The 72,089-nt window shown below is 43.2% G+C and overlaps 1 protein-coding gene and 3 non-coding genes across 4 annotated transcripts; all 4 read left to right on the top strand.

Annotated features, from left to right (window-relative positions):
• Nucleotides 1-4,170: 4,170 nt before the first annotated feature.
• On the top strand, nt 4,171-4,244 carry TRNAT-AGU (transfer RNA threonine (anticodon AGU)). Its single transcript has one exon. It is a non-coding gene; the product is annotated as a tRNA-Thr (tRNA).
• Nucleotides 4,245-8,264: 4,020 nt separating this feature from the next.
• TRNAL-AAG (transfer RNA leucine (anticodon AAG)) lies at nt 8,265-8,346 on the top strand. Its single transcript has one exon. It is a non-coding gene; the product is annotated as a tRNA-Leu (tRNA).
• Nucleotides 8,347-14,684: 6,338 nt separating this feature from the next.
• Nucleotides 14,685-14,766, top strand: TRNAS-GCU (transfer RNA serine (anticodon GCU)). Its single transcript has one exon. It is a non-coding gene; the product is annotated as a tRNA-Ser (tRNA).
• A 6,737-nt stretch (nt 14,767-21,503) lies between these two features.
• Nucleotides 21,504-71,622, top strand: LOC149437480 (uncharacterized). Its single transcript, XM_089660899.1, has 4 exons — nt 21,504-21,658; nt 25,796-26,188; nt 66,995-67,375; nt 71,382-71,622. The coding sequence occupies exons 1-4, from the start codon at nt 21,625-21,627 to the stop codon at nt 71,402-71,404; spliced, it is 831 nt and encodes a 276-aa protein (XP_089517025.1). The 5' UTR covers nt 21,504-21,624; the 3' UTR covers nt 71,405-71,622.
• The last annotated feature ends 467 nt before the right edge of the window (nt 71,623-72,089 follow it).

The raw sequence follows: 72,089 nt of genomic DNA, 5'->3' as shown, positions 1-72,089 counted from the left end.
AACCGCTATAAATGTCAAAGAACTGTCAAAGAAATAGCGGAGCTCTCTGCAGGGACACTTTTTGCCGGCTGTAGACGGGATGAAAATGGGCCGATTTTTTTTTACCGTTGCTGGTAACGTCGGCCGCTTGAACGACCGATTTTTTGTTTTTTTAAAAGAAAAATCGGCCGATTTTCGACCCGTCTATGGCCTGCATAAGTCTATGTTAAAGTGAACCTGTTCTCTTCACATGGAGGGAAAAAAAAACAACAGGTTCACTTTATTTCCAGCCCCACCAGCAGCACATTCCCCCACTGTGCCATTCAGAAGAAAGACAGCTCAGCGTAATCTCCAAGTCTCACCATTCAATGCTTACACAGGGTTACTACACCCACAACAGTACAATCAGTCTGTAGATGCAGGAAAGCATGCTTGTTATACTCCCTGTGGAACCTAAGGGGTTAATCCTCTGCATTGTGTAAAAAGGCCATTTGATCCTGTCTTCTCTGATCCTCCTCTTGTTCAAATGTCCACGTCTTATCTCCTGATAAGACAGACTGAACCCGTAGCCATTCTGTACATGCTCAGTTTGGTGTGTATTGTTAGACAGGTTTTTTTTTTTCTTGGGAGAGTGCATGTGATCAGCACGGGGCCAATCAGCAATGTCCAGAGGTCAAGGGTTCTGCATCCTTCTAAAGCAGAAAGAAAACTCCTCCTACAAGCTTTAACCAGTGCTCTGCTGAAGTCACAAGACTGCGCTAAATGCTGATGAGAAAAGGTATTTAGCAGTTTATATTTACTAAAATAATTGCACATTCCATGTTGTGTGTACTGTGGGAGACCAGATATAGTGAATGCAGGGTCTGGAGAGACCGGATTTAGTGAATGCACGGTCCATGGAGAGCAGATAAAGTGAATGCTGGGTCCGGCAAGACCAGATATAGTGAATGCAGGGTCCGGGGAGACCAGATATAGTGAATGCAGGGTCCGGGGAGACCAGATATAGTGAATGCAGGGTCCGGGGAGACCGGATATAGTGGATGCGGGGTCCGGGTAGACCAGATATAGTGGATGCGGGGTCCGGGGAGAGCAGATATAGTGAATGCGGGGTCCGGGGAGAGCAGATATAGTGAATGCGGGGTCCGGGGAGACCGGATATAATGAATGCAGGGTCCGGGGAGACCGGATATATTGAATGCAGGGTCCGGGGAGACCGGATATTGTGAATGCAGGGTCCGGGGAGACCTGATATTGTGAATGCAGGGTCTGGTGAGAGCGGATATAGTGAATGCAGGGTCCTGGGAGACCAGATATAGTGAATGCAGGGTCCGGGGACACCGGATATAGTGAATGCAGGGACCGGGGACACCGGATATAGTGAATGCAGGGTCCGGGGAGACCAGATATAGTGAATGCAGGGTCCGGGGACACCGGATATAGTGAATGCAGGGTCCAGGGACACCGGATATAGTGAATGCAGGGTCTGGGGAGAGCGGATATAATGAATGCGGGGTCCGGGGAGAGCGGATAGAGTGAATGCAGGGTCCGGGGAGAGCGGATATAGTGAATGCGGGGTCCGGGGAGACTGGATATAATGAATGCAGGGTCTGGGGAGACCAGATATAGTGAATGCAGGGTTCGGGGAGAGCGGATATAGTGAATGCCGGGTCCGGGGGAGACCAGATATAGTGAATGCAGGGTCCGGGGAGACCAGATATAGTGAATGCAGGGTCCAAGGAGACCAGATATAGTGAATGCAGGGTCCGGGGGAGACCAGATATAGTGAATGCGGGGTCCGGGGAGACCAGACATAGTGAATGCAGGGTCCGGGGAGACCAGATATAGTGAATGCAGGGTCCCGGGGAGACCAGATATAGTGAATGCAGGGTCCGGGGAGACCAGATATAGTGAATGCAGGGTCCAAAGGGTGTTCTGCTTTGGTGTATCTGGTTGTCATACATTGATTCGCCATGAGATGGCAGCATTGCATCATTTATTTCCCTTAATTTATTAAATGGTTTTCTTTTTTTCCCAGAACAGACTTTGATTTGGTAAGGTGTGTTCATGTACATTACACATTTTTTTTAAATTTCTTGTTTGTTTTTGGGAATAAAAATAAGGAATTGCATTTTACTGTAAATTTTTTAAAACACAAAGTTTATGCAATTTGCACATGCCCATATATTTACCTTGAAATATAATGAGCAAAGTCTACCTCTCCCCCCCCCAAAAAAAAAAATTAATAAAAATTAAAAAAAATTGTAGAAAATATTAAATCAACAAAACATGAAACTGCAGAACTTCTTTTAATTTACAAAAATAAGTGCCATAAGATGCCACCAACACCAATATTAACCACTTGTCCTCCAGAGGATTTCCCCCCTTCCTGACCAGGGCTTTTTTTTTTTTGCGTTACGGCGCTATGTTACTTTAACTGACAATTGCGCGGTCATGCAATGCTACACCCAAATGAAATTTGTCTTTTTTTCCCACAAATTCGGTGGTATTTGATGGCCTCTGCATTTTTAATTTTTTTGTGCTATAAATAAAAGAATACCGACAATTAAAAAAAAACAAAACTATATTTTTGACTTTTTGCTATTAAACATGTCCAGTGCAAAAATTTAAAAATCACATTTCCTCATAAATTTAGGTCAAAATGTATTCTGCTCTATGTCTTTGTTGTTTTTTATATTAGTAATGGTGGCAATCAGCGACTTATAGCGGGACTGCGGTGGGCATTCTGACACTGGGTGGGGGGGAACTGACTAACTGCCGCTGACATCCCCAGTGACACCAATACAGTGATCAGTGCTAATAAAAAGCACTGACAGTGCACTAATGGTATTGGGCAGGAAGGGGTTAACATGAGGGGTGGTCAAAGGGTTAACTGTGTGCTGTTTTGCTACGTGTGCTGTGTGCTGTGCTTTCCACTGTAAGCACACTGCTTTGTATTGGTCTGCCATGCAGAGCCATACAAAGCAGTGTGCAGGAGCTGACAGGGGAGAGAACTGTGTTGTTTATATACAGGTCTCTCCCCTGTTGAAGATACTCGATGATCACCGTTTTTGGCAAGTAATCACTGGCTGGGACCCGGTGATTGATATCCGAGGCCGCGAATGGTGGCGCGGGTAGGGTGCGCACGCCTCCTACCCAGAAATACAAAATCACATTTATATATGTGATTTTGCGCACCCGTGCCGCCCTGTAGCAGTATTTCTACTATAGGGCAGCGCGGAAGCGGTTAATGGGGCTATCAAAGGGTTAACTGTGTATTTTACCGTGTAGACATGCTGCTTTGTATTGCTCTGCTATGCTATACAGAGCAATATAAAGCAGCCTGTTGGTGGTGACGGGGGAGAGATCTGTGTTGTTTACATACAGACCTCTCCCCTGTCAGCTCCTCCGATGATCACCGAGTCCCAGCCGAGAACCGTTGGCCGGGACCCGGTGATTGACATACCGGCGAGCCAATAGCGGTGCGGGTAGGGACCGTGCCTGAATACAAAATCACGTATATATGCGTGATTTTGCACATCCCTGTGCCCTGTAGAAGTACTTCTGCTATAGGGCAGTTGGAAAGTGGTTAAATGGTTATGAATGGCACTAAGTTATTGGGGGAGTCCCAAGACTCCCACCAAGCACCAATGAATCTGTAGCCCTTCCCTAAACTGCAGACAATAAACTGCAAGGGCCTGGTGATGAGGTGACCAAGTCATCAAGCCAGTGGAGTGCCCTTGTTCTCTGCCTGTATGGGTTCACATGCCTTCTTTGTTGGTAAATTTCTTTATGCAATATACCAACAAAGACAGTAATTGGTAAATGGGTGCAACTACCATCAGCCATTGCAGCTGACGGCTTGTAGTTCTGAATGAACTACCAGGACGCTGGTGAGTGCTTTAGTAGTTTATTGCTTCTTCCTGTCCTTGTGTAACTGCCTTCCCATACGAGGTACGGGCAGACAGCTGACAGTCTCCAGGAGCCTGAGATTGCACCCACAATCTGCTGTTCACAGGTGCAATGCTTTACAGACTCCTATTTAAAAAATTAAAAATTTTTAACCTGCAAAAATATGTATATTTACAATTAAAAAAAAAAAAAAAAGAAAGATGAATTTATCTTTTTGAAACGTCTTATATTTGCCAAAATGTATTTAAATAAATAAAACAAAAAAAGAAGACCAAGCACCAGGGCGCTGTGGCTTAGTTGGTTAAAGCGCCTGTCTAGTAAACAGGAGATCCTGAGTTCGAATCTCAGCAGTGCCTTTGCTGGTTAGAAATTTTTTTTTTTCTTTTGTAGAAGGGATTCATTATTCAGTAGGTTTGAGCGCTTGACCTACAGAAGATTTTACCTCCTTAATGACCAGGGTATTTTTTGCAATTCAGCACTGTGCTACTTAACGACTTGCCGACCGCAGATAGCCGAATGACAGCTTCACTGCGGCCGGCCAGTTCTGGGAGGGTGTCATGTGATGTCCTCCCAGAACGCTCCCTCCTGCACGCCCTCGGGGGCGCACAACCGGTGATCGCTGTGATCACTGTGTCCTACGGACACAGCTGACCACGTGGTGTAATATAAGGCCAATCACAGTGCCACCCACCTGTGCCACCCACCTGTGCCCAGCAGTGCCACCCATCAGTGCCACCCATCATGCCGCCCATCAGTGCCCAGCAGTGCCGCCAGTCAGTGCCCAGAGGTGTCGCCAGTCAGTGCCCAGCAGTGCCGCCAGTCAGTGCCATCAGTCGGTGCCACCCATCAGTGCCGCCTATCAGTGCCCATCAGTACTGCCTATCAGTGCTCATCATTGTTGCATATCAGTGCCAGCTCATCAGTGCCGCCTATCAGTGCCCATCAGTGCCACCCATCAGTGCCCATCAGTGCCGCCAGTCAGTGCCCAGAGGTGTCGCCAGTCAGTCCCCAGCAGTGCCGTCAGTCAGTGCCACCCATCAGTGCCGCCTATCAGTGCCCATCAGTACCGCCTATCAGTGCTCATCATTGTTGCATATTAGTGCCAGCTCATCAGTGCCGCCTATTAGTGCCTATCATTGTTGCATATCAGTGCCAGCTCATCAGTGCTGCCTATCAGTGCCCATCAGTGCTGCCTATCAATGCCCATCAGTGCCGCCTATTAGTGCCTATCATTGTTGCATATCAGTGCCAGCTCATCAGTGCTGCCTATCAGTGCCCATCAGTGCTGCCTATCAGTGCAGCCTCATCAATGCACATAAGTGAGGGAGAAAAATTACCTGTTTGCAAAAGTTTATAATAGAAACAAAGAAAATAATTTTTTTTTCAAAATGTGTGCTTTTTTTTGTTTATAGCGCAAATAATAAAACACCCAGCAGTGAGTACATACCACCAAAAGAAAGCTCTATTTGTGTGAAATAATGAAAATTTCATATGGGTACAGTGTTGCATGACCGTGCAATTGTCACTCAAAGTGCAACAGCGCTGAAAGCTGAAAATTGGCCTGGGCAGGAATGGGGTTTAAGTGCCTGGAAGGCAAGGGGTTAAACTGGCTATTGCCTGATCATGCAACACTGTACCCAAATAAAACTTAAGTTATTTTTGTTAACACAAAAAAAGCTTTCTTGGTGGTATTTAATCACGCTGAGTTTTTCATTTTTTGCTATATAAAGGAAAAAATACTAATAATTAAAAAAAACGTTTTTTTTAGTTTCTGTTCTAAAATTTAGCAAATAAACATAGCACCCTCCTAGTCAGCTAGGGGGAGCTAAAGATTCAATTCTTAGTGAAGAGGGCTGAGTAGCAGCCTGGGTGTAATAGCTAGCAGGGATCAAATTTGGGTCACAGCTGAGAGGCCCTGCAGACTCATTCTCTGAGACTTCCCCCTGCACTAGAACTTTGGAGAACGTTCTAGAAGCAGTGGGTGGAGATAGGGAATGGCTTGTCTGCACTCCCAAGGGATCCTGGCCAATCCCCAAAAGGAGGCTTGGCAAGGGGCCAGGACAGCCCTTAACAGTGACCAAGCCTGCTCAGCAGCAGCATAGTTCGGGTGGAAGATGGAGAAGTGAGGCTGGAGAGCAGTAGCATGGGAGGGGGCCCAGATGGAGAGGGACTAACCTACAGGCAGAGGATCTTGGAAGGAGGAAAGCTTGAGACTTCACTGGTCCCCAGAGCGAGGACCACCTAAGCAGCAGGGAAGGAGCTGCCTAGCAGAAGGCCAGGGAGCAGCCACTGACCCAGCAGCAGCATAGGAGATGGACTGAGTGAGTAGACCTGCACCACCTGGGCCAGTAAGGGGAAAGAGGCACTCTAGTTTTCATCTGGGACTGTTTCACACTTCAGTGGCAGGTCACTGGATCCCCTACCCAGAGATTCCTTCAGACATCTGAATAGAGGAGCATTATCTGGGGTCTGGGGTGGTACACCAGGAGAGGCTGGAGAGCTCTCCAAGAAGAGGATTTTTGTCTGAAAGGACTTGTACATAGTTCCAGGAAGTTGTCCTCAGTTGCAGTTCCCTTGGGCATCCCAAAACCCTCCTACCCCATCCAAGTAAAAAATTAAAAACAAAACAAGCTCAAGGATTGGTTACTGTCTCCTGGATGCAAGTCTGTGAGGAATGCTCGTTGCCTGGCAGTGCAGGACTATAGGGGGACCAAATCTCTAGCGACTTCTAAGGGGGGGGGTGCTACACAAATAGTCTTTCTTCATAAATTTACTCCAAAATGTATTCTGCTACATTTCTTTGGTAACCAAAAGCAGTGTATATTATTTAGTCTGTGTGTTATAGAGTCTACAAACTATGGTGTATATATCTGAAAATGGATCAGTCCTGATATGCTGACGGCCGATCTCCTTTCTTGAGGCCCTAAAATGCCGGGACAGTACATATACCTTCTAAATGATCCCCTTTTTGGACAACAGGCAGTCCAAGGTATTTAGTATGAGGCACGGCGAGTTTTTTTGAGGTTGTAATTTTTTGTCGCACTTTTTTGGAATATGAATAATTGAAGAAGAAATTGAATAAAGTTAGGGTTTTTTTTTCACAATTTTATTAACCACCTCCCGCCCACCATATAGTAAAATGACGGGCGCAAGGCGGTTCTCTCATTCTGGGAGGATGTCATATGACGTCGTCCCATTCTAACCGCACATGCGTGTCTCACCCGGGGTGCGCAGAGGGGCGATCAGTGGTGCGCTGTGTCCCTCGGACACAGCGGATCACCAATCAATGGAAATCACAGCTGATCGCATGTAAATAGGGAAATGCCGGTTATCGGCATTTCTCTCCTCACAAGCTGTCACGCTGACAGAAGAGAGGAGAGCCGGTAATCTGCATTCCACAGAGGGGACATGTACACTGATCATCAGGGCACTGATGATTAGTGTTCCCTGATGATCTGTGTAGCTCCAGCAGTGCCACCTGTCAGTGTCCATCAGTGCCAGCTGTCAGTGCTCATCCACGCCCATTAGTGCCACATCAATGCCACATATCAGTGCCTACCAGTGCACATCATTGCCACATATCAGTGCCCATCTGAGCTTCCTTTCAGTGTCACCCATCAGTGCCAGTCAGTGCCACCTATCAGTGCTGCCAATCAGTGCCACCTATCAGTGCCACCTATCAGTGCCATTCAGTGCCGCCTATCAGTGTGCATCAGTGCCGCCTATCAGTGCCCGTCAGTGCTGCCTATCAGTGCCCCCTAACAGTGCCAGTCAGTGCCCCCTAACAGTGCCAGTCAGTGCCCCCTAACAGTGCCAGTCAGTGCCGCCTATCAGTGCCACCTATCAGTGCCATATATGAGTGCTGCCTTTCAGTGCCCATCAGTGATGCCTGTCAATGCCCATCAGTGCCACCTACCAGTGCCCCCTTATCAGTGCCCATCAGGGCCACCTATCAGTGTCCATCAGTGCAGCCTCATTAGCGCACATCAGTGAAGGAGAAAAATCACTTATTTACAAAATCTTATAACAAAAACTAAGAAAACATTTTTTTTTTCAAAATTTTCAGTGGTTTTTGGTTTGTTTAAGAAAAAATAAAAATCCCGGAGGTGATTAAATAGCACCAAAATAAAGCTCTGTCACAAAAAAATGATAAAAATTTCATATGGGTACAGTGTTGCATGACCGCGCAATTGTCATTCAAAGTGTGACAGCGCTGAAAGCTGGAAATTGGCCTGGGCTGGAAGGGGGTATAGGTGCCCGGTAGGCAGGAAGGGGTATAGGTGCCCGGTAGGTGAGGGGTTAAATTAGTAACAAATCAAGGAAAGTGTTCTGGGATATTTATCCTTCATCACACAGCCATGTATACAGTGTTATCAGGTAGCGTGGCCGAGCGGTCTAAGGCGCTGGATTAAGGCTCCAGTCTCTTCGGAGGCGTGGGTTCGAATCCCACCGCTGCCAGCTGGGTTTTTGTTTTGTAATGGATGCAAGTATTTCCTTCACACATCAGATGTCCCCAGAGTGCAGATCCCCAGATGGACCTTTCCTGACACCTCCCATGGAGGAGAGCCCAGCGTGCCGTGTCCTGATATGTCATGTGTGTCCTGATATCAGTCATGTGTACAGTGTTGCATGACCGCGCAATTGTCATTCAAAGTGTGACAGCACTGAAAGCTGAAAATTGGCCTGGACAGGAAGGGGGTATAAGTGCCTGGTAGGCAAGGGGTTAAATAGTGTCACCAGTGCAGTATATATTTTTTATATTTCTAAAACTGTTTTTGACATTTTTCCTTTTTTTTTAAACTTTTCTCAGCGTATTTTAATGTCACCATAGTAACACTGTACTACACTGGGGGTGATCAGGAATATTTTTTACACTGCTATTGCTAATAACAGTCATGATCACTGTTACAAGTAATTATTTTACTGTCATAAACAGCTTTCCATTCATGATAGTTTGTTTACTGTTGACATGCTGTGATTGGCTACTGCTAATCACATGGTACAGGGTGTCAGGTACCATGTGATAGCTGTGGCCCAATCGCAGCATCACAATTGTAAGCAAGCTGTTCATAAATGAAAGCCATTTATGGCAGTTTTCTTACATATTATGATGTGATCGCTATGATTGGTCATAGCAATCACATGATACCCTGGCTGCTCACAGCGGCCAGGTACTGAGCAGGGTCGCAGCGCTCCAGGCCCCACGGGGCATGCTAGTGCCATGTGAATGGGCGACATACCAGTACAACGCCATGCTTGCCTGTGCTGCCCCCTCGCAGTACATTTACTGTGAGTGGGCCGGCAGTTGGTTGAAGCGATGCTATAAAAAATTATATTCAACTATGAATTCATAACTCAAAAAAGTGCCTTCTATTGATCTCAGCCTCATCAAAATCTACAATTTTTTTTTTCTTTTGCAGCTGTGATCTGACTTTCTTCCTTCCATTAACCTCCTTAGCGGTATTCCCGAGTGTAGCTCGGGGTAAATTTTGAGTACCAAGAGCGGTAACCCCGAGCTACACTCGGGCTTACCATGCGGCGTTCTCCGGGGGTCCCTGCAGCACTTACCTTGTCCTTCGCTCCCACGATGTGTCCCCTGCAGCGTCCCCGGCCATCTCCTCCGGCCAATGCCGGCATCTGGCTTCTGTGTTCCGGTCCCTGTGATGTCGGGACGTACGGGCGCCGGAACCGGCGGGAAATTTGAAATGTTTTAAAAATGTCATTTTTGCTGTCATTACTTTTTCAATGCATTTCACATACATTTTGTCCCTACTGCTTTGTCCTGCGCCCTGCCTGCATTTTGACTGTTCTTTCTGCCTGGAAACTTAGAAAAGTCCATGGCGTCCAAAAAGCGTCCCTTTACGTCAAAAGCGGTTTTAGATCAGCTAGAGAACAGCGATAGTAAATCAGAACCACTTGCAGAATTGAGTGATAATGATTTGTGGGGGAAATTCGTCATCAGACACTGAAAACGATTCTGCGACTTTGCTCAGCGATGTGCGAATTTGCCTCTGTATTTCAAATTTCAGTGTTTTTGGTTTGATTATATTATTGAATTAAATTTATTATTATATTATTATTTTTTATGATTATTTATTAAATTATAATTTATGATTTCGTGTTTAAAATTTTATCCTACCCGGGATGTTTACTAGACTCTTGTTCGGACAGATTTCAGTGAGTTATTCCTAAAAATTACAGCCTACAATAAAAAACTACATATTTCTATGCAAAAAAATTTACCGCTTTCAGCACAAAAAAAATCGGAAAGAATCATACCGCCGAGGAGGTTAAGAAGGTCCAATGCTTCAGGGAGAGTCAAAACCTCCCATAGCCTTTGGATGACTGTTCCCTCAACAAGATGTCATCTAAGTATTCCATAATGGAAATGATTTGGAAGCTCAGTAGAGCCAGTACTGGGTCCATCATCACGATGAATACTAGAGGTGCCAACATAAGGGACAGAACCCCAAACTGTTAATGCCTAGACCCCACAGCAAAGCATGGGATGTGCTGGAAAGAAGGGTTCAAATACTATAGATACATTTCTTTGATACTCAGAGATGTCTCCTAGGCAGGGGCGGACTGACAACTCATGGGGCCCCCAGGCAATAGGGAATCATGGGGCCCCTGTGTCCTTGCCCAAACTCTAAAAAGCCTATGAAAAAGCTACCAGGGACATCTCATGGGGCCCACTACTGACCCCAGGCCCTCGGGCAGTGCCCGAATTTCCAAATGGTCGGTCCGCCCCTGCTCCTAGGTGAACAGAGGCAATGACAGATTTGGTATATTCCTATGCATAGATTTTTATATGAACCCGGACATTATTAGCTTTGAGAGATGGAAAAATCAATAAAGGGCTGAAGACAGCAGAAAGGCTAGGATGTGTTTTCTGGACAAAATGCTGCTAAAACTCCTTCTAGTGCTGCTCCAATGCAAGATACAGCCAGTGTAAGTATTAATTTAAAGGATTTATAAAGTGCCAACAGTTTGCTCAGCGCTTTACAATACAGCAACAATACAGATCAATACAAGAGGGATTTGAGGGCCCTGCTCCTTGGAGCTTACAATCTAGGAGAGAGGGGCTAGTGGTAAAAAAGGTAGTAACTGTGGGGGATCGACTGGTAGGAGGAGTAGAAGATTCCATTATTAGCTGAGGGCAGGATAGGCTTCCCTGAAGAGATAGGTTTTCAGAGATCGCCTAAAAGTGAGCAGAGTAGGTGATAGTCTGATAAGTTGAGGTAGGGAATTCCAGAGGATGGGGGAAGCTCTGGAGACGAGCATGGGAGGAGGAGACAAGGGAGCTAGAGAGCAGGAGGTCGTGCAAGGAGCAGAGAGTACGGTTTGGAGTACCTGGAGATGTGTCCAGGCGCTTAACCTAGCTGTGTCTGAAATTGTTTTGAAAAACATTAATTGGTTTCCATTGAATGCGTAATTTAGTGGATTTGGGGTTTTCATGAGCTGTAAGCCATAATCATCACAATGATGACAAATCACGGCTTGAACTATCTTGCTTTGCATGTAATGAGTCTATCTCATATATTAGTTTCACCTTTTAAGTTGCGTTACTGAAATAAATGAACTTTTGCACCATATTCTAATTTTTCGAGTTTCACCTGTATATACTTCAGCCATTCACCTTTTTGATGCTGTTTAATAGTTTGATTAACAAATGTTTGTTCATTCTAGAAGCCAAACCACTGTAATTTATTGAATATCGGTCGATCAGCAATGGTAGTCTTTTCCTATGATATCAGACTTAAGTAAGTCTGACTTAAGTAAGTCTGATATCTAAGTAATTCACGCAGCTAAGTGGAAAACGCAGAACGTTTTTGTTTTTTTTGTTTTTATAATTTTTTGATTTTATTTGTATGATTGAAAACTGTTCACCATGATATAATGTCTACCTTTCCATGATCCATGTGATCTTAATAAATACTATTTGCATTCACTAATTTAGTGATCATTACTCCGCATAGGATTTACATTTACTGTCCGCCTTGTAAAACGTAAGCAGGACTGGAAGGGTAAATCTCTCTAATGAAGCTCAGGGTAGCAGAAGATTTGGACAATATTCTGGTTGAGGTGGAAGAAAGTCTACCTTAGGGAAGAAGGAGATTTTACTCCGCATAGGATTTGTAATATACCACTTTGTGGCAGGTCTGCTCTTGTCAGCTGCTAATTTCTTTCCATATGTTATTTGGTTTAAAATCCACACCCTATACATTGGGTGAGTCGGGGAATATTTATGATATGGTGATTACACCTAATTTCAATGGCACTTTTCTCTTTATATTAGGACAGTAAATGTAGTATACAATATCAACACAGACAGGAATAAAAATGTTTTTATTGCACATCAAGTCATTGGTGGCTCTTTCCTAGACTCCTATTGAGAACCCAAAAATTTGGGACCCTTTTCCAAACTACTATTGTAGTAGATAATGTTGCTGTCGACTTTTCACATGCGAAAGGTGTCAGGGCTCCAGGTATGTCCAGAGGTGTGTGGACTGACACAGGGAAACGCAGGCTTCAGGTATAGAGTAAACAAGACAATTTATTAAAGACTAAACAACACAAACGCAGTGCAAGGTAAACATAACAGTGCAAACAACCCAACCTCCAACAGATAACCATATATACAAATCAAATGTAGTCGGGCAGGCCGGGTCGGTAGCAAACGGGCAAACAAGGTACCAGGAGCGAGCGGAAGAGTGGTCAGGAATAGCCGAGGTCAGGACAGGCGGAGTTCGTTCAGAGTCAGGATCAAAGCAGGATCAGGCAGGAGGCAGACAGGATGCAGGTACAGGGGCTCATGGGAAACATACACTAAGGCCCTGACTGCAGGCCTGGCTACTCCTTAAATACACCCCCTGCAATGAGCCTCAGGTGATGACTTGATTGCAGGAGTGAGCTTCTGGCTGCTGAGAGCACCCACTGGCCAGCCCTGGTACTGCAGCCAACACGGCAGGTGAGTCCCACCACCAGTGGTGAGTCCATTCCTGACAAAAGGATTGAAAGTAAGATACTAGCCCAAAGATTAGCCTGGCCTAGAAACACAAATAATAAGACATTGTTAAAATAAATGTAAACCTTAACAATAAACTTCTCTTATTTGCTTCCTTTTGGTCTGTTAAATTTAACATTGAGAGTATTTTGTTGTATCTGTTCAAGAATGTTACCATGTAAATATGGTGACCAGGTGGCCGAGTGGTTGAGGCGATAGACTGCTAGTCCATTGTGCTCTGCACGCGTGGGTTCGAATCCCATCCTCGTCGATAGTTTAGTTCATGTTGTATATAAACATCCACTACATGCTTTAGTGTGGTCATTTGCACATAAAATAAAGACACAACAGTGTCGTCATAGACAATGTACTTTAATCCTTTCTTTAATGGCCTGTCTACAGCTCACCCTTAACCACAGCTTTCACCTCTGCACCCAGTCATCCCATCCCCATCTATGGCTCTCACCTCTGCACCCAGTCATCTCATCCCCATCTATGGCTCTCACCTCTGTACCCAGTCATCTCATCCCCATCTATGGCTCTCACCTCTGTACCCAGTCATCCCATCCCCATCTATGGCTCTCACCTCTGCACCCAGTCATCCCATCCCCATCTATGGCTCTCACCTCTGTACCCAGCCACCCCTATCCATAGCTCTCACCTTTTCACGTCCATCCATAGCTTTAACCTCTGTACCCCTTGAAAGACCCCCGATCTGTGGAGAGATTCCTGGTTATCAGCAGAATTCTGGGAACACCCTATGAACACGGAATAACAGCAGACAGTTTATGTTCAAAGATGTTCAAAGTTTATTAGACATTACTTAGATTATATAGAGTACAGGACAGAATTAAAAAGGGAGGGGGGAGCGAGTTTCAAAACTGCAATTTGTAACTTTCCATCATGAGCTGACTACATAAAACATGATATATACATTTCTTGGTATAAACTGTTTCTGCTAGCTTTCTGAGAATCGGCTGAACACAGAAAGCTCAGGGACACCTTATCTTTGTTTATACATCCTTGAGCAAACTAAAACAATTTAATTAAACTTCTAATATATCTGCAAATACCTAACTTAATACTTTAAATGGCGTACATCAACAAAATGGAGGTTATCTAGATCTTTTCACCCTCATCCACAGCTCTAACTCCTGCATTCCTATCACCCACAGATCTCACCTCTGCGCCCCCCCAACTCTTACGGCTAATAACCCCAGCTACTCCCCATCCTGGGCAGTACTTTCCTTGGCATCCAGTTGTCATCCACAGCCCTCACATCTGCATGCCCCCAACACCAGCTATTCCCCTATCCTGTGCGGTTCTTTCCTCAGCACCCTGCTGTCACCCACAGCTCTCATCTCTGCACTCACCCCCAATTTCCAGGTCTTACCTGTGTACCCTCTCTCCATTCATTGGTTTCACCTCTGTCTCCCCCCCCCCCCCCTTTCATCCACAGATCTCACCTTATGGAGGCTTTCTGCAATACATTGCAGTGCATGAGCACACTGGTTCAGCATTATAGCACAGACCAGTGGAGGAGTTTTAGAGCATTTCCTTACTCTTTGTGCTACATTTATGAAAGGTGGAGGGCGGGTTCTCAGGCAAAGAGAGAAAGGGCCAGCTGCCATTACAGCATTGGGACCCCACTCGTAGACAGGTGTAAGGCACATGTCTGGGGCACCTCACCCTCACTGTTAGCATAGAGCTGTGGCTTAGTTGGTGAATGTACCTCTCTACTCAACAAGAAAACTACAAAAAAGAAACATGTAGACATTTACCTTCAGTTGACGAGGTGGCCGAGTGGTTAAGGCGATGGACTGCTAATCCATTGTGCTCTGCACGCGTGGGTTCGAATCCCATCCTCGTCGTTAGTTTAGTTCAGTGTTTCTCAACTCCAGTCCTCATGGACTCCCAACAGGTCATGTTTTCAGGATTTCCATTATTTTGCACAGGTGATTTGATCAGTTTCACTGCCTTAGTAATTACCACAGCTGTTTCATCTGAGGGAAATCCTGAAAACATGACCTGTTGGGGGTCCATGAGGACTGGAGTTGAGAAACACTGGTTTAGTTCATGTTGTATATAAACATCCACTACGTGCTTTAGTGTTACATGGCAAGGGTGGTCATTTGCACGTAAAATAAAGACACAACAGTGTCATCATAGACAATGTACTTTAATCCTTTCTTTAATGCCCTGTCTACAGCTCACCCTTAACCACAGCTTTCACCTCTGCACCCAGTCATCCCATCCCCATCTATGGCTCTCACCTCTGTACCCAGCCACCCCTATCCATAGCTCTCACCTTTTCACGTCCATCCATAGCTTTAACCTCTGTACCCCTTGGAAGACCCCCGATCTGTGGAGAGATTCCTGGTTATCAGCAGAATTCTGCCAACACCCTATGAACACGGAATAACAGCAGACAGCTTATGTTCAAAGTTTATTAGACATTACTTAGATTATATAGAGTACAGGACAGAATTAAAAAGGGAGGGGGGAGCGAGTTTCAAAACTGCAATTTGTAACCAGTTCCATTGGCAGCCATACATGCCCACGCCATGACACTACCACCACCATGCTTCACTGATGAGGTGGTATGCTTAGGATCATGAGCAGTTCCTTTCCTTCTCCATACTCTTCTCTTCCCATCACTCTGGTACAAGTTGATCTTGGTCTCATCTGTCCATAGGATGTTGTTCCAGAACTGTGAAGGCTTTTTTAGATGTCGTTTGGCAAACTCTAATCTGGCCTTCCTGTTTTTGAGGCTCACCAATGGTTTCCATCTTGTGGTGAACCCTCTGTATTCACTCTGGTGAAGTCTTCTCTTGATTGTTGACTTTGGCACACATACACCAACCTCCTGGAGAGTGTTCTTCATCTGGCCAACTGCTGTGAAGGGTGTTTTCTTCACCAGGGAAAGAATTCTTCGCTCATCCACCACAGTTGTTTTCCGTGGTCTTCCGGGTCTTTTGGTGTTGCTGAGCTCACCGGTGCGTTCCTTCTTTTTAAGAATGTTCTAAACAGTTGTTTTGGCCACGCCTAATGTTTTTGCTATCTCTCTGATGGGTTTGTTTTGTTTTTTCAGCCTAATGATGGCTTGCTTCACTGATAGTGACAGCTCTTTGGATCTCATCTTGAGAGTTGACAGCAACAGATTCCAAATGCAAATAGCACACTTGAAATGAACTCTGGACCTTTTATCTGCTCACTGTAATTGGGATAATGAGGGAATAACACACACCTGGCCATGGAACAGCTGAGAAGCCAATTGTCCCATTACTTTTGGTCCCTTTACAAGTGGGAGGCACATATGCAATCTGTTGTAATTCCTACACCGTTCACCTGATTTGGATGTAAATACCCTCAAAATAAAGCTGACAGTCTGCAAGTAAAGCACATCTTGTTCGTTTCATTTCAAATCCATTGTGGTGGTGTATAGAGCCAAAAATGTTAGAATTGTGTCGATGTCCCAATATTTATGGACCTGACTGTATGTATCAAAGGGATGCTGGTGGATCTGGAGAATATGTGTCAAAGGGATCCTAGTGGAGCCGGAGTATATGTATCAAAGCAATTAAGACTTTCTTATCACATAAGGGGGTGACATATAATCCAGTGAGTGTGGCTCACTTAGGCCCCATGTACACGGACACTTCTGAATGATGGAAACTGACTGCTGGAAAACTTAGGTTAAAAAATGCCTGTTTAGCTGCTTTTGCATGAGCGTTTATGAACGTTTGCATTTAGAAGCGCTTTTTAAAGATAACCTCAGGAGACCTTCCAAAATGCCCAGAATGTACTGAAAAATAGTAAAAGATTAACTATATCAGACATTTTGAGAGAAATAGAGAGAGCAGAAGCAGAGACAGCAGTATGTGTTGAGATTAGCTGTCTTTTTATTTTTTTTTGTGGTGTTTGGATGTGTTCCGGCTCATTTCTGTGCAGAAATTATTGCAGCAGTGTCTAACATATTTTCTTTCATGCAAAACCTCAAAGTATGGTGTACCGGGTCCATTTGAGTACCGGGAAAATGCTTTGCATGCATTTTTCATGATGAAAAAAGGCTCTGGGCAGCATCTAGAAATGGAAGAGTTAAAAAACATTTTCCAACGCTTATAAACGCGGTTAGCCGTTGTCATGGAAATTTTGTATTGTTGGTCGAACTTTAAATGTGTCATATATTCGTGTTATTCATATGTCTCTCGTGTGGCTTAATTAAAGCTCTGAAGGCTGCAATTGGGCCATGCGCATGTACAATGTATGTATTACAGTACTCAGCTTGGTAATGGATGAGATGGCAGATCTGCGCTTATAGACCGGCGTGTATACCACCACAGCATTCGATGCGAATGCTGCTGTCAGTAGACCGTGGGCCTGTATCCACATATCAGCAGCATGGTACCACGTGGGCTTCATAACGCAAGGCGCAAGCGGTGTGAACTCCACGTGTAGGCTTATGCATATCTTACAACCCATTACTAATCTGAACTGTATCTGGGATGGATGTGTTTTAATAAAGATCGTATCGGGCCCATCCAGGTACAGACTGATATTTTTAGGAGATGCTTGTGCAGAGAATTTACATACCAATAGAAGCTAGTAGGACAGGAAATATGACCTCAGATGGCTCATAGGGGGGAAGGGGAGGAAGTCTGCTGACCTCAGAAGACTCATGGGGGAGGACCAGTGATAGATAATAGGAAAGGCTATGCTCCAATTGGAATGTACATCCTGTGTATAGGCATTCCCCATTGCATTGTTCGGTGGGAGGGGATTGACTTTATTCATGTGGGGGGCATGTGTGTATTTTTAATAAAACAGAGAGCTGGGTCTAAAATCAGCCCTTATGTGGATTGCAACACCAGCCTTAGAGTGTCGTGTGATCATTCTAGGGTAACGGAGCTCCAATTCCCCCACATCTCAACAGAACCAAAGTATTTGGATGGGCAGGAATCGTGTAGTTTAGCTGAAGTCGTGGTAAGCGAGATTCGCACAGCTTTATGGGGGATTTCTGCGCATCCAACTGCGAGTACTCACGGTAAGGAGAAATTCGTTAAAGCGAATTTCCAAGACACCGTGTTTACACGCGTTTACAGGGCGTTTGAAACGCTGATAAAGTCTACTCCTGAATGCAAGTTTAGTGCGTTCAAATAAACGACTGTAAACTCAACTGCCTGTAAACGATTGTGTGTACATGGACACATAGGAAAACATTAGAGAGAGTTCAGGGGCTGCTTTTATTCCCAGGACTTCTTGGTGTTCCCAGTCAGGTAAATAGATTAACTTGAAACCGGCTGATGAAAGTATTGTGACAAGGATGGGATTCACACCCATGCATGCAGAGCATGGTGGATTAGCAGTCCATCACCTTAACCCCTTGGCGCTGGCCGCACGCAAATGTGTGGCTTCCCAGCATCTGGGCCTTGATGCTGAGCGGCCGCACATTGCGTGCAATTAAGAAAAACATACAGTATGTTCTATGAGCGTGCACCATGCGCGCTCCCAGCACACATGTCCAGTGCTCACAGAAAGGTCCCTATCTCCTCTTTTGATCGGGACCTTTTTCCAGATCATGCGACTGCTGTGACGGCAAATCACGGCAGTCACATGACCTTAAAACCTCGGCTTCTGAAACCCTTAAAGGGCCGGAAGGCGCTGGCGCCAAGGGGTTAACCACTCGGCCACCTCATCTTATTGGTGAAGTTCCTCTCCTTCGTTATACAGGACCACAGATCTCATCTGCACTCCCCCCTGTAGTTTTCTGCAGACATCCCACTCTGGGTGAAATAAACTTCAAACGCTAAAAACAGGCGCTGTAAAAACGTCCGCTGTGCATGATGGCAGGGGCGTCCCTAGGGTTGGTGTCACCCGGTGCGATAACACTTGGTGACACCCCCTCCGACGATCCCAGCAGGATGGATTGGATCTGTGGATTGAGCATAATGGATCGGACTCCGATCCATTATGCTCCCCAATCCGCAGATCCGATCCATCCTGCGGGGATCGTCGGCTTGCTTTACAACTTACCTTTTCGTAAGCGGGAGCGGGTCCGGTGTCACCCCGTATAGGTTGCATGCCGACGATCCCCACAGGATGGTTCGGATCTGCGGATTGGGGAGCATAATGGATCGGAGTCCGATCCCTTATGCTCAATCCGCAGATCCGATCCATCCTTTTCGTGGAGCGGATCTGGTGTCACCCCATGTGGTAGGTGTCACCTGGTGCGGCGCGCACCCTCCGCACCTGCCTCGGGACCCCACTGCATGAGGGCTTTTTACAGGCTACATACAGCACAGTAACCAATCGACGATTACTTTTTACAAGATATAATCTGGGTTTGTAAAGGCATTTGGCGCACATAAACTAAAAAATAAAATATAATAAATGTTTATAAAAATATAGTAAATGTTAAATATCTAAAAATATATTTTTATATATATATACATATATATATATTTATTTGTTAAATATAAAATATAGTAAATGTTAAATATCTAAAATATATATATATATATATATATTTATTTATATGTTAAATATAAAATATAGTAAATGTTAAATATCTAAAAAAATAAAAATATATATATATTTATTTATATGTTAAATATAAAATATAGTAAATGTTAAATATCTAAAAAAAAAATAAAATTTTTATATATATATATATATATATATATATATATATATATATATATATATATATATACAGTGGGGCAAAAAAGTATTTAGTCAGCCACCAATTGTGCAAGTTCTCCCACTTAAAAAGATGAGAGAGGCCTGTAATTGGCATCATAGGTAGACCTCAACTATGAGAGACAAAATGAGAAAACAAATCCAGACAATCACATTGGCTGATTTGGAAAGAATTTATTTGCAAATTATGGTGGAAAATAAGTATTTGGTCACCTACAAACAAGCAAGATTTCTGGCTCTCTTCTTTAAGAGGCTCCTCTGTCCTGCACTCATTACCTGTATCAATGGCACCTGTTTGAACTTGTTATCAGTATAAAAGACACCTGTCCACAACCTCAAACAGTCACACTCCAAACTCCACTATGGTGAAGACCAAAGAGCTGTCGAAGGACACCAGAAACAAAATTGTAGACCTGCACCAGGCTGGGAAGATTGAATCTGCAATAGGCAAGCAGTTTGGTGTGAACAAATCAACTGTGGGAGCAATAATTATAAAATGGAAGACATACAAGACCACTGATAATCTCCCTCGATCTGGGGCTCCACGCAAGATCTCACCCCGTGGGGTCAAAATGATCACAAGAATGGTGAGCAAAAATCCCAGGACAACACAGGGGGACCAAGTGAATGACCTGCAGAGAGCTGGGACCAACGTAACAAAGGCTACCATCAGTAACACACTACGCCGCCAGGGACTCAGATCCTGCAGTGCCAGCCGTGTCCCCCTGCTTAAGCCAGTACATGTCCGGACCCGTCTGAAGTTTGCTAGAGAGCATTTGGATGATCTAGAAGAGGATTGGGAGAATGTCATATGGTCAGATGAAACCAAAATAGAACTGTTTGGTAGAAACACAACTCTTCGTGTTTGGAGGAGAGAGAATGCTGAGTTGCATCCAAAGAACACCATACCTACTGTGAAGCATGGGGGTGGCAACATCATGCTTTGGGGCTGTTTCTCCGCAAAGGAACCAGGACGACTGATCCATGTACAGGACAGAATGAATGGGGCCATGTATCATGAGATTTTGAGTGCAAACCTCCATCTATCAGCAGGGGCATTGAAGATGAAACGTGGCTGGGTCATCCAACATGACAATGATCCAAAACATACCGCCCGGGCAACGAAGGAGTGGCTTCGTAAGAAGCATTTCAAGGTCCTGGAGTGGCCTAGCCAGTCTCCAGATCTCAACCCCATAGAAAACCTTTGGAGGGAGTAGAAAGTCCGTGTTGCCCAGCGACAGCCCCAAAACATCACTGCTCTAGAGGAGATCTGCATGGAGGATGGGCCAACATACCAGCAACAGTGTGTGCCAACCTTGTGAAGACTTACAGGAAACGTCTGACCTCTGTCATTGCCAACAAAGGATATATAACAAAGTATTGAGATGAACTTTTCATATTGACCAAATACTTATTTTCCACCATAATTTGCAAATAAATTCTTTCCGAATCATCCAATGTGATTGTCTGGATTTTTTTTTCTCATTTTGTCTCTCATAGTTGAGGTCTACCTATGATGCCAATTACAGGCCTCTCTCATCTTTTTAAGTGGGAGAACTTGCACAATTGGTGGCTGACTAAATACTTTTTTGCCCCACTGTATATATATATATATGTTAAATATAAAATATAGTAAATATTTGTTGGCTGTTGAGGAATATAGATCAATGAAAGTGTTTATGTCCCAGATCTCAGCTGTAAATTGTATTATACTTGTTACAAAAAAATGTAAATAATCGCAGCCGGAACCCAACTATATCCTTCAGAGCTCCAATCACACAGATGAGGAATCTTTTCCTTAAGGAATGAAATATCCTGTGTTCTGGGAAGGCATGGCACACCTCAATGTGTTACAAGTTGCATTGCTCTTCCTCCTATATATCTCGATTACAACAGTTTACTTAAACAAGACTAGCTGGGTTCAAACTGGTTCTGCAACACAGTAGGAAGACACAACACAGAAGGCGTGTGCTTTAGCACCTAAAAGTTAGAAAGTATCAGATACCTGATGGTAGAACAGCACGTTAATAATGGAGTGCACTCCAAGCCTTGATAAGGACAGAGGTATGGAATTTGGAAACTGAATTGAAATATTTTTGGCTCTCCTGTTCTCTATTGTTACTTACCCTAAACGGTTACTTTCCTATTTTATTCACGGTCTCTCTTGTGTTTATAGCCAGTCTTTCACACCCTATAAATGAAGCTGTAATGTGTTTAATTGTTTTTTAAAGGTGTATACGGTTTGAAAAGAATGTTTTATATTTTTCTTTTATTATATGCATAAAATTTTTTTCACGTAATCATTAAAACAGTGGGCGGCACGGTGGCTTAGTGGTTAGCACGTCTGCCTTTCAGTAAATGGGTAATGGGTTTGATTCCCGACCATGGTGCCTCCTGCATGGAGTTTGCATGTTCTCTCTGTGCTTGCATGGGTTTCCTCCGGGTGCTCTTGTTTCCTCCCACACTCCAAAGACATGTTGGTAGGTTAATTGGATCCTCTCTAAATTGTCCCTAATATGTGTATGTATGGATGTGAGTTAGTGACCTTAGATTGTACACCCCTTGAGGGTTAGGGACTGATGTGAATGTTCAATTTATGTGTAAAGCGCTGTGTAAATTGACAGCACTATATAAGTACCTGAAATAAATAATTAAAACATAAAACCAAACCATTAAAACATAAATTTAAATATGATATATATAGCACTGTCAAAACAGAATAAAAAAATAGTGCACATAAACTAAAGAGACAATAAATAAACAAAATCATCATTATAATAAATATAAAATATTATATGGTTTGAAAAGAATGTTTTATATTTTTCTTTTATTATATGCATGCAATTTTTTTCAAGTAATCATTAAAACATAAAACCAAACCATTAAAATGTAAATTTAAATATGATATGTATATCACTGTCAAAACAGACTGAAATAATAATGCACATAAACAAAATAAATAAATAAAACAATAAACAAAAGCATCATCATTATAATAAATATAAAATATTATACAGTTTGAAAAGAAAGTTTTATATTTTTCTTTTATTATATGCATACAATTTTTTTTTCAAGTAACCATTAAAACATAAAACCGAACCATTAAAATATAAAATTAATATAAAACTCCTGGACCAGTGTCCCGCTTTCTTGATGACTTCTCTGCCTGGCTACCCTTCTTTCTCTCCTCTGAAATACCCACTATCATTCTTGGAGATTTTAACATCCCTATTAATGTCAACAACCCGGCTACATCCCAACTCTTCAACCTAACCTCATCTTTTGCCTTAATACAATATATACAGTCCTCCACTCACTCTGATGGGAATACATTAGACCATGTTTTCTCCCATCTTTGCACTCCCTACAACTTCACAACCACCCCTTTCCTTTCTCTGATCACAATCTCATCACCTTCACAGTCTCTTCTTCTTCAAACACCTATCCCTCTAAACAGCAACCTTCACAACTTGAACCCGGCTCCTTTCCACTCTGCAACTGACCGCCTCTATGACAGAATCTCTTCCTTGCCCTGCCCTGACCTGGCCATTGCTTTCTACAACAGTTCCCTTTCACCTTCACTAGACTCACTTGCTCCTCTAACCAAATGAAGTATCAGGCCCCGACCATTACAACCTTGGCAGACTGACGACACCAGAAATCTTAAGAGACATAGTCGTGCACTGGAGTGATTGTGGCGTAAAACCAAATCTCACAAAGCATTCACCTTATATAAATCTCCTTTCTTAACATACAATTCCTCCCTCCATGCTGCCAAGCAAGCCTACTTGTCATCCAGTCCTCATCATCTCTTCTCTACTTTTAACTCTCTACTTTATACACCTCCACCTTCACCCAGTACCTCACTCACTGCTTACGAGATTGCAAATCATTTCAAATCATTTCAAAAACAAGATTGATGCAATTTGTAGGGGCATTTCCACAGCACAGATATCTATCCCACTTAGCATACCTTATACTAAACCTTCCTCAACTCTTTCCTCTTTTGACCTTGCTACTATCGAAGAGGTCACTAAGGTTTTCTCAGAAGCCCGTCTCACCACTTGACCCCTGGATCCTGTCCCCTCACAACTACTACGGTCACCCTCTTCTTCTATCCTACTCACATCTTCAATCTCTCCCTCACTGGACCCCACCAACCTGAACAACTTAAGACCCATTTCCCTGCTCCCGTTGACCTCTAAAATCTTAGAACGCTTAATCTACAATCGCCTGAGCTCCTACCACACTGACAACAACCTTCTTTACAGTCTGGCTTTCGCTCACTCCACTGAAACTGCCCTACTAAAACTCACTAATGATCTACTAACAGCTAAAACCAATGGGCACTACTCTATACTCTTACTACTTGACGTCTCTGAGGTTTTTGATACTGTTGACCATCCCCTCCTCCTCAAAACACTTCATTCTCTTGGACTCAGAGACTCTGCTCTCTCCTAGTTCTCCTCCTACCTATCGCAGCGCTCCTTCAGCGTTACCTATAACTCTGTCTCCTTCACTCCACTTCCTCTTTCTGTAGGGGTCCCTCAAGGTTCTGTCCTTGGGCCCCTTCTCTTCTCCATCTACACCTCCTCTCTTGCTCACTTGATAAACTCCCATGGCTTTAAGTACCATCGCTATGCTGATGACACACAAATCTATCTTTCTACTCCTCACCTCACCCCTTCAGTCTCCTCTCACATTACTAACCTACTAAGTGACATATCGGCATGGATGTCACTCCACTTCCTCAAACTCAATCTTTCCAAAACTGAGCTCATACTATTCCCCCCAGCTTGTGCCCCCTCCCCTGACTTCTGCATCAAGATGAATAACACAATCATTAGTCCCTCCCCTCATGCCAGGGTACTAGGTGTAATCCTAGACTCCCATCTGTCCTTTCAGCCCCAAATCCAATCACTGTCCAAATCTTGTAGACTTCACCTCCGCAACATCTCCAAGATATGCCCGTTCCTAACCTCGGAAACCACTAAGCAACTTATTCACTTCCTGGTTATCTCTCGCCTTGACTATTGTAATTCCCTCCTCATTGGTTGACCTCATCGCAGGCTATCCCCTCTTCAGTCTATCATGAATGATGCTGCCAGACTCATCCACCTTACTAACCATTCCATATCTGTTATCACTCTCTACCAATCCCTCCACTGACCTCCACTCAGTGTCCTCCATCCCTCTCTGCCAATCCCTCCACTGGCCTCCACTCAGTGTCCTCCACCCCTCTCTGCCAATCCCTCCACTGACCTCCACTCAGTGTCCTCCATCCCTCTCTGCCAATCCCTCCACTGACCTCCACTCAGTCTCCTCCACCCCTCTCTGCCAATCCCTCCACTGGCTTCCCATTGCCCAGCAAATACATTTTAAAACATTAACAATAACATATAAAGCCATTTATAGCTCTGCCTCAAATTACATCACCGATCTTGTCTCCAAATATCACCCAAACCATCCTCTCTGCTCCTCCCACTGCCTCCTGCTCTCTGGCTCCCTTGTCTTCTCCTCCTATGCTCATCTCCAGGACTTCTCCACAGCCACCCCCATAATCTGGAACTCTCTACCCAAATCTATCAGACTACAGCCTGCTCTGCTTACTTTTCGGTGATCTCTGAAAACCTATCTCTTCAGCTAAGCCTATCCTGCCTTCAGCTAATAATGGAATCTTCTATTCCTCCTAAAAGCCCATCCCCCACAGTTACTACCTTTTGTACCACTAGCCCCTCCCTCTTAGATTGTAAGTTCCAAGGAGCAGGGCCCTTCTAACCCTCTTGTATTGTATTACATTGTAAAGTGCTGAGCAAACTCTTGGTGTTATATAAATTCTGTATAATAATAATAATTGGCTGTACGCCCTGTACTTGTGTAAATGCTGATGATTCATTGCCTCAGTAACCATCCAGTATCCATGCAAGCGAGTAAGGAATGTTTTTCTAAAGTAGGAATGTTTGTCTTGTTCTCATAAGTACTTTTATGAAAGGCTCATCTGTGGCTTCCCAGCCATAGGATATTGCAGTTTTTTATGCTAGGCATTTACAATGCCTATATAGGTCCATGTACCCTTAGAAGCCAGTATATGACTTAACACTTAGTTAACCTTCACACTAACCCCATCTTAACATTCTCCTCTAATCACCTTTATGAATATATTTTTGTCAATTTATTGCCTCTTTTTGATGTTTCTTGTAGTTAATGCCAAAGGTTGTTGCCCATGTCCCAAAAGTGTGATCAAGGCCAAAACTGGTGAAAAAGTTATTCTTCCGTGTATAATTAACCTAAGTAATTGGAAACCTAATGAAGCCTCAATATGTTGGGAGAAGAGGATTGGCCCTGGCAATAATCTTAAAGTTCATTCCCAGAGAGGTGGTTACACGGAATTTAGCCAAGATAGAACATCCCTGCCATTCTGGAACGAAGGGAGAGGTGACCTAGAACTTAGAGACGTTGTGCCATCAGACAGTGGAGTCTACGCCTTCTGGATCACTCCTGATGAAGAGAGGAAATCCATGTGTTGTGATGTGACCCTCACTGTGGACCCAGCAGAAGAAACTGTGGACCCAGGAGAAAAAAAATGTTGTCAAGGTGAGCAAGAAGGCAGCACATTGTGTGGTCAACAGTGATATACTGTATTTATGGAAATATATTTTCATGTGAAGAAAGACATCATTATTCATATTATTTCTACCCTTTTTATAGTTTACTTTGGATTTTGGTGAAGTTTATATTGTAAAAGTTATCTTTTCTGTTTAATATTTGATTATGTATGCTAATCAGCCACATACACTGCTTTTGTCCTTTACATGGACTTTATTAGTACTTATGAAAAAAGTCTAATCTGCCCTACCTTCAACGCTTATATGAATGCCTTCTATTGAAACTTTCTTTGCTGATGCAGGGTAAAAGAAAGTTTACTCCCCCCCATTCTCAGCAGCAAATATCAATGTTTCCTCTGATCCTGTGCCATTCTGAAAGGCCACCAAAGTAAAGTAAGATAGCTGGCACTTTTTGTTATGGGTGAGGATTGCTTCACAACCCTATGTGAAAGGTGTCCATAGCCCTGTGAGGTCCTGTTGGAACTTGCACAGTGCTTGATTGGTGCTGGTTGAACTGAGTAGATGTCTTACTTTGCACGACAAAGGCAAAAGGAAGGTTCACTTGCCAACCACGCTATTGCCGAATGACAGCTACAGCACAGTTGTCCAGTTCTGGGATGGCGTCATATGATGTCCTCCCAGAACGTGGGAAGGAAGCTGGATTATGGACCCTGCTTTGGTCTTGATGATATCAGGACCTTAAACCACTAAAATGTGGAAGAGGGGACTGGTCCAGTGGAGGATCCGGTAAGTAAATCTTGTTTTCTATGCCCCCTAGACATAAATGAATAGCTAGCCCATGCAGTGCAGGATGGTGTCATATGATGTCCTCCCAGAACGTGGGAAGGAAACTGGATTATGGACCCTGCTTTGGTCTTGATGATTTCAGGACCTTAAACCACTAAAATGTGGAAGAGGGGACTGGTCCAGTGGAGGATCCGGTAAGTAAATCTTGTTTTCTATGCCCCCTAGACATAAATGAATAGCTAGCCCATGCAGTGCAGGATGGCATCATATGATGTCCTCCCAGAACGTGGGAAGGAAGCTGGATTATGGACCCTGCTTTGGTCTTGATGATATCCGGACCTTAAACCACTAAAATATGGAAGAGAAGATGCTGCAGAGACTGGTCCAGTTTTACTGTTGTTTTTTAAGTGAGTGAGTGCACTGGGCACCCTGGCTGCCATTGCGCTACATGCTGGGTGTTCTTTGCACTCCTGTACCTTTAAGAGGGGTGGGCTCCCTTCATGTGCACCCGCCCTTGGTCTATCCTTTAAATGCATGTGTCTCTACTATGGGGGCTCTCAAATTTATAGAGTTAGGACCACAGAATACCAGGGTGCCGTGATGTGGCTTACGTATGTATTTGCAAATGTGTGCTAACTAAACCCCTGTTTTTAACGCATACTGTTAGGTCAATTTGGTTGTTGGCAAGCTGGCTGGCGAGTTGATTTTTGAACCATTTTTCCTTTATTACTGACATGCGTTGCCCGGTTTACGTAGTCCTTGCTTCATAAGCCAGTAATAGACCAGGGCAGGTGCCATGTTCTATTTTACTGGTCCAGTGGAGGATCCAGTAAGTAAATCTTGTTTTCTATGCCCCCTAGGCATAAATGAATAGCTAGCCCATGCAGTACAGGAATAATTGTTTCTAGAATTGTGCTTTGAGGCAGGAGGTAAGTATGTTTTCTCTTTCTTACCAAATAAAAAAAACACCACTTTTCTTGGCTTTGTAAGGAGGATTTTGTCTTATTTTGTTTTATATTTTTTTTTTAGGTTGCTATGGAGCACAAAAGTAGAAACTAACAGTCTTAGCTGTAACTGATGCAGAGTCCATGCTGAAAACCTGGATGAGATCTGGATACATAGGAAAACATTCTTGGCAGCTCTAAAGGACCACCATCTAAACCATTATAGGCACAACATTTTTATTTTTTTCCATTTATTTTTGTTATTGATGTTTCTATGTTTGTAGAAGATATAAACTGGTGAATTAAAGTATATTTCTACTTTATTTTTTTTACTTTTACTTTTTTTTTTATATATACTGTACAGTAGGATGAAATGGTTATAACCTCAATCAGGGTTCTATTATTGTCTATAGGAGATTCACCTAATTTATTTATCCTGGTGACCAATGTCACTGGATCAGAAATGAATGATGGAAATTTTATAGTTGTCACTGCTATAGGAGGATACGTTTTCCAAATGGGGACATTTGTTTTGGTGACAGCAGTGGAGATATTCCCAACTTTAGAAAGAGATCCTTCACGTTTCATTGTGTTGTAAGGGCAGGAATTAAGGGAGAGACAGCAAACATAAAAACTGACATGGGTTCTATGCATTTAACCACTTGCCGCCCAGCCACTGTAGAAATACGGCGGCAGGGCGGCACTGGCAGGCAAAACCACGTTTTAAAACGTGTGTTTTGTAAACAAATAGGGGCATGCGCGAGGCGTGCTGCCGCCCTATCTGTCCTGCTGATCACCGCCGCGGATGTCAGTAGCCGGGTCACAGCCGGTCCTTAGCGGCTGTTTCCCGCCGATCGGCGGTAAACAGTGACAGAGAGCACAGCTGCAGTAGCTGTGCTTTCTGTCACTTCCTTGTCAGCTTGAGGATGAGCTGATCGAGGCAGAAGAGTTTCTCTCTCTCGATCAGCCTTGTCCCATCCAGCACACACCCCGCCCCCTAGTAAAACACTCCCCTCACTCCTATAACCCTTCCCTGCAAAATAAAGTTAACCCCTTCCTCCCCATTGCCATTAGTACAGTGTCAGTGTTTTTCTTTTTGCACTGATCACTGTATTAGTGTTTTTGGGGATGTCAGTGACCCCAAGTCAGTACCCCCCAATGTCAGAATGTCCGCCGCAGTCCGGCAGTCCCGCCATAAGTCGCTGGTTGCTGCCATAAGTCACTGATCGCCGCCATAAGTCGCTGATTGCCGCCATTATTAGTATAAAAAAAACCCTAAAAATCCCAGTATCTTTCCCGCCATTTGTAAACGCTATAACTTTCACGTAAACCAATTAATTTTTTTTAGCAAAGACATGTCGCAGAATGCATTTTGGCAGAAATTTATGACTAAATTTGATTTTTGCATTTTTTTTAATTGGACATGTTTTATAGCAAAAAGTCCAAAATATTGTTTTTTTTCCTCAAAATTGTCAGCCTTTTTTTTTATAGCGCAAAAAATAAAAACCGCACAGGCAATCAAATACCACCAAAAGAAAGCTCAATTTGTAGGGAAAAAAAGGATGTAAATTTCATTTATGTACCGTATTGCATGACTGCGCAATTGTCCGTTAAACTAGCGCAGCGCAGTATAGTAGAAAAATGGCGTAAATTGCAGTATTTATACCATAGTTTGTAGACGCTATAACTTCCACACAAAGCAATCAATATACACTTATTGGGATTTTTTTTACCAAAAACATGGAGCAGAATACATTTTGGCCTAAATTTATAACCAACTTTGAGTTTACTATATATTTTTTATAGCTGAAAGTAAAAAATATTGTTTTTCTTCAAAATGTTTGGCCTTTTTTTGTTTATAGCGTGAAAAATAAAAAGCGCACAGATGATCAAATACCACCGAAAGAAAGCTCTATTTGTGTGAAAAAAAGGACGTAAATTTCATTTGGGTGCAGCATTGCATGACCGCGCAATTATCAGTTGAATTAGTACAGCGCCGAGTAGCAAAAAGAGGCCTGGTCATTAAGGGGGGTAAATCCTCTGGAGCTCAAGTGGTTAATACTCTACTCAAAATTTAAAAAAGGTGTTCTGGACACCTTTGTTCTTTGCATGCTTATCTATATTCCATATACTCATAGATAAGAGATGATGTGGTGTGTGGTGGTGGTGATGGGAGAGGGGGGGTGATGACCATTTGGAAAGAATTTTCACAGGCAATGGCTTTAGTTTTCTGTAAAAGTTAGGCTTGCCCTGCCCTTCCTACTTTCCAAATCTCTACACCAGTGTTTCTCAACCTTTTTTCAGCCAAGGCACACTTTAAAATTATGGACAGTCCTGGGGCACCCTTTAAAATGATAGGCAGTCTTGAGGCACCCCATTCTAAAATGTGGAAAACTAATCTAATAGTTTTATATAAAGCAGCAACATCCACACATGTAGGACACCCAACATTAGAGGTGATTTATTCTTTCAAAGCAAATACACTTTTGTACACTGGGACTGACTAGTATTCCAATGTTTCTATTTTCCCTCAGGCTTTCTCCATCACTGAGCTAATGTGACCCCAGCACTGATGGAGAGGGGCAGGGGATGGGTCAAACTAGGATGCTGTGCAGGCAGCTGACATCCTCCTTATCAACTGATGATATCATTGGTTGTCAGGATGCCGGCAGCTAGAAGGTCGTAATGGTTCACAATGAAAACCTGTGACTTTGTGTAATTAAAAGGCAGGATTGTTCCACCCGCTGGCTTGTATTTCGGGTTTTGGGCAATTTTTAGGCACCCCTGAAGAAACTTCAAGGCACCCCAGAGTGCCTGGGCACCCTGCTTGAGAAAGATTGCTCTAGATAAGGACATTGCCAAGGGCATATGTGTAAACTTTCCATATACAAGGTAACTTTCAGGCAATTTAAATTTATAATTCACCAGAAATCAAACACATGACCGATAGTAATTGCTTGAAACCAATCAACCTACCACCAATGAGTTCGATCAACCACCTGAATTGGATTGGTCTAACCGGGCTACAAACTGACAAGTTACTTAAAAAAATTGTTCAAATTCAGAAAAAATACATCTACAGTGATTGTATTATTTCTTTCAGTGGGTTGAATTGAGAAAACTTCAATCCCATGTTATTGTGGCTGTTCCAGTAATAGAATTTTAGTCACATTTTAACTGATAATATAACATCTGTTTCTGCGGAATATTAGGGACAGCAGCACAAATGAAGAACTTGACTGTCAAAATTAAAGCAGGTCCCGTCTTTCCTACTGAATAGCAATACGCATTTTACATAACACGAGTAGGATATTATATTGTGAAGATATCCCAACCCATTCTATTGCTTAACCCTTTGAGGACCAAGGGACGTATTTGTCCCATGTTTTTAATTGCGTGTATCATCTGATTAAGAACTTAAAACTCTTTTTTTTTTTTTTTGGTTTGAGTCAAAATATTAGTTCTTATCAACAAACAACAAATGAATCTTTAGCTTTTTGCCAATTATTTCATGAAATGGCTTAGTTACAGCAACTGAAGCGTACGAACTTTAAAAACAAAAAAATTGATTCTTTTGGCGTTCCAAAATCTTACGGTGCTCAAAGGGTTAAAGGATAAGTTCACCTTTTGACAAAAAATAAATAAATGTAAATTTTTTTGCAGGTACAAAAATAATGTGCTTTTATTATTTTGTGTTGCAGGAGCCTGTAAAGCATTGCACCAGCAATCAGCAGATTACTGGTGCCATGCAGGTCTCCTGCAGACCTGTCAGTATATCTTTTTGCCTATGCGGTATGTATGAGCAAGCAGATATACTGACAGGAAGATTCAGTGAACCATGGTGCTCCACAGTGCTGTGGTAGTTCATTGAGAACTACAAGCTGACAGCCGCGAAGGAACACTGTGAATGAATGACGCGGCCGCGTAGGAGGAGGAGCCCAGCATGGCTGCACTGATTTAAAAAACTGATTGCTAGTACGGGGAACTTCTCCTTGTACGTCTGTCCCAGGGAAGGGGGATAGGGCAGCAACTGCAGCATGGGGAACATGTTACATGTTGCACACTAAAAATGGGTGGAACATGTAACATATTCTCAAAGGTGAACTTACCCTTTAAGCTCTGTTAGAAGCAGTGTGTTCCTTGACACCTCCAACTAGGTTCATGGGATGCCCTGACCCTTGATATTGGTCCCTGTAGGTGGGTCACTGATCGCTAGTAACCAATCACTGAACAGCTTCCGCCCCCTCTCTCCATCCAGCACTATGATGCGTCCTGCTCTCCACTCTTCAGATAACATGAAAGTGGTGGAGGCTGGGGGGAGGCAGAGCTGTGGTCATGATCGACCTGTCGGCTCCCCGCAGTCGACTGATCATTTGTGATGGACAGCTTGCCGATCCCCACTCTATTCCCAGGACTTTTTGGTGGCCCAAAGCCAGGTAAATAAATGTTTTAATCACTTGCCAACCGCACTAGAGCTGAATGACGGCTACAGCACGGTTGTCCAGTTCTGGGAGGGCGTCACATGACGTCCTCCCAGAACGTGCCCTCCTGCGAGCCCCCGGGGAACACGCCCAGCAATCTCCGTGATCGCTGTACTACTGACACAGCTGATCATGTGATGTGGTAAAAGGCCAATCACAGCGTCCAATGACACAGCTGATCACCAGTAAATGCAGTTGTCGGTTATCGGCTGCACTTTCCTCACTGTCACAGCGTGAGAAAAGTACTGCCGATAACCGGCAATTGTCAGAGGACAGATCGGCACCGATCATCAGGGCACTGTTCATCAGTGCCCAGCAGTGCCACCCACCAGTGCTACCCACCTGTGCCCAGCAGTGCCTCCCACAAGTGCCCAGCAGTCCCACCCACCTGTGCCCAGCAGTGCTACTCACCAGTGCCACCCAGCAGTACCACCCATCAATGCCCAGCAGTGCCACCCACCAGTGCTGCCCAGCAGTGCCACCCACCAGTGCCGCCCACCAGTGCCAAGCAGTGCCACCCACCAGTGCCACCAGTCAGTGCCCAGCAGTGCCACCAGTCAGTGACATCAGTCGGTGCCGCCCATCAGTGTCACTTATAAGTGCCCATCAGTGCCGCCTATCAGTGCTCATCATTGTTGCATATCAGTGCCTCCTATCAGTGCTGCCTATCTATGCCACCTCATCAGTGCCGCCTATCAGTGCCCATCAATGTCACCTATCAGTGCCCATCAGTGCTGCCTATCAGTGCCCATCAGTGCTGCCTATCAGTGCAGACTCATCAATGCACATCAGTGAAGGAGAAAAATTACCTGTTTGCTAAATTTATAATAGAAACAAAAAAATGTTTGCTGTTTTTGTTTATAGCTCAAAAAAATGAAACACCCAGTGGCGAGTACATACCACCAAAAGAAAGCACTATGTGTGTGAAAAAAAATTATAAAAATTTCATATGGGTACAGTGTTGCATGACCGCGCAATTGTCATTCAAAGTGCAGCAGCGCTGAAAGTTGAAAATTGGCCTGGGCAGGAAGGGGGTATAAGTGCCCGGTAGGTAGGGGCTAAAGCCCCCTTAACACTTGTGAATGGGACTGATTGTGATTACCTGTGGGAGACTCTTTAGGGCAGCGGTTCTCAACCTGGGGGTCGCGACCCCTTTGGGGGTCGAACGACCATTTCCCAGGGGTCGCCTAAGACCATCGGAAAACACATATTTCCGATGGTCTTAGGAACCGAGACACCGCTGCTGTCTCCGGCGATGTGTGGGATGATATGCTGCCCCTGTCACCGCCTCCTCGCCGCTGATTGGCCACCGGAACTGTAGCTCAGGGGAGGCACACAGGCGGCCAATCACCGGCGAGAAGGTGGAGCTTGGAGAGGAGGAGCCGAGCGGCAGCGCGTGGAGATCGAAGAAGATCGAGGGAGCTGCAGGAACGAGTGAAGAGAGAGGCCAGAGAAGGAAGACAGCTGACAGGTAAGTGCAAATTTTGCTGCTGCAGCCAAGTATGCAGGCTGTAGATGGGAGAGGGAGAGAGCGAGCCCAGGCTGGAGCAGGAGTCAGCAAGGTAAGTATCATTGGTGTCAGTGGAAGGGATAGTGCCCCATCATTTGTGTCACTAATACCAACGATGGGGCACTATTCCTCCCCCCACTGACACCAACGATGGGGCACTATTCCTCCCCCCACTGACACCAACGATGGGGCACTATTCCTCCCCCCACTGACACCAACGATGGGGCACTATTCCTCCCCTCACTGACACCAACGATGGGGCACTATTCCTCCCCTCACTGACACCAACGATGGGGCACTATTCCTCCCCCCACTGACACCAACGATGGGGCACTATTCCTCCCCTCACTGACACCAACGATGGGGCACTATTCCTCCCCCCACTGACACCAACGATGAGACAGTATTCCTCCCCTCACTGACACCAACGATGGGGCACTATTCCTCCTCCCACTGACACCAACGATGGGGCACTATTCCTCCCCCCACTGACACCAACGATGGGGCACTATTCCTCCCCCCACTGACACCAACGATGGGGCACTATTCCTCCCCCCACTGACACCAACGATGAGGCACTATTCCTCCCCCCACTGACACCAACGATGGGGCACTATTCCTCCCCCCACTGACACCAACGATGGGGCACTATTCCTCCCCCCACTGACACCAACGATGGGGCACTATTCCTCCCCCCACTGACACCAACGATGGGGCACTATTCCTCCCCCCACTGACACCAACGATGGGGCACTATTCCTCCCCCCACTGACACCTACGATGGGGCACTATTCCTCCCCCCACTGACACCAACGATGGGGCACTATTCCTCCCACTAACTCCAATGATGGGGCACTATTCCTCCCACTGATACCAATGATGGGGCACTATTCCTCCCACTGACACCAATGATGGGGCACTATTCCTCCCACTGACACCAATGATGGGGCACTATTCCTCCCACTCATACCAATGATGGGGCACTATTCCTCCCACTCATACCAATGATGGGGCACTATTCCTTCCACTGACACCAATAATGGGGCACTATTCCTCCCACTCATACCAATGATGGGGCACTATTCCTTCCACTGACACCAATGATGGGGCACTATTCCTCCCACTGATACTAATGATGGGGCACTATTCCTCCCACTGACACCAATGATGGGGCACTATTCCTCCCACTGACACCAATGATGGGGCACTATTCCTCCCACTCATACCAATGATGGGGCACTATTCCTCCCACTGATACCAATGATGGGGCACTATTCCTCCCACTCATACCAATGATGGGGCACTATTCCTTCCACTGACACCAATGATGGGGCACTATTCCTCCCACTGATACTAATGATGGGGCACTATTCCTCCCACTGACACCAATGATGGGGCACTATTCCTCCCACTGATACCAATGATGGGGTACTATTCCTCCCACTCATACCAATGATGGGGCACTATTCCTCCCACTGATACCAATGATGGGGCACTATTCCTCCCACTGATACCAATGATGGGGCACTACTCCTCCCACTGACACCAATGATGGGACACTATTCCTCCCACTGACGCCAATGATGGGGCACTATTCCTCCCACTGACGCCAATGATGAGGCACTATTCCTCCCACTGACGCCAATGATTGGGCACTATTCCTCCCACTGACACCAATGATGGGGCACTATTCCTCCCACTGACACCAATGATTGGGCACTATTCCTCCCACTGACACCAATGATGGGGCACTATTCCTTCCACTGATACCAATGATAGGGCACTATTCCTCCCACTGACACCAATGATGGGGCACTATTCCTCCCACTGACACCAATGATGGGGCACTATTCCTCCCACTGACACCAATGATGGGACACTATTCCTCCCACTGACATCAGTGATGGGGCGCTAGTCCTCCCACTGCAAAATTACAGTTATGAAGTAGCAACGAAAAAAATTTTATGGTTGGGGGTCACCACAACATGAGGAACTGTATTAAGGGGTCGCGGCATTAGAAAGGTTGAGAACCACTGCTTTAGGGTCTTCCAGTAACAGCTGTGGGGGGAAGACATTGAAAACAACTGCATTTCCGAACACAGATATTCTTCGGAGTGCTGAGTCTTCCAGAGGTAATCAGGGCCGGCCATTGACGTCATCACGGAAGACCGGGTGAAGATGGAAGCCCTGTCAGCACACAGCTGGAGGGCTTCATTCTAAGGTAAGTCTTTCATAATGCTACGCACAGCATACTAGCACATTTTCAGCTGATCGGATTGGATGGTGGGTGTGAAAGGACGCATGTACATTTGCACCCACTGTTCCATAGAGGACAATGGAGGGTCTGATTACTATTTTGTGGGGGGGGGACATTTTTGTGAAATTATTTTTTGGCATTTAACTCGCTTTAATTGGAAACAAGCCTAGTTTACTTTGATGAATCATTCCAGCACAAGAACAAAACCACACCTTCCCGACTAGGATGGGATTCGAACCCACGCGTGCAGAGCACAATGGATTAGCAGTCCATCGCCTTAACCACTCGGCCACCTCGTCTTGCTAGGTGCGTGGGCCTGTCAACAAATAAGTAAAAGTAACTTTTATTGAACCGCCTCGCGCCCGCCATATAGTAATATGATGGACGCAAGGCGGTTTTCTCGTTCTGGGAGGACGTCATATGACATCCTCCCATTCTCAACGCGCATGCGCAGCTCCCGGAGCATGCAGCGCAGCGATCGGCGGTGCGCTGTGTCCCTCGGACACAGCAGATCACCGATCCACGGAAAGAGCCAAAGATGTCATCTCAGTGTAAACAGGGAAATGCCGGTTATCGGCAGTTCTCTCCCCACGAGCTGTCACGCTGACAGAGGAGAGGAGAGCCGGTAATCTGCATTCCTCAGAGGGGACATCTACACAGATCATCAGGGCACTGATGATCAGTGTGCCCTGATGATCTGTGTAGCCCCAGCAGTGCCACCTGTCAGTGTCCATCAGTGCCAGCTCTCAGTGCTTATCCATGCCACCTGCCAGTGCCCATCAGTGCCACATCAGTGCCACATTTCAGTGCCTATCTGAGCTGCCTTTCAGTGTCACCAATCAGTGCCACCTATCAATGCCAGTCAGTGTCACCTATCAGTGCTGCCAATCAGTGCCACCTATCATTGCCAGTCAGTGCCACCTGTCAGTGCCAGTCAGTGCTGCCTATCAGTGCCAGTCAGTGCCACCTATCAGTGCCAGTCAGTGCCGCCTATCAGTGTGCTTCAGTGCCGCCTATCAGTGTGCATCAGTGCCGCCTAACAGTGCCAGTCAGTGCCGCTTATCAGTGCCAGTCAGTGCCACCTATCAGTGCCATATATGAGTGCTGCCTTTCAGTGCCCATCAGTGATTCCTGTCAATACCCATCAGTGCCACCTACCAGTGCCTCCTCATCAGTGCCCATCAGTGCCACCTATCAGTGCAGCCTATCAGTGCCCATCACTGCAGCCTCATTAGCGCACATCAGTGAAAGAGAAAAGTCATTTATTCACAAAATTTTATAACAAAAACTAAGAAAAAACTTTTTTTTTTCAAAATTTTCAGTGGTTTTTGGTTTGTTTAAGAAAAAATAAAAAACCCAGAGGTGATTAAATACCACCAAAATAAAGCTCTATCAGTCACAAAAAAAGGATAAAAATTTCATATGGGTACAGTGTTGCATGACCGCGCAATTGTCATTCAAAGTGTGACAGGGCTGAAAGCTGGAAATTGGCCTGGGCAGGAAGGGGTAGAAGTGCCCTGTAGGTGAGGGGTTAAAGCCATCACAGGTTTTGGTCAGAAAAGAAGTAACATGTGTCCTTGTCAGGCCAATATTGTGACATAAGGGGCATCCATTGAAGTGTGGGCTTCCCTCATGGGAAGGGGCTGCTGCCATTTTGCATTTCATAACGTAGTATGTACTCCTGACCAACACACGCCAATCAAATATTAATTATGTGAAGCCGGTAACAACCTAAACCCAGCCAAGTCAGTCAGATCGGATTTCTTATTACTCATCACAGATAATTAAAATTTCTGCACATGCAGTTATACTGCCTCCCTTTCTGAGGCGCTGCTTCCAGCCTGTGGAACGCTCCTCAATGAGGGGGAGTGTCCCTCTTGGCTCTATTTATACCGTGCGATGCATCACACAGGCCACGCCCCTGACAAAGTCTTTTGATGATGAAACGCGTAGGGTGGAGCCACACTGTGACGTCATCGCGCTTTGGAGGGACACCGACCATCTTGTCGGTTATAAACTTATCACAGTGTCATTGACATGCTGATTCCTTTGCTTGCTATGTAAGTGCAATTCAATAAATCGGTTTTAACTTTCAATTACTACACTATGAGTGGGAATTCTTCTTTTCATGTGATGCTTTGGTGGTCTGATGGGGAGTTTGCCATCTGAAGCTCTTTTTTGGAGGAATATCGTGGATGACCCTGTGAGCATTTTCCTATGCAAGAACCGGCTGCTGGATTTATGATACTGTTTATGTTGACCGACTTGTGCGGTCAACACTGTGGTAAGAGGCCAATCTATTTGGGTGTATGGTGGTGGTCCCTCTTTCGGACTGGAACCCCTTTCCTTTGCACGGCTCTTCATCTCTCTATATGGGAAATCTATAAGGACTGTGTTGTCATCTACATTATTGTGTATGGGACTTTATGTTCTAATTAGAGCTGCATTTTTTCACTATATAGCCAAACTGCCTTGCCTTAACCTCTTCACGCCGGCCGCACGCCTGTGCTGCCTCTGGGTGTCTGGGCCTTGATGCCGAGCGGCCATACATTTACGTGCAATTAACAAAAACGTGCTGAGAGTGCGTGCCCTGCACGCTCCCAGCACTCATGTTCTGTACTCATGGAAAGGTCCCGATCTCCTCTTTCGATCGGTACCTTTCCCAATCATGTGACCGCCGTGACGGCGAATCACGGCGGTCACATGACCTTAAAACCCCGCCCCGCCCCCCGGCTTCTGGAACCCTTAAAGGGCCGGGAGGTGCCGGCGCCAAGGGGTTACAGGAAACATGTGAAGCTAAAGCTGACAAATAGCTGCCATTGTGGACTTGAAGTTGCACTTCCACACCAATCTCTCTAACCCACCCTCTCACCTCTTCCGAGCTAATCTGGACTTGCACCTCCCATCCCAGCTTCTTGCCTACCTTTCATTCTCATGTCTTCTTTTTGGGCAAAAACCTTTTTGGCACCTGCCACTCCTATGCAATGTGGCCATATAATGTATATTATATAGGGCGCGCTTGTTGGAGCCCAACCTCTGTAGCTGTAAGATAAAGGTGCCAGATGGATATCAGGGATGGATGGATGGGAGCAGTAACATGGAGGCAGCTCTTCTTAGAGTGGAAGCAAGGCTCTAATGCAGTAACAAGAAAAAGAGAGGAAGGCGCCTCTAAGTGCAGTATTGACAATTTATTTAGTAAACAATGGATACATTGCACTTACAAGATAAACGGTTAAAAAAACTCATTGTGTGGTAATTAGATCCAGGTGGGACATCCAGCCGTCCAGCAGCAAACTATGTCTATAGGATCTGAAGAAGGAGCCTATTGAGCATGCTCTGAAATGCATTACCGCCCCCTTCACCTGGTACATCTGACTCTGCTCTCCAAGCAGGGGCAGACTGACAACTCATGGGGCCCCCGGGCAATAGGGGATCATGGGGCCCCTGTGTCCTTGCCCAAAATCAAAAAAGCCTATGAAAAAGGTACCAGGGGCATCTCATGGGGCCCCCTACTGACCCCGGGCCCTCGGGCAGTGCCCCAGTTTCCAAATGGTCAGTCCGCCCCTGTCTCCAAGCTTCATTTTTGATGCACAGGCACATCCTGGACTCTACTTCCTGATCCTCTAGACATAATGTGGCCATATAGGCTCCTATAGGGCTGTCCAGGGGGTGGAGTCACTTCCTAGAATGGCAACATACGAGCCAATAGAAGATGTATTTGGCACAGGTAACATTCATGCAATTTGTTTCAGCATATTTTTCTTTTATTGTAAGGCTTTTAATTCTCAATGTGACCCAACTGGACAGATTTACTCTTGCTTCTTGTCCCTGGGACACCCGTACAAAGAATAGGGGAAGGGTGCAGTTGGCATTGGGTCCGGAAGACGCAGAGAGAAACCAGAAGCTCTAAACCTTGATACTTCTAAAAATGGGCTTTTGGTTTTGCTTTCCCATTGGAGAGATGTATCATTTTTCTTTTATTGTAAGGCTTTTAATTCTCAATGTGACCCAACTGGACAGATTTTCTCTTGCTTCTTGTCCCTGGGACACCCGTACAAAGTAGGGAAAGGGTGCAGTTGGCATTGGGACCGGAGGACAAAGAGAGAAACCAGAAGGTCTAAACCTTGATACTTCTAAAAATGGGCTTTTGGTTTTGCTTTCCCATTGGAGAGATGTATCATTTTTCTTTTATTGTAAGGCTTTTAATTCTCAATGTGACCCAACTGGACAGATTTTCTCTTGCTTCTTGTCCCTGTGATACCCCTACAAAGAATAGGGGAAGGGTACAGTTGGCATTGGGACCGGAGGACAAAGTGAGAAACCAGAAGGTCTAAACCTTGATACTTCTAAAAATGTGCTTTTGGTTTTGCTTTCCCATTGGAGAGATGTATCATGACTTCCTGTCCCGACAGGAACAGATGGAAGATCTTCCCAACGGGGAAGCACAGTGGCTAAATGGAATTATAATTAATGTGTGTCGCGCTCCACTGAATAAATTCTATACATGAACTATAATATATATAGTGCAATATGTGCTCAATTTAACCATATAATATATGATGCAAAGACAACAAATATATGATGGAAAAAACAAATATATAAATACTATATCAGAGAGTGAATATATATATATCTATATAGATAAAAATCTATAATTTAAAAATTTAAAAATATATAAAAATAATATAAAAAAAGTGTCCAAAAAATAAAATAAAATCCAATACTGTGTCCACTCCGTGATTATATTCTGAATAACTGGATATCATTTTCTTAGGCGCTCACCTTCATTTTAGCCTACCTAAAATTAGGCTAAAACAGCTTTTGGTCCTCAGATGGACAGATGAGGTGATTCCAGTAGTAATATACTTCCAGGAATGATGGGTTGCAAGATGTAATAATTCAGTTTTCCCAACGGGGGTCTCTCGGGCTTGCTGATCCCTGTATTTGATCAGGATGGATGGATTTCTTCCTCTGTCCTTAAGGGGTCTTATATTTCCTCTCCCTCCTCTCTTTATTTCTCCATAATTTGGGTGTAATAAAAGAAAGTAGAATATAGTGCCTTATCCTTTTAAAACACTTTACTGGTAAATACAATAATATTCCACTCACATTTTAATTGATATAAAAACGCTTTCTAATTAATCCTCTGTGTGTGCTCTGCACATTTCCTGTACTCGCCGTTTTACTCCTGAATGCGTTGTGACATCAGAACCCCTCCCCTACGCGTTACGCCACAGGGTCACGTGGCTTCATCAGGGGGATTCCCTAACTATGTAACTATGATTACATTCTTTGCTGATAAGGATCCGCACAACATCCTTCTTGGTCCTTCCCTCACCATTCTCCTTTAGCACTGGGGTCACATTAGCCGAGTGAGGGAGAGGAACTGAGGGAGAAGAGTAATGCTGGAGTATCAGTTCACAAGGGTGTATTTCCTTTAGAAGAATAATCCACTAATGTGGGGTGTCCTATGTGTGTGGATGTTGCTGCTGTAGCGCTGACCCCCGAAGGAGCCGCTCGAATTAACGGGCACTTCTGTCCTTACTTCAGTGATGAACCATATATATATTGGATCCACAGCACACCAGTACACCGTGTGGGAAGTTTTATAACAGGTTTAATAAGACAGGTAAAACTCTGCAAATAGACTGCAAATTAACTTGGAAATAGCAGTTAAATGCACTGAATGAACAAACCTTCTAAAATTGGCACAAAAACATCAATAATCACAATATTCATGTATATACGTATATACCGGTATAGCTATAGATCAGAATTAACCCCTTGCAACTACAGCAGCAATATGTCCCCAGCTAAACTGACATCTCTTTAGGTTCAATCCCAAATTCACTTGTATACTGTGGGGTTGTAACACTGTGTGAGTCTATGTGTTGCACAGACCTGTGTTAGTGAATTGGTGGAGCGCTCTTAAGGACTGACATGTCACAGGTTAGTAGTTGCTCACCACATCCACGAAGAACAGTCTCCAGGGGTTAACCCCTTGAAGGGATGATGCTCTGTCTCTCTGATAATTATTTTTCCTGTTGTCAATTGTCGGTGCTGCACAATCTCTGAGGTGCCTCACCTGGGATGGTCACACACCTCCTCTGCGATTTCCAACACTCTGACCTCTCTCTGGTGGGAGATGTTGTTGCTGTCGGTAACTGCTATCGCGGGTGACTGGTAACAATGATCACAGTTGCTGCTGACTTCAGCTGCTGTAGATACCCGTTGTCCTTTGCAACCTCTGCTGTTCTGGAAACAGTGTCAGTGTACTTCAACAGTAGGGGCTGCAGACCAGCTCCCACATGTCCTCTGCAAATACACACGTGGCTCCCCCACCCCCTTCCTCCTTGCAAAGCATCCTGGTCCCTGTAGTCCTGTGCAGTATAAAGTTACATTGTCTGTGATGAAACTGCAACTCCCACAAACACTCAAGTACTGCTGAGGGCGGAGCCGATCAAATCCTTTCTGGCAACATGCTGTCTTAAAAAGGAAACAGTTCTTTAACCACTTCCAGTCCAGACATTTTCCCCCCTTCCAGTCCAGGCCAATTTTCAGCTTTCAGTGTTATCACACTTTGAATGACAATTGCGCGGTCATGCAACATTGTACCCATATGAATTTTTTAGCATTTTTTTGAGACAGATAAACCTTTATTTTGGTGGTATTTATTCACCACTGGGATTTTTATTGTTTTTTTCTATGTAAATGAAAATGTCCAAAAATTTTGAAAAAAAGTGTTTTTCTTATAAAATTTTGCAAATAAATAATATTTCATCATAAATCTTGGCCAAAATGTATTCCGTTATCTTTTTAGTAAAAAAAAATAACCCAAATTAGTTTATAACTAAAAATTACAAATTTTAAACATTTATTTTACATTTTTCTTTTATTTTTTTATATTATTATTTATGTTTTTTTTTGTTTTTTTTACATACTGTCACCCTAGCAGTACAGTGTCACCATGGTGATGGTGCGGGGGGGGTGATTTTTTTTTTTTTATACTGATTGCTTTTACTCCCATAAAGGCTGTAAAAGCAATCATTTCTCCTTCTCTCTGGCTGCATTCTTGCAGCCATTGAGAAATACTGTGTGAGCTGTGATTGGTCACAGCTTGTCACATGGTACAAGGCTGTTGTGAATAGCCCTGTACCATGTGATCTCTGTGATCATTCACAGATTTCACACGTAGTAAGCAATGATGTCAGGAAGTGACATCATTGCTTACTACTCTGCATGTGATCACTGATTGGCCAATCAGTGATCACATGATTGGGACCTCACACAGAGGTCCCGTAAAACGATCGGTGTTCCACTGTGTCTGGAGGACACAGCGGGCACTGGATCGCGGTGCTGCATGCTCCCAGGGAGCGCGCGCAAGCAGGGGGCGGGGAGGCCGTTTATAAAGGGCCACCCGCCCCTGCACTGCCACTGTCCGGCCGTTTATATACATGGGCAGGATGGGAGGTGGTTAATAGGGAAACAGCAATGGCCCCGTTACACTGCGTTATGTCAAACTATTAATTTAATTTTTTACATTTTAGAATGGGGTGCCTCGAGATTATGCATCATTTTACAGGGTGTCCAGATTGAAAAAGGCTGAAAAACACTGCACTGTTATATAATTTGGTATCCATTTTTACCAGTACCCAAAAGTTAAAGAGGAGTTCCACCCCCTCCCCCCCCCCAAAAAAAAAAAATTAACAGCAGCTACAAATATTGTAGCTGCTGAGTTTTAATATTAGGGCACTTACCTGTCCATGCATCAAGTGGTGTCCTCACCTGAGCTGATTCTGAGTCGGCTATTGGGTGCTGGCACCGCCATCTTGACTAAGGGAAACTGGCACTGAAGCCTTGCAGCTGCACAGCCGGTTCCCTACTGCGCATGCGTGAAGTGCGCTGCGCTTTGTGAATGGGCCGCAGTCTTCTGCAGGGGGAGGAGGGGGCCGAACTTCTGGGACAGTTCGCAGTGGCAAACTGACCAGGAAGTGGGAGTGGCTACCTGTCAAAACCAGGTACCTGTTCTCCCCTCCCCCCCAAAAGGTGCCAAATTTGGCAGCGGAGGAGGGGAGGAGGAAGACAAGTGGAGTTTCCCTTTTTGTGTGGCGCTCCACTTTAAAAAGAACTATTGGTTTAAAACATGACAATGAATAACGATGAAGAGAAAACTGAGACCTCAAAATACAGATATCCCCACCACCCACCAAAAATGGGGCAGCAATATACCACGGATATACCACGGATGCCAATGGGTTTTTTTTTTTTTACATATTTAATCAAAATTAAAAATGTTTTGAGTTGCCCTAGCTGCTTTAACCCTTTGCCCTCCAGAGGATTTACCCCCCCTTCCTGACCAGTCCATTTTTTGTGTTATGGCGCTGTTACTTTGATTGACAATTGCCTTGTCATGCAACCAAATTAAATTTATGTTCTTTTTTCCCCACAAATAGAGCTTTCTTTCTATGGTATTTGATAACCTCTGCGTATTTTATTTTTTGCACTAAAAACAAAAAAATACAGTAATTTTTTTACAAAAAAAAATATATTTTTGACTTTTTGCTATCAAAGATGTCCAGTGAAAAAAAATTTAAAAAAAATCAAATTTTGTCATAAATTTGGCCCAAAATGTATTCTTCTCCGTTTCTTTGCTAAAATAAAATCCCAAAGCGTGTAAATTAATTGGTTTACGTGAAAGTTATTTTTTTTTTTTTTGATTGAAAAAGATACTTTATTACATAAGTATAAAAAAACACGATACTCATTATCGGGGTACATCTCACCCTATACTGCGACGCAGCGCACCACATTGCAATATAGTTCCAAGCATACGATAAATACATTCAATAAATAAATACATTCACTCAGCGGTATGATGCCTGACGTGATGTGCATGGCGAACGAATACCCAGACCAACACGTCATGCATAACGCCGCTTACCCCGAGACCATAGCATCCTAAAACAAAGAACATTTCCTAACATTACAGAGTCATGCAAAAAAACGGATGTTACACTTTACAATAAGCATCAGGTGTGTGGGGGGGGGGGGAGAAGAAAAAGAAGGGGACACAGGCCCGAAGCTTTATTGAAGGGACAAAGACACGCAAGGGGGAGTAGGGGGAAGGAGAGATCTTCAGACGTCCTCTTCCTCCTTAAAGTCCATCACGGTTTACATGAAAGTTATAGTTAAGTTACAAATGGCGGTATAGATACTGGAATTATTTTTTTTACCAGTAATCATGACTTATTGTGGGACTGCGGCAGGCATTCTGACACTGGGGGGGACTGACTTGGTGTCACTGACATCCCGAGTGACACCAATACAGTGATCAGTGCTAATAAAAAAAGCACTAACAGTGTACTAATGGCACTGGCAGGAAGGGGTTAACATCTGGGGCAATCAAAGAGTTAACTGTGTGCTGCGTGCCATTTCACTATGGGCGCTGTGTGTGTTTCACTGTAAGCACACTGCTTTGTGTTGGTCTGCTATGCAGAGCCATACAAAGCAGTGTGCAGGAGCCGACAGGGGAGAGGTCTGTGCTGTTTATACACAGGTCTCTCCCCCGTTGGAGATACTCGGCGATCACTGGGTGCCAGAGAGAAATCACTGGTTTGACATCTGAGGCCACGAATGGTGTGATTTTGCGCACCCGTGCCACCCTGTAGCAGTATTTCTGCTATAGGGCAGCGCGGAAGCGGTTAAAAACTGTATTTAGTATTTACTCGGGTTTTCTTTGAGTACCGTATTTTTCGCCATATAAGACGCTCCGGAATATAAGACGCACCCAATTTTAAAGGAGGAAAATCTAGAAAAAAAAGATTCTGAACCCAATACTGTAGTAAAATATTTTATATCAACTGTATAAAGTTAACAGCAGTTTAAGAACAATTTTATGCCAACCATGTAACAAATCCAGAAATGAAAGAACTCACGGTTCGGATCGTTCCACGGATCAGGAGTCACGGATCAGATCTTTTTCGGATCGAAAAAACAACAAGACAAACATACCGGTACGTTTTGTCTTTTTGTTTAATACATCATCCCCCATTGCCCCCACTCATCACGTAATGTCCACCATTGCCCCCACTCATCACTGTAAAGTCCACCATTGCCCCCCACTCGTCATCACCATCACTGTTCCAGTGCAACATTGCCCCCACATTAGTAATAATAGCCAGTAACATTGCCCCCACATTAGTAATAATAGCCAGTAACATTGCCCCCACATTAGTAATAATAGCCAGTAACATTGCCCCCAACATAGTAATAATAGCCAGTAACATTGCCCCCACATTAGTAATAATAGCCAGTAACATTGCCCCCAACATAGTAATAATAGCCAGTAACATTGCCCCCACATTAGTAATAATAGCCAGTAACATTTCCCCCAACATAGTAATAATAGCCAGTAACATTGCCCCCACATTAGTAATAATAGCCAGTAACATTGCCCCCAACATAGTAATAATAGCCAGTAACATTGCCCCCACATTAGTAATAATAGCCAGTAACATTGCCCCCAACATAGTAATAATAGCCAGTAACATTGCCCCCACATTAGTAATAATAGCCAGTAACATTGCCCCCAACATAGTAATAATAGCCAGTAACATTGCATTGCCCCGCTCCTCACCTGTTGTAGATCCGCGCTATGGTAGGATCCACGAGCAGAGGGGGTGATGACGTCAGCGCGCACCGCCGGGTGTACTAAGATGGCCGACCGCTCCAGAGATAGGCCAAAGCCACGGCCTTTCCTACGGCCGTGGCCGCGCCTCACGGATTCTCTCTCTATTCGTCGTATAAGACGCGCCAACTTTTCCCCCCCAGTTTTGGGGAAGAAAAAGTGCGTCTTATACGGCGAAAAATACGGTAATATTAAAATTTGTTTGATGATCCGAATCTTTTAAGTATGACAAATATGCAAAAGAATAAAAAATCAGAAAGGGTCAAATACTTTTTTACAGCACTGTATATACTAAAATCACACAGGTATTGGTACACTTCCCCATGCTGACAGCAGGCAGACATTATAATAAGGTGTGTCGCTGCTCTGCCTACCCACATGGAAGAAAAATATATTTGAAATATATTTTAAAAAATATTCTTCCCAAATATATTGACAAATATTTGAAATACTACAATTTTGGCCGTAACCAATATATTTCAATAAATAAATAAATACACACACACATATATATATATATATATATATATATATATATATATATAGTATGCTGAAATGTGTGTTTTTTACAAAATATATGAAAAATATTTTTAAAAATACATTTTCAAATACACTGTATGTCTTTAAAAATACAAATCTACATTTTTGGAATGCATTTATAAATATATGTAAAAATATATGTTAAAATGGCTTTTTTTATATGTTACAAAAATCTGAAGAATATATTTGAAAGAAATATATTTTTCTTAATATTTTTCATATAATATGTAATATATAAAAATGCATTTCAACATGCAATATATATATATACACACACACACACACATATATATATATATTTATATATATATAAAAATATATATATATTGAAATATATTTTGAAATAAATTAAATATGGCCAAAATTGTAGTATTTCAAATATGTGTCAATATATATGGGAAGAATATTTCTAAAATATATTTCAAATATATTTTTCTTCCATGCAGGTATATACAGTACAATACAACACTGATTAAACAAGGCTAACTGGACTCAAACTGGTTCTGCAACATAACAAAAGACACAATAAAAAAGGAGTGTCCTTTAGCCCCTAACGGCTATAAAGTATTGGATACCAGATTGTATAGCCACACACTCACAATGAGTCCTACTCCAAGTCTTGAAAAGGAGAAAGGTAAGTAATTGGGAAGCTTAATTGCAATCGTTTTGGCTCTCCGGTTCTTTGTTATTACTTAGGCTGGCCATACACTATACAATTTTCTGTCCAATAACTGCCTAATTTTCTTTAGATTTACCTTCAACTGTGTAGTGCAAGGGCCCGCCTAATTGGATACAATTGAAAGTGTTGTTTAGGTTTGACCTCCTATTATGTGGTTTTTGGTAAATCTAAAGCAATTTTCTAAAGAAAATTGTATAGTGTATGGCCAGCCTTAAACTGGCCATACATTATACCATTTTCTTATTCAATTTCCTTTAGACTTACCTTCAGCTATGCAGTGCAAAGACCTGCTTGATTGCATACAAATTGAAAGTGTTTAGGTTTGACCTCATATTATAAAATTTTGGTAGATCAAAAGTAAAATTGTAGAAGAAAATTGCACAATGCATGGCCAGCCTTACTCTAAAGCAGGGGTCCTCAAACTACGGCCTGCCAAAGCCATTTATCCGACCCGTAGGGCCAGCCAGAAAAAAAAAAAAAATATCGGAAAAAAACTTATAGACAATCTTTCACTCACTCTGAAAAGAAACTATTATGGTTTTATTTTAAGGGATTTTAAAAGGTATGTATGGTTTTAAATGGATGTTTTATTTTTTTATATTTTTCGGTTTAATCTATGTATACAATCTTTTTTTTTTTGCCAAGCATAAAATGAAATAATTTGAAAAATAGAATTATATATTATACGTATAAACAGAATGTTAATAATACAAATTTAAATAAATGTAATGCTATATCTCTTGATCAATACAATTTAAAATGAGTGCAATCTCAAACTCCAGATCACATTCCATCCCGTCAACCACAAAACAATAACTTATTTATTCTGTGATATAAAAACCAATTTGCAAGCAGCACTCGTCATCACTCTTCCTTCAACTGGATTATTATTAATATTATTATTATACAGGATTTATATATTATCATTATTATACAGGATTTATATATTATTATTATTATACAGGATTTATATATTATTATTATTATTATACAGGATTTATATATTATTATTATACAGGATTTATATATTATTATTATTATACAGGATTTATATATTATTATTATTATAATTATTATCATTATTATACAGGATTTATATATTATTATTATTATACAGGATTTATATATTATTATTATTATTATTATACAGGATTTATATATTATTATTATCATTATTATACAGGATTTATATATTATTATTATTATACAGGATTTATATATTATTATTATACAGGATTTATATATTATCATTAGAGATGAGCGAATCGAACCAGGCGAACCGGAATTCGATACGAATTTCAGGAAAAATTCGATTCGTGTCGAATCCGAATATTTGCCTACTTCGGGTGCGCGAATCGGATTTTTCCCGATCAGCCGGCAAAAGTGTCCCTGCAGAGAGCTCCGCTATTTCTGACAGTTCTCTGACAGAAGGAACACATGTACAGCGGTTGAAACATTGTATCTATTTGTTTCCATTTAGGATACAGATGTTTTTATTCGGAAACAGATGTTTCAACCGCTGTACATGTGAAGGAGCTGTCAGAGAACTGTCAGAAATAGAGGAACTCTGCAGATACACTTTTTTGCCGGTTTGGAATTCTTATTTTCATCCTACTTCTTCTTCTTCTTCTTCTTCTTCTTCATCCTCATCCTCAGAAGAAGAAGAAGAGGATGAGGATGAAGAAGAAGTAGGATGAAAATAAGAATAATTCCAAGCCGGCAAAAAGTGTATCTGCAGAGCTCCTCTAAGTGTATCTGCAGAATAGAGGAGCTCTGCAGATACACTTTTTGCCGGCTTGGAATTATTCTTATTTTCATCCTACTTCTTCTTCTTCTTCTTCTTCATCCTCATCCTCATCCTCTTCTTCTTCTTCTGAGGATGAGGATGAAGAAGAAGAAGAAGAAGAAGAAGAAGAAGTAGGATGAAAATAAGATTAATTCCAAGCCGGCAAAAAGTGTATCTGCAGAGCTCCTCTAAGTGTATCTGCAGAATAGAGGAGCTCTGCAGATACACTTTTTGCCGGCTTGGAATTATTTTTATTTTCATCCTACTTCTTCTTCTTCATCCTCATCCTCATCCTCTTCTTCTTCTTCTGAGGATGAGGATGAAGAAGAAGAGGAAGAAGAAGTAGGATGAAAATAAGAATAATTCCAAGCCGGAAAAAAGTGTATCTGCAGAGCTCCTCTATTCTGCAGATACACTTAGAGGAGCTCTGCAGATACACTTTTTGCCGGCTTGGAATTAATCTTATTTTCATCCTACTTCTTCTTCTTCTTCTTCTTCTTCATCCTCATCCTCATCCTCAGAAGAAGAAGAAGAGGATGAGGATGAGGATGAAGAAGAAGAAGAAGAAGTAGGATGAAAATAAGAATAATTCCAAGCCGGCAAAAAGTGTATCTGCAGAGCTCCGCTAAGTGTATCTGCAGAGCTCCGCTATTTCTGACAGTTCTGTGACATTCACTCCATACAGCGGTTGAAACATTGTATCTATTTGTTTCCATAAATGGATCCATTTATGGAAACAAATAGATACAATGTTTCAACCGCTGTATGGAGTGAATGTCACAGAACTGTCAGAAATAGCCTAAGAAATAGCGGAGCTCTGCAGATACACTTTTTGCCGGCTTGGAATTCTCCTTCTTCTCATCCTTCTTCTTCTCATCCTTCTTCTTCTTCTCATCCTTCTTCTTCTTCTCATCCTTCTCATCCTTCTCCTTCTTCTCATCCTTCTCCTTCTTCTCATCCTTCTTCTTCTTCTCATCCTTCTCCTTCTTCTCATCCTTCTTCTTCTCATCCTTCTCCTTCTTCTCATCCTTCTTCTCATCCTTCTCCTTCTTCTCATCCTTCTTCTCATCCTTCTTCTCATCCTTCTCCTTCTTCTCATCCTTCTCCTTCTTCTCATCCTTCTCCTTCTCCTTCTTCTCATCCTTCTCCTTCTTCTCATCCTTCTCCTTCTCCATCTTCTCATCCTTCTCCTTGTCCTTCTTCTCATCCTTCTCCTTCTCCTTCTCCTTCTTCTCATCCTTCTCCTTGTCCTTCTTCTCATCCTTCTCCTTCTCCTTCTCCTTCTTCTCATCCTTCTCCTTCTCCTTCTTCTCATCCTTCTCCTTCTCCTTCTTCTCATCCTTCTCCTTCTCCATCTTCTCATCCTTCTCCTTCTCCTTCTTCTCATCCTTCTCCTTCTCCTTCTTCTCATCCTTCTCCTTCTCCTTCTTCTCATCCTTCTCCTTCTCCTTCTTCTCATCCTTCTCCTTCTTCTCATCCTTCTCCTTCTTCTCATCCTTCTCCTTCTTCTCATCCTTCTTCTCATCCTTCTCCTTCTTCTCATCCTTCTTCTCATCCTTCTCCTTCTTCTCATCCTTCTCCTTCTTCTCATCCTTCTTCTCATCCTTCTCCTTCTTCTCATCCTTCTTCTCATCCTTCTCCTTCTTCTCATCCTTCTTCTCATCCTTCTTCTCATCCTTCTCCTTCTTCTCATCCTTCTCCTTCTTCTCATCCTTCTCCTTCTCCTTCTTCTCATCCTTCTCCTTCTCCTTCTTCTCATCCTTCTCCTTCTTCTCATCCTTCTCCTTCTCCTTCTTCTCATCCTTCTCCTTCTCCATCTTCTCATCCTTCTTCTTCTTCTCATCCTTCTCCTTCTCCTTCTCCTTCTTCTCATCCTTCTCCTTCTCCTTCTTCTCATCCTTCTCCTTTTCCTTCTTCTCATCCTTCTCCTTCTCCTTCTTCTCATCCTTCTCCTTCTCCTTCTTCTCATCCTTCTCCTTCTTCTCATCCTTCTCCTTCTCCTTCTTCTCATCCTTCTCCTTCTCCATCTTCTCATCCTTCTCCTTCTTCTCATCCTTCTCCTTCTCCTTCTCCTTCTCCTCCTTTTTCCTTCTCCTTCTCCTTCTCCTTCTCCTTCTTCTCATCCTTCTCCTTCTTCTCATCCTTCTCCTTCTCCTTCTTCTCATCCTTCTCCTTCTTCTCATCCTTCTCCTTCTCCTTCTTCTCATCCTTCTCCTTCTCCTTCTCCTTCTCCTTCCTCATCTCCAAGGGTTATTTAAATTAAAGGTACAGTGTTCTGCACTAATTTAAAGGCTCTCTGAAGCCTAGAAACCCTTTTTATAAGTTAACTTCGTAGCGAATAAATTCGCATCGAATCGAATTTCTTCCTGAAATTCGGCGAATCAGCCGAATCAAATTTTTGAATAATTCGCTCATCTCTAATTATCATTATTATACAGGATTTATATATTATTATTATTATCATTATCATTATTATACAGGATTTATATATTATCATTATTATACAGGATTTATATATTATTATTATTATACAGGATTTATATATTATTATATAGAATTTATATATTATTACTATTATACAGGATTTATATATTATTATTATTATACAGGATTTATATATTATTATAATACAGGATTTATATATTATTATTATTATTATACAGGATTTATATATTATTATTATACAGGATTTATATATTATTATTATTATTATACAGGATTTATATATTATTATTATACAGGATTTATATATTATTATTATTATTATTATTATACAGGATTTATATATTATTATTATACAGGATTTATATTATTATTATACAGGATTTATATATTATTATTAGACAGATTTATATAGCGCCAACAGTTTGCTCAGCACTTTACAATACTGAATGAAACAGATGAAACAAAACTCACCAAAAATTAAACAACCTTAACATTATAAATGCTCCATGTACACGGGACACTTCTGAACAATGGAAACTGACTGCTGGAAAATGTAGGTTAAAAAAACATCTGTTTAGCCGCGTTTGCATACCGTGTTTATGCGCATTTGCGTTTAGAAGCGTTTTTTAAAGATAACCTCAGGAGACCTTCCAAAATGCCCAGAATGCACTGAAAAACAGTAAATAACCTCAAAGTACGGTGTATCGGGTCCATTGGAGTACCGGGAAAACGCTTTGCATGTATTTTTCATGGGGAAAAAAGGCTCTGGACAGCATCTGGAAATGGAAGAGTTGAAAAAATGTTCCAAACGCAAATGTTTATAAACGTGGTTAGCAGTGTTTACAAGCGTTTGGCGTTTGAAACGCTGATAAAATCTAAAATATAACGTTTTCTGCGTTCAAAAAAACGACTGTAAACTAAACTGCCTGTAAACGATGATGTGTACATGGACCAGGGGCGGACTGACAACTCATGGGGCCCCTGGGCAATAGGGGATCATGGGGCCCCTGTGCCCTTGCCCAAACTCAAAAAAGCCTATGAAAAAGGTACCAAGGGGCATCTCATGGGGCCCCCTACTGACCCGAGTTTCCAAATGGTCAGTCCGCCCCTGGTAACCGCACCGGGTGACACCAAACCTAGGGACGCCTCTGGTTAACTCTTCTCCCCGCTCCCCTTAGGTGCCAATTCCTCACGGAGAGCTGGGGACCAGTACTTAAAATAGAACTTCTCCTTTTGGGTGGAGCTTCGCTTTAATATACAGCATATCTGAAAATCGATCAGTCCTGGTGTACTGACGACCTATCTCATTTCTTGGGGCCCAAAATTGTCAGGACAGTACAAATACCCCCGAAAGACCTTTTTCTGGATAGTAGACACTCCAAGGTATTTAGTAAGAGGCCTGTTGAGTTTAATGAAGTTTTTTTTGTCATCATTTTTTGAAAAATAAAGAAATTGACATTTTTTTCACTTTTTTTTTTTACATACTGTCACCAGTGCAGTACAGCGTCATCATATAACTGACGGTGATCTGGGATGCTGGCTGGTGACATATGTCAAAAAAAGTTAAGAATTTCTTTCAAATTATTTTTATTATTTTATTTTTTATTTTTTCATTATTTTATTTTTAACTTTTTTTTATGTTTTTTTTTTACCCTGTGATCAGAGCAATACAGTCTTAATATAGCAATGTTGTACTACTCTGGGCAAGTAATCAGAATTTTTAATTTCTTTACACATTGTGAATGAGGAGGCAGCACAGTAGCTAAAGGGTTAGCACTTCCTCCTGGCAAGTACTAGGGTCATTGGTTCATTTCCCAACCACAGCACCACCTGCCTGGAGTCTGCATGTTCTCCCTGTGCCTGTGTGGGTTTCCTATGGGTACTCCAGTTTCCTCCCGCATTCCAAAGACATGCTGATAGGTAAAATGGTATGTGTATGTATGAATGTGAGTTAGGGACCTAAGACTGTACGCCCCTTGAGGTTTAGGGACTGATGTGAATGTACTATATATATGTAAAGCGCTGCGTAAATTAACAGCACTATATAAGTACCTGTAATAAATAAACACTTTTGCCATTGAATTTCACTGGTATAAACAACCATTTTTACTGAATGAAACTGATCCATTCAGTGTGTATTGTTGTGAGAAGCTGTGATTGGCCACAGCTAATCGCAAGGTACAGATGGGCTGTGATTGGCCCTGTCTGTACCATGTGATCACTGTGACTAATCACAGCTAGCAACCTAATTGTAAGCAATGAATGCCAAGAAAGGAAGCCAATCATTGTTTAGAATTGTCATGTGATCTTCTGTGATTGGTCGCAGAGATTGCATGGTATCGGCAGTGATCAGTCATTGGCTGTGTCCAGTGAACACAGCCAGTGACAAATTGCGCCGCAGTATTTTACATTTTATTGATCAAGAGACACGTCCAACAACGCCACCATCAGTCCCGCCCCGCAAGCCAGAGTACTTGGTGTCATACTAGACTCCAATCTATCCTTCCAGCCCCAAGTCCAATCGCTAACAAACTCGTGCAGACTCCACCTCCGCAACATCGCCAAAATCCGCACGTTCCTAACCCCGGAAATTACTAAGCAGCTCATCCACTCCCTCATCATATCACGACTCGACTACTGCAACTCCCTCCTCACTGGCCTGCCTCGCCGCTTGCTATCCCCGCTTCAGTCGATCCTGAATACGGCTGCCAGACTCATTCACCTTTCCAACCGCTCCATTTCCGCCACCCCCCTCTGCCAATCCCTCCACTGGCTTCCGATTGCCCAACGGATCAAATTCAAAATCCTAACACTGACGTACAAAGCTGTCCACCATACTGCCCCAAATTACATCACCGATCTGATATCCAAATACCACCCAAAATGTACTCTCCGCTCCCCACAAGACCTCCTTCTCTCTAGTTCCCTGGTCTCCTCCTCCCATGCCCGCCTCAAGGACTTCTCCAGGGCATCACCCCTCCTCTGAAACTCCCTACCCAAATCAATCAGACTATCACCCACTCTCCTCTCCTTTAGGCGCACCCTGAAAACCCATCTCTTCAGGGAAGCCTACCCCACCCTCTGCTAACTGCCGATTTCCTCCACTCTTCCTACCACTCCATCCTCCACAGCGTTTCCTCCCGTACCACTATCCCCTCCCTCCTAGATTGTAAGCTCCAAGGAGCAGGGCCCTCGAACCCCTCGTGTATCACATTGTATTGTTACTGTACTGTCTCATGTATTTTCCCCCATTGTAATGTACAGCGCTGTGGCTTTTTAAATTGCAATTAGTGTCAGTGTATAGTCAAGTAGTTTGTTAGCTTTCATGTGGATGCATTGAGAAGGCTAGATACTGAGCCATGGGGAGGGGACGAAAAGAACTCTCAAAAGACCTGAATAACAAGGTAATGGGATTTTATAAAAATGGCAAAGGATATAAAAAGATATTCAAAGCCTTGAATATGCCAGTCAGTACTGTTCTATCACTTATTATGAACTGGGAAATATGGGGATCTCTTGATACCAAGCCAAGGTTAGGTAGACCAAGGAAAATAGCAGCCACAACTGTCAGAATAATTGTTCACGATACAAAGAAAAAGCCACAGGAGAAATACAGGCTGCTCTGGAAAAAAAAAGATGGTGTGGGTTTCAAGGAGCATAATACGACAATGCTTGAACAAAAATGAGCTGCATGGTTGAGTTGCCAGAAAGAATTATTTACTGCACCAATGCCATGAAAATCCTGGTTACAATATGCCCAACTATTGTTTGACACAACTCACAGCTTCTGGCACAGTGTAATCTGGAGTGAGGAGACCAAAATAGAGTTTTATGGTCACAACATATGTTTGGAGAGGGGACAACAAAGTCTATAGCGACAAGAATACCGTCCCTACTGTGAAGCATGGTGGTGGTTCACTGATGTTTTGTGTGTATGTGAGCTCTAAAGGCACGTGGAATCTTGTGAAAATTGGTGGCAAGATGAATGCGGCATGTTATAAGAAAATACTGGCAGGCTGTGGGGGGGGGGGGGGGGGTGTCTGAACATGGTGCCGGGAGGCCGTTGAGACACTCGTGACACACACCGTACGGAAAAATTGCAAAACTAGAGCCCCAAGACCCTACCTACCTGACCCTGCTGGTGGCTCTGGCTGGGCTTTGTGGTGCGCTCGAGCGGGTGCAGAGACCACGCAGCGGTTGGTGGTGACGGTGAGCCCAGGAGAAGGATTGGGTTGCTGTGGAGCGAGGCTCAGATCCCAGAGCCCTGGAGGGATCGGCACTGGCTGACAGAGGCGCTCCCTTGAGTGCAGGGGAGCATTGAAAGAGGCAGAAGGCAGAGGAACCAGGGGGGATCCCAGGAGGGAATGTCCATATGGGGCTGTGCCAAGCTAAGGGCTGGATGTCATAATGGCCTGGAAGGAAGCAGTGCACACTGGAGACTTGGGACCTGGAGACAACTAAAGATGAGGACATCCTGAGTATCCACCCAGACCCCCTCAGGAGACCCTGCAAACCAGATGGAAAAGCATACAGAGACGGGGCGACCCAGAACCCCAGGCTTGGAGGGTGATGGTGAGTTGCCGTGGACAACAGTTGGAAAACTAAGTTATTACTGTCTCTGTTGCTAGTAAACGTATACCTAAGTGGTGGGCTGGGCAGTTAGAAGACCAAGAAGTGGGGAGATCCTAGAGGCCATGTGATATTGCATTTAAATGTAAAAGTGTCCCAAATTTATCTGGGTCTGCAAAAGTCATTGGAGAAGAACAAGTAGGACAAACGTTTCCTAGGTGATAACGTTTTTTGATTATTGAGTAGAAATTAGCGGCTAAGCCTTATCAACATGAAGAACAGACCCGCCAAAGGTGGGGATGTAAAAACTCCACAACCTAATACAAATACCAGCACAATAAAGAAATATATGCCAATACAAGAAAAAAAGTCCAGACACAATAGGCGGAGAAACAACAGAAAGGATGTAGATATGTAAATATAATGGTGAGCAGTCCAGATTGTCATTCGGAACACGGGAAGGGAATGAGAATAATGAATCTATAAACGTGGACAGCGTAAAAGATCAAAAGGTCTTGGAACAACAGAGAGGAATATCACAGATGCCTACAAAAATAGAGATGGTGGAAATGTGGAAGGTCCATGATTTGAATAGTCTATATCTTTCTTCCTTTGAACAGATAGAGAAAAGAAATACCAGATAGCTATGAGCAAAATTGATTTTATGACATACAGTATAATGTGAAAGGTTTAAATTCTCCTGCTAAAAGACATAAGATACTTAGGGAAGTTCATCATCTATCCACAGATGTAGTGTTTTTACAAGAGACACATTTATCATATGATACTAATGTTAAATTATATTCAAGGCACTACCCAACTAGTGATCGTGTTCTCAAAAAATGTGGGTTTTGATGTGAAGGAGAAACTGGCCGATCCAGAGGGACAGTTTTTATGTTTAAGAGGGAAAATGAGGTGTCAAACCTTTACATTGGTTAATATTTATTGCCCAAATCAGAATCCAGAAGTATTTGTATATGGAGTGTTGGGGAAAATTATTAACTTTAAGAGGGGAAGTCTGGTCTTGGCAGGAGATTTGAATTTTTGTCTTGATCCAGGGATGGATGCGTCTTCGAATGCACAGAGAGGAGGAGGTAAAAATTAAGATTGTTGAAAAGGAGGTTACATCAAAGTCAGTTAATAGATGCATGGAGGGTGAAACATCCCAGAGAAAGAGATTATACCTTCTTCTCTCTAGAGCATAGATCGCATTCATGTTTGGATTGTATAATGATAGAGCATAGACAACTTTACTCATTGGATAATTCCAATATAGAGGCTATGTCTATCTCGGATCATGCTCCTGTCATGGCGAGACTAGAAGTAGGAGAAGACCAGAACAAAAGAAAAATTCTAAGAACCAGAAAGTTAAAGAGGAAGAAAGGAGGAGGAAAAGGCAGGATTATTTAAAGGCAGAAGACCTGCCAAAAATACCAGAAGAAAAATTAATATCTTTAGAACAAGCGATCTCCCAGGAGGAAATTAATATGGTCCTGAAAAATACACCTGGAGGGAAGAGGCCAGGACCTGATGGGTATACGGTGGAGTATTATAAGTTATTTAAAGAATTATTGGTCCCTAAACTCTGCACATATATGAATGCTTTAGGAGAGGGAATGGGAATAAGAGACAGAGTCCCTGCAAGCGTATATACCAATTATTCTTAAAGAAGGAAATGATAGTTCACAATGCGCAAGTTATAGACCTATATCATTACTAAATACAAACAAAAAACTGTTTGCGAAAGTGCTAGCTTCTAGGTTAAAAGAGCTGATGATGGAATGGATACGCTTAGACCAAGTGGGTTTTGTTCCTGGTAGGGAAGGGAGGGATAATGGCTTAAGAACATTGCTCCTTCTACAAAAGGCAAAGAGAGAAAAGCTACCCACAATTATATTGTCGATTGATGCCAAAAAAGCTTTTGACAGGGTAGATTGGGGGTTCATGATAAATACCCTAGAGGTCTTAGGAATAGGGACAAAAATGTTAAGGTGGATAAAGGAGCTTTATAATAGTCCATCAGCGGCGGTTATGGTAAATGGTCCCTTTCAGGGTTCTTTAAGATGTAAAATGGTACTAGACAGGGATGTCCATTATCCCTGTTCTTATTTGTTATATCCCCAGAACCCCTGTAGGCGATGGTAAGAGAGTGTAGACATTAGAGGAATTAAAATAGGAGAGATAGATCATAAAGTAGCGGCATATGCAGATGACATGTTTTTTTATATTGTGAACCCTGGATTAACATTGCCCAATCTAATGGGGTTACTAAAACAGTACGGAGAGTTCTCAAATCTGAAAATAAACCCCTCAAAATCAGAGATCTTGAATATTAATGTTCCAAAGAAAGAGATGCAGGGGGCGCTCTTGAGCAGCGTCCTAAGATGGCCACTCAGTAGGCACATTCCTCACCCACTGGACACAAAAAAAGGGGTCTGCCTGTGCTTCCAGCACTCGGCAGACAGTGGCCTACATGCCGGCGGTTCCCCCTGAAGCCCTGGCCTCAATTTCAGACCTGTCGCCGCTGCTACCTGCGGATGCACTGGACCCAGCCTATGACTCTGACTCTGCATGAGAGGCACCTCTGCAGGCCTCGGTGAGGATGGCCAGGTTAGTGGGGATGGCTTGGGCCGATAGTTCTGGGGCAGGGGACCATATGGGCTGAGTTGGTTGGGTTCCACTGTGACCTGAAGTTATCCCCAAGAGAGGGTTGGGTCCCTAAGCCTAGCTGGGGTTCATGCGGGACGGCTTTCATGGGTGTGTCCCTCTTCCTGGGGACTTCTATTTCTATTGACATGGGACTTAATTCTGTTATTGATCGTTCCATGTTTTATGTTTGTTGCCTTTTTACCCTCTGGGGGCCGATGTTATTGATGTTTCTATTTGCAGCCATGTGCTTGGTGGTAGAGTCACCCAAAATTGGTATCCTTTGAGTTAGGATGCATTTCACTATAGGTGTGATATGGCTATGCCATTGTACATACTTTTCATGTTTCCTTTTCTCTTGTCTATCTTGTCTTCTCCTCTTTCCTGGTTTTTTGTTTTTGCTTTCTGCAGGGTTTCGGGACGCCATGGACTGGCTGTCTTCGGGAGTGGAAATTGTTGGCCAACATGTGCTTTTTCCCCATACCTGCGGACCCCACAGGCAGGTATTTACTTTTTCAGGATACCCTCTGGGATCAGGAGGTCACCTTTGTCTCTTATTATGCCCCTAATCGCTTTCAGCACAAATTTCTCTTGCATCTTTGTACCATTATTTCCCAACACTCTAAGGGCCCTCTTCTTTTGGGAGATTCAAATGTTACCTTGGATTCCGCTCCAGATAGACGCCATGCATGGGGGAGCGGCCCCTTCTCACGACTTAGTGCAGGAGGAACGCATGCGCTTGCTCCTGCGATCTGCAGGACTGGTGGATGTTTGGCGGGAACTTCACCCTACTGAGCGTGACTTTACATTCTATTCCAACTCTCATGACAGTTTCTGCAGAATTGACCATGTATTTATGCAGGTGCAACGGCTTCCTTTAGTCAGGTGGATATCTATCCCTTCCTCGCTCTGGTCGGACCATGATCCCTTGGTTCTACTTCTTGCACTTTTGGGTATGGCATAGCACCCTTTTCATTGGTGTATTAATGAGTTTCTACTGACAACTCAAGTCACCTGTCAGCAAATTGAATCCTCCATATGGACAAATTTACAGATAACTCAGGTTCTGTCTCTTCGGTGTTGCCCCTCTGGGAGGCACATAAAGTGACGGTGTGGGGCCACATTATACAACTGGCTGCGGCTCAGAAACGGGAGCATCGCCTTTTGGAACTTCACTCTCTTCTGGCCTCGGCAGATGCTCATTGCTTGTCTCATCAGAGGCTGAACGGACCTTACGTTGAACCAAACATATGTTTTTTCATACCTGTGCTAATAAGCCGGGTCCAATGTTGGCTAGGAAACTCAACTCTGTGGAGAAACCCTATAAGCTGGTCCAGTTGCGGCTCCCCACCGGGGATTGTACTTCCAATTCCCGGCTGATCGTCTCGTGCTTCGCAGACTTCCTTTCACATCTGTACTGTACGCCAAATTGGCATACAGAAATGCTTCAGGATCTATGGCTCCCTGGATTGTCCGAAGCGGTGCAGGTAGCCCTTAATGCAGGTGTATCTGTATCGGAAATATTCCAAGCTATCAAATCCTTACGATCCTCTGCGGCCCTGGTGGCTTTTTAGGCCTCTATTACAAGAAATCTGTAGCCCTGTTGGCGCCCTTTTTGGCTACTTACTTCAATGAATTACGACAAGGATCTTTGCCCTCTCCGGATGCAGGCAGAGCTCATATCTCAATGATCCCTAATACTACAGAAGATGTACAGGAACCGCAAGCCTTTCAGCCCATCTCGCTCCTTAATGAGGATTTGAAGATATTGGGCAAGATTCTCAGTCTTTGGATCAACAAGTATTTGCGTAGCCTGGTCCATAGGGACCAAGTGGGTTTCGTCCTTGGGAGGCAGGCGGGTGACAATATTTGCAAGGTGGTTCACCTTATACACCTTCTGCAACAGAGGAAAATTCCAGGATTTCTACTGTCTTTGGACATATATAAAGCTCTTGATTCCTTATCCTGGGAATACCTACATTTCGTGTTGTCCCGCTGGGGCTTTGGGGATTCCATCCTTTTTTGGATTCAGGCCCTGTATTCTTCCCCTTCGGCTTTCTCAGATCCCTTTCCTATTTGGTGAGGAATGAGACAGGAATGTCACCTGTCTCTGGCGCTATTTTTCCTGGTGCTTGAACTGTTGGCCTTGGCACTCTGGGCTGATTGCAACACATTGGGGGTCCCTTACGTGGGTCAGGAATTTAAGTTGAATCCTTTTGCGGACGATGCCCTCTTGACTCTCACTAATCCTTTGATAACGCTCCCATACTTGCAACAGGTTCTTGCGCGTTTTTCCTTATTTCGGGTCTTCGGATAAATTTACATAAGACTGTCTCTCTCAATATCATCTTGGCCTTGGATTTGGTTTTGCGCTTACAGCCCCACTTTCCCTACAAATGGGCTTCCTCTTTGCTTGAATACCTGGGCATTCACCTGACTCCTACCTATGACTCTGTTTGCTGCAAACTATTTTCCATTGCTTCACTCCGTGTCCTCTCTTATGCGCTCTTGGCAATTCCCATTCCTGTCTTGGATAGGACAGTTTAATTTGGTGAAAATGACTATCCTGCTGAAATTGTTACATTATTTTTGCACCCCCCCAGTGTGGGTTCCCTCCTATTTCCTCCAGCTGGTTCAGGTGAGGATTCTGCGATTTATCTGGGCTGACAGGTGCCCCAGGGTCTCCAGAAATAAGCTTTTTGTTCATAGGCTGCAGGGAGGCTTGGGGGTGCTCAGTGTAGCTAAGTATTATCAGGCAAGCCAGATTGCCGCACTGTCTTCGTTGCCTGCTTCCTTTGCTGTTCCCCTCTGGGTTCTTTTGGAGCTACCTAATTGTGACCCTATTGCAACATCGAAGCTTCTATGGCTCCCCCCTACTCTATGCCCAACAACATTGAGCCCTATTTTGCTCCATGGCCTTCACATGTGGGACTTGGTTCGCTACTCTAGTGGCTTGATGTCACCCTTTCTACCCCTGCTTCCAATCAATAATAATCCTCTCTTCCCAGTGGGCTTAGACCAACCTGGGGCGTTCTCTTGGTGGGTGGCCAATGGTTTTTCGCTATTTTGAGTTTGGGCAAGGACACAGGGGCCCCATGATCCCCTATTGCCCGGGGGCCCCATGAATTGTCAGTCCGCCCCTGATTGGAAGTATCATTCACTGTTGATTCCCCTGGTGGGTACTGAGTTTTTTCCACAAGAGAAAGACAACATTTCGGGGAAATGGTTTAAAGATGTAGATGCACATTTAAGTAGTTAAGGGGAAGTTGCACACTTTTCAGGATTTAAAGAGTAAAAAAGAGTTATTTGTCATATTAGATGAACTGAGATATTGTCAACTGAGGCATTTTTTTTCAAAGTTGCCTCAACCACTGAGGATGCTGGAGGACATGCTCCCATTTGAAAAAAAACTGGGTTGTGATATAGCTCCAAAGTATGTTACTTCAAGGATATATAAAATTCTTATTGAATTGAATTCTTAGAGAAATGGGAAAGGGAATTGGAAACAAAAATGAGTGAACAACAGAAAATAAAATGTTTAAGTTAACATGTGGGGTGATGACTATAAACATAGTTGAAATTAATTCTAAATGTTTAACGAGATGGAATTTGACACATAGACAATGAGTAGAAATCTCACTGTTATGTTGGAGGGGATGTGGATTTAAGGGAACAATGGCACATATATGGTGGGCTTGTCCAAAAATACAGGGGTTTTGACAAGATATAATCCAATTTATCCAGGAGATATTGGGGACCACTATACAGAACGATCCGTTGGTGTCAGGAATGGACTTGCCAATAGTGGTGGGACTCACCTGCCTTGTGGGCTGCAGTAACAGGTCTGGCCAGCGGGTGCTCTCAACAACCAGAGGCTCACTTCGGCAATTAGCCATCACCTGGGGCTGATTGCAGGTGGTGTATTTAAGGGATGGCCAGACCTGCAGTTAGGGCCTTGTTGTACTGTTTGCTTGGCCCTGGTTTCCTGATCCCGTGACTTCTGTCCTGACTCTGCTTGAACTCTGCCTGTACTGACCTCGGCTAGTCCTGACCACTCTCCCGCCTGCTCCTGGTACTCCGTTTGCTACCGACCCGGCCTGCCTGACTACTCTTGTATTGTATGTTTGTTATCTGTTGGGAGGTTTGGTTTAGTTTGTTTGCACTATGTTTATGTTTAGTTTTGCACTGAGTTTGTATTGTTAGTCTTAATAAATTATATTATTTACTACACCTGAAGCCTGCGTTTCCCTGTGTCAGTCCACACACTTCTGGTCATACCCCGATCCCTGACAGTTGGTATGTATATTTTACAGGTCAGATATATTAGTGAAACAGTATAAACATAGCACATTATACCGTCTAATTAGCGCGGCTAAGGGACTTATTCCCAAATTCTGGCAGGTACAAGAGCATCCAACAATGAGGGACTGGGTTGAATATATAAATAAGATGGAGGAGTTATACCGTATAGATGAAGAGAAAATGGGAACATTTAGAAAGGAATGGGGTAGATGGCATGACTTCAAGACATCTAAAAAATATATGGAAATAGTGGGAGTCCCAGGTGGTCAGAGGCAGGAGAATTGAATGGAATCTCCAGAGGGCCGTAGCAATATGAAAAGAGAAAAGAAAGGTTGGAGAGAAAGAATGGAAAGAAGAGGAAGCGTAGGAAAAGAGAAGAGATATGGACTAGAATAATGGAATGAGACGGGACAAGTTATATGGACGAGAGTAGCTTAAGGGGTGTTGGGTGAAGGGGGGGGTAGATGTGCAATGTTAGCATTTTAGATGAATATGATATATTGTTGAGTTTTGTAATGAAAAATGTAATAAAAGATATAATAATTAAAAAAAAGAAAATACTGCAGACAATTTGTATTCTTCTGCACAAACGCTGTGCATTGGACGCTCTTGAACTTTCCAGCAAGACAACGACCTTAAGGCCAAGTTGACCCTCCAGTGGCTACAGCAGAAAAAAGTGAAGGTTTTGGAGTGGCCATCACAGTCTCCTGATCCTAATATCATCAAGCCACTCAGCTTGATTGGGAGATCTCAAATGTGTGGTAATGCAAGATGACCAAAGACTTTGCATGACCTGGAGGCAATTTGCCAAGACGAGTGGGCAGCTATATCACCTGCAAGAATTTTGGCCTCATAGACAACTATTACAAAGGATTTCAGTCTGTCATTGTTGCTAAAGGGGGCAATATGCAGACTTTTGAACAGGGGATCATTTAATTTGTTTATTTCTTGCCATGTTTTGTTTTATGATTGTGCCATTCTGTTATGACCTACAGTTGAATATCAACCCCAAAATAAATGTGTTTGCCTGCTCACTTATGCTTTCTTTAAAGATGGTACATATTGTATATTACCAATTCTCCAAGGGTATGCAAACTTTTGAACACAACTGTAGTTCTGTGGTTTACTGTCGCAGAGTTATGAGCATGGTTAAACGTAGATCTTGTTTTCCAGGTCAATGTTTAGTCTGCACGACAGATTGTGTAACTGATGTCACACTGTGTACACAAAGGTGTGTAATGGTAAATTTTCCCCTAAAAGACTGTAAAATGGTCTTCATGTTTTATAAACAATACGCCTGACCTGCATTTTTGAGGCAATTTGTAAAATATTGAAATACAGTGTTTTAATATTGATTGCGATTATATGGAGCAATATTTGCTTTTGTTCCTGCTGCCAGCAAACCTAGCCACTTAAATGTTTTAACTGATTGCAGATGACTGGCAATTTTTGGTGTGACTGAGTGACTATTTGTTTTCCTCTTGTAGCATTAGACATATAAGAAGCCAGTATATGATTTAAAACTTAGTTAACCAACTACCGACATTGGCAGCCAGCCCTGTAAATGGGAATTGACGTATGAGATTGGTAGGAAGGTCTACTGATCATGTGGCACTGTGATTGGTACTGATGTCATAGAAAGTATGTCCTACCAGCTCTCATTATTGTCAGTGACAGCTTGGTCAAAGTTCTGGGGGGTGCTAATGAGGTAAGCCCAAGAACAACAGGAAAAACAAATGGAAGTACAGGTAAGGAAGTAATGTCCTGGAGTGGCCTAGCCAGTCTCCAGACCTTAATTCGATTGGAAATCTGTGGAGGGAGCTGAAAGTTCGAGTTGCCAAACGTCAGCCACCAAACCTTAAAGACTTGGAGAGGATCTGCCAAGAGGAGTGGGCCAAAATCCCTCCTGAGATGTGTGCAAACCTGGAGGCCAACTGCAGGAAACGTCTGACTTCTGTGATTGCCAACAAGGGATTTCCCACCAAGTACTAAGTCATGTTTTGTGAAGGGGATCAAATACTAATTTCCCTCATGAACATGCAAATCAGTCATCATTTGTTAGACATGCATTTCTTTTGAATTTTTTGTTGCTATTCTGTCTCTCAGTGTTACAATACACCAAACATTCGTGGAAAAGAACACTCTCATCGTGCATTACCGTGGTATAACACGTATTTATTGAATAAAAAGAGGATATATACTCACAAACCAATGTGATATAAGGCAGTAAAAGTAGTCCACAAAGACAGTCACAATGCATCTGTGTCTAATGATGCATATGAGCTAATGCGTTTCGGGAGCTGAACCCCCTTCCTCAGAGCTCTACCATTCGATTTTTAGACTGATCATTTCTTTGTAAGTGGGCAAACATTCAAAATCAGCAGGGGATCAAATACTTATTTCCTTCGCTGTATCTTGCTATGTCAAATGGTATACGTGATATTTTGTCAAAAATTTTCAGGGTGGGAGCCATCCACAATATTCAAAATTCCAAAAATAGACCACAAAAATGGACTCAAGGTGCTAAACCAACCCCGTGTTTTTCAATGTTGTTAGTTCTAAAGAAAATTAAAAAATTTTGATATATGTGAAAAAAAAGAGATTAATCCTCGACAGATGTCCTTATAAATCTTTATTAACACCTATTAAAAATATCTCTGTGAAGACATATGGCAAACAGTACCTAGTGAATTAAAATATACATCGAAACACCTAATCTGTTCCCAAATGTATACATATATAAATCATATTATCATATTAGATATTAAAGCATTTTTCTACATGGCAAAAAGTGGTCAAATCAAAGCAAAATTTACCTCAGAGACAAGGAAGATTTTTAAATGGATGAATATACCACCATGAGTCCTTCCGTGGTTCATTAACGAATCTTTATCCTTCATAAGTTCAGGTTTGAACAGTGTAGATAGTACTGGGTACTATTTACTATATGTCTTCACAGGGTTAGAGCCTTGAGTTCATGTTTGTGGTCTGTTTTTGGAAGCCCAAGAACAACGAAGTAATGCATATATGCAGCAATAGGGCATTAAGGTCCACCAGCCCTGCCAATGAATATGTACATATTGCTGTCATAAAAGGGTTAACCTTCACATAAACTTCATTTTAACACTCTCTCTCATTTAAATGTCCTTTCTGAATATGTTTTAGTTAATTCATTGCCTCTTGTTGATGTTTGATCTTCTAGTTAATGCCGAGGGTTGCTGTCCATGCCCCAAAACTGAGGTCAAGGCTAAAACTGGTGATACAGTCATTCTTCCATGCAAAATTGACCTGAGTCCTTGGAATCCTAACAAAGTCTTGTTGTCTTGGGAGAAGCAGCTTGGCCCTGGAAATAATATTACAGTTCACTCCCAGAAAGGTGTTTGCATGGAGGTTAACCAAGGTAGAACATCCCTGCCGTTCTGGAAAGATGGGAAAGGTGACCTAGAACTTAGAGATGTTGTGCCATCAGACAGCGGCGTCTACACCTTCTGGATCACTCAGGTCTCTGATGAAGAAGAGAAACAGTCCATGTGTTTTGAAGTGACCCTCATTCTGGACCCAGGAGAAAACAAATGTTGTCAAGGTGAGCAAGAAGGCAGCAGTAATATATTTATGAAAATATATTATCATGTGAAGAAAAACATTGTTATTCTTGCTAGTTGTATCCTTTTTATTTTTTATTTTGGTGAAGTTATTATTTATTGTATTTATATGTAATTATATAATTATATATTGTGAAAGTTAAGTAATTAAAAAGTTATATTGTAACCTATATTTTCTGATTAATATTTGATTATATATGTTAATTAGCCACATGTAATGTTTTTTTCCTGTACATAGAATTTATTAGTACTAATAGTAAAAAAGTCTAATCTGCCCAACTTTCAACACTTGTATGGAAGACTTACATTGAATCTTTCTTTTTCCAATGAAGGGTAAAAGTAAAAGGTTTCCTTTATTCCACTATTTCAAGCAGCATATACCAATCTTTCCTTTGCTCCTGTGCCACTCTGATGGGCCAATGGGGGTGAAGTGAAAGAGCTAGAACATTTAGGTAAGGGTGAGCATTGACACTCCCCCTCACAGAAGGAGTCCCTAGCCCTGTGTGGGCTCCAACAAGTTTGGTCAGAACTTGCACAACGTTTTCTTTCCCTTGTTGTAGTAGGCAGGGGCGGACTGACAACTCATGGGGCCCCCGGGCAATAGGGGATCATGGGACCCCTGTGTCCTTGCCCAAACTCAAAAAAAGCCTATGAAAAAGGTACCATGGGCATCTCATGGGGCCCCCTACTGACTCCTGCCCTCGGGCAGTGCCCGAGTTTCCAAATGGTCAGTCCACCCCTGGTAGTAGGTGAACAGTGTGAAGGTTTTACTTTGGCATTACTTTTGCATGGGCAAAAGGAAAGTTCTATTTAAATAAAACCTGTCACAAACTTAGGAAATATTCGGAAGTTACCTTTGGCTAAAAACTAAATGCAAAGAAGTCAATATAATCAGTAGATCCTGATATATAGGTAGCTAGAATTACATACAAATTTCAACTTTTTCTGTAAAATCAGTCTTGCTCTGCTCTTTAAATGTCCCAAGTCTCTTTATCAGTCCTTTATAGGGTGACCAATAGGGAAACTCAATAGGCAGGTAGAGTCTAGGGACAAGTTTGTCTTCAAGCTCAATTTGAAAAATCAAAAACTGAATATATATTAAAGCAGAGCTCCACCCAAAAGGGAAAGTTCCGCTTTAAGGACTGCTCCCCTGCTCCCCATTAAGGATTGGCACCTTTGGGGGGTGGGGGGAGCGGGTACACAAATTTGACAGGTATCCGCTCCCACTTCCGGTCCGATTGCCTAGGCGATTGGAAGCGGAAGGTGTCCTCCCTCCCTCCCTCCCTGTAGTCTTTTGGGACACGTGACAGGTCCCAGAAGACTACAGGACCATTCATGAAGTGCAGCGCTTCTCACGCATGCTCAGTGGGTACCCGGCTGTGAAGCCACAAGCTATCATAGCCGGGTGCCCACACTGAAGATGCCAGCGCCTGGAATACAGGACGGCCGGTGAAACGGGCTGCGGGGGACACACCACAGGACCGAGGGAAAAGTAAGTGGCTGTTTTTTAAAAGTCAGCAGCTACAGTTTTTGTAGCTGCTGACTTTTATTTTTTACTGGGTTAGTGGAACTCCGCTTTAACTTGTCTGTCAAAGAAGGTAAACTCTGCTTATGTTTTTCTTTTATTTCTTTTTTTATGTGTGCTTAGCTTGAATTATCAAGTAAAGGCTTTTGTCAGGTTTACTTTAAAAAATTCCCCAGGAAAGAGATAAATGACATTTGGTAAATCATTGACTTACAACCTTTAGTGCATTAAAGAAACTGTCATAATACAATTAAATCCAAATACAGCTGTAAGGAAGGGAGTATATACCTACCTCTCTAGCTGCATGCACCACCAAACATTACACCACTAAATAGAAATCTTTTTTTGGAGTCCCTTTTGAAACCAACACTTCGAAAGAGTCTACATGAGTTAGAGCTCAACTGCAGGAAATCTGAAAGTTTCTCCTTGTGGTGGGTCTGTGCCTACCCTGCTAGGCCTTACTGCTTGCTTAAGTCTAGGGGAGAATAAATGTATTTAGTTATCAGATCCTCATGTTCTGAGGAAGGGGCAAGTCTCTGAAACATGTTATCATGATGACTGCCTTCTCTCCTTTGGTTTGATATGTTTTGAGTGCTCCCCTAGGCTTCCAGGTTGCCCTCACCAGCCCTTGTTCAGGCAGTCTCTCGCCAGGTGTATGACATAACAACCGGATCTGGGACACGTGACTTACGGCAGATGCGCCATCTCAGTGATCCCAGCGGCTGCCATCCACACACCCTTCCCACTGTTCTGAGGCTCCTGGGCTGAGCAACCTACTGTTGGGCCTAGGATTATGTGTCATCCTCCAGCTTCTGAGAAAATGTGTTTCTCCTCTCCACTGGCTTGGTGATTTATCAATGAAAAAGAATTCTCCTGCGCTCCAAGACTCAGACAGGTGGCACAAGATGGAACCAGGCCTGGGGAGAACGAACACCACTGCATAAAGGGCTGTGCAGCTCCAAACCAAGGCTGGGGAAGCCCAATCAGCACTGTAAAATGAAATAAAAAACAAGAAGCGCACCAGCCTTGCGCATTACCTCAGCGACCAAAATTTATTACTTGTAAAAAACATACTCACAAACAGCGAATAAAATCAGGCATGTAAGTCCTCTCAGGGACTTGAAGATAACATGAGTCCCATCAGGGGAATAGGTGTTCAGTACAGCTGACGCGTTTCGAAGGGAGTCCCTTCTTCCTCAGAGCGCTTATTTTTAGTCCAGAGATATGGGTATATATAGGAGGGTGCACGTATGGTTCAGTTAGCTCTGAGGAAGAAGGGACTCCCTTCGAAACGCGTCAGCTGTACTGAACACCTATTCCCCTGATGGGACTCATGTTATCTTCAAGTCCCTGAGAGGACTTACATGCCTGATTTTATTCGCTGTTTGTGAGTATGTTTTTTACAAGTAATAAATTTTGGTCGCTGAGGTAATGCGCAAGGCTGGTGCGCTTCTTGTTTTTTATTTCATTTTACATTGGTGATTTATCAGTCTGGGCACTCCTACATGTCATGCTTTTTAACCCAACATTAAAGTGAACTTCGAATTTAACTGTTCCTAGGCTTGTGACTCTACTGACTTCCACAGGGTTGGGAGCGCTCCTTTATTTGTTGTTTTGTTTTTATCTGATCCTTTGCTCCCCTGACAGATAGTGCTCCCCCATGCTCCAGTGACAGTGGTGGATCATTCCTCGACATCATCAAGTTATGTGCAGGACTATGGACCCTAAATTGGTCTTGATGATGTCAGGACCTTAGACCACTGGAATACGGGGGAGAGGACAATGCTGGGACCAGTCTAAAAGCTTGCAAGATCAGGTAAAAGAAATCTTATTTTCTATGCCCCCTAGACCTAAACAAGTAGTTAAAGTGGTACTAAAGTCTCAAGGATTTTTACCTTCATGTATTCTATGCATGAAGGTAAAAAACCTTCTGTGTGCAGCGCCTAATCCTTACCTGAGTCCCCTCCGATCCAGCGATGTTCTTGACAGCCTCTGCTGTCTGGGGACTCTTCCAGGTCATTGGCTGAGACAACCACAGCTAGTGAGCCAATAAGGAGAGAACAGGGGGCAGGGCTGAGCTCTATGTGTCTTATGAATGCATAGAGCAGCAGCTCAGGGATGAGCACACAGCGGTGCCCCAGGGCGAGCAGCTTTCCCTGGGGGCACTGCTCTAGGGGGAGGAGCCAGGAGTGCCGGCAGGGACCCAAGAATAGGAGGGTCAGGGCAAAAACACATCACAGAGCAGGTAAGTATAACATGTTTGTTATTTTCTTAAAAAACTAAGCTTTAGTGTCTCTTTAACCCCTGCATTGTGGATACATCCGCACAGCAAAGAGGAATTTTAAGGTTTCCTGAAATTGTACTTTAAGGCAGGAGAAAAATATTTACTCTCTTCCACTTTTCTTGGCTTTGTATTGAGGATAGAAAATAAATGTCTCTTTGTATTTTATATTTTGTTTTAGGTTGTCATGGAGGACAAAAGTAGGAACTAACAGACTAATCAGAAATCATTGATACAGAACCCATGCCGAAATATTGCTCAAGATCTGGATATCTAGGAAATTATTCTGGGCATCTGTAAAGAACCACCATATAAATCATCATAGACAGAATATTTTTATTTTTTCCTTTTACTTTTGGTATCAATGTTGTTATGTTTTCAGAAGATTTAAATTGGTAAATTAAAGAATAATTCTACCCCAATTTGTTTTTTACTTATAGGAAGAAAGCGTTTTAACCTCAACCAGGGTTTTATTAAGTCTGTGGGGGATTCACCTGCTTTATTTTTCTAGGTGACCAATGTCACTGAAACAGAAAGTGATGGAAATTATATAATTGTCACCAGGGGCGGACTGACGGGCCCCCGGGCAATAGAGGATCATGGGGCCCCTGTGTCCTTGCCCAAACTCAAAAAAGCCTATGAAAAAGGTACCAGTGGCATCTAATGGGGCCCCCTACTGACCCCGGACCCTTGGGCAGTGCCCGAGTTTCCAAATGGTCAGTCCGCCCCTGGTTGTCACCACAATAGGAGTGTAGATCTTCCAAATGGGTGCTGTGTCTCCAAGAGGAGATATTCTCAACTTCAGATAGATTTTACTAAACTTTCCATTGTGTTGTCAAGACAGGAATTAAGCAAGAGACAGCAGATATAAAAATCTGACATGGGTTCT

This window comes from Staurois parvus, unplaced genomic scaffold, assembly GCF_062004578.1.
Source record: "Staurois parvus isolate SC_StPar_1 unplaced genomic scaffold, SC_StPar_1.0 ptg001287l, whole genome shotgun sequence".
In the NCBI taxonomy this organism is placed as follows: Eukaryota; Metazoa; Chordata; class Amphibia; order Anura; family Ranidae; genus Staurois; species Staurois parvus.
Note: the sequence above shows the minus strand (reverse complement) of the source record. Positions and strands in the feature narration are given on the sequence as shown.

Excerpts from the sequence above, each read along its gene's own strand:
- LOC149437480 (XM_089660899.1), top strand. The coding sequence starts at position 21,625 with ATGGAGTGCACTCCAAGCCTTGATAAGGACAGAG. Across the intron at positions 21,659-25,795 it reads AAGCCTTGATAAGGACAGAG|TTAATGCCAAAGGTTGTTGC; the intron begins GTATGGAATTTG and ends TGTTTCTTGTAG. Across the intron at positions 26,189-66,994 it reads AGAAAAAAAATGTTGTCAAG|TTAATGCCGAGGGTTGCTGT; the intron begins GTGAGCAAGAAG and ends TTGATCTTCTAG.